Source organism: Myotis daubentonii, chromosome 16 (genome assembly GCF_963259705.1).
Source record: "Myotis daubentonii chromosome 16, mMyoDau2.1, whole genome shotgun sequence".
Lineage (NCBI taxonomy): Eukaryota > Metazoa > Chordata > Mammalia > Chiroptera > Vespertilionidae > Myotis > Myotis daubentonii.
This window is the reverse complement of record NC_081855.1, coordinates 7,315,893-7,387,140: the sequence shown is the minus strand read 5'-3', so window position 1 is coordinate 7,387,140 and position 71,248 is coordinate 7,315,893. Positions and strand designations below refer to the sequence as shown.

The following is a 71,248-nucleotide window of genomic DNA, read 5'->3' as shown; positions in this document are numbered from 1 at the left end:
AATATGAAGCACATTAGTATCTTTGGTCATTCTCTTAGCAGAGGACAAACTGCACATGCTTGTATTAACAGTGTCACCCATGCGATTTCTGACAGAACATCCCAATGTATGATGAGAACACAGAGGCTTTTCCTGGGGTGGAGGATTTGGATATTAGGACATGTGGTATGTTTAGTGTGGCACCGTCGTCATGGCAATGGAAGGTTTTAAGTCCAGGTCCCACAGAAAAAAGACATGGATCTCTGTGATAAGCAGTCCCTGTCCCCATACAGTGTGCAGCCCTGGGTGGCCCCAGCTCCTGACATGGAGGAGATGAGGACCCAGATTCCTTTGGGAACTGGACACTAGGAGGGATCTCAGGGGAGTAGCAGGGTGCCTTCTGGAACCTGAGTCCTGTTGACTCCCTGGGGTCCTGGAGTTTGGGTCAACTGGGCACCTACACTCACCCTGCGGCGGTGCTTCAGGCTGGAGGATATATCAGGTGTCTGTGCCGCCTGCAAGGGAGTGGAATTGAAGACCCCATCTGTCGGCTCAGGTCCGCTCTCCTGTGCAGAGCTCTATAAAGACAATTTCCAGTCACCAGGGGAAAACCTCAGAGCCCTGTTTTGCTGGTTCTCTAAAACTTGTGACTCTCCACTCCAGACACACAGAATGTGATCTGCTGAGACCTCTACTGGCAAGGAAAAGGCATGACAGCCTGAGGGCCTAGGCCTCCCATTGGCATAGATAAGGGACCCCTCTAGAGTCCCATCTCCACCTGCTTGCCCTACCCTGGGGTGTGATCACAGCAGGACATCTAGGTTATCCACTGCTCCAAACACTCCCGCGGTTCTCCCTGCAGGATCCCCTATCCACCACATGAATAGGGGGGATGTGGGCTGCACAGGGATGGCCCACAGAGGAGGCTGGCCTGGCGTGAATGGGTCTGACTCAGGCCACCTTCACTTACCTGAGGGGATCTTCTTGAAAACGGCCAGAGATGTCGGGCACGAGTGTTGAACCGTCTACAGAGTCTGGAACAACACTCCCTGCAGGGTCTCTGGTAACCAGAGCCCCCATAACTGGGAACACAACAAGAGAACATGTAGAACTGTCAACTGTCTCTTGCCAAGTGAGTGGCAGTTGGGCAGTTGCTAGAAATTGGGTGCCTGGTTACGGGGGTTCCAAGTTCTATTAGGAAGTGACCTCACTTCCTGGATTGCCTCTCTGACTCCCCTCACCTAATTACAGCTATTGATAGTCCTGTGGGCTGCTGACTGCTCAACTACCTTCTCCATGGAATACCAACATTGTACACAGTGACACGAACACACCCTCTCCACAATGTTTAGCTGAAGCCAGGGTACTAGGTTTGTGGAGACAGACCAGGGCTCAGACTCAACCCCTCATTCTTACCTCTTCTTGATCCTGGATAAGTCATTGTGCCTGTTAGATCCTGTCTCTTCTCTGCCTGCACAATGGATTATTGCAGCATTTGCTTCTTAGCGATATTCACGCTCATGAAGGTAGTAGCTATAAAGTAGGAGGAGGAATGCGACAAGGCAAAAGTGCCTACAACCTCTTTTTCTTCCTATTGTCACCTCCTCGGTGTCTGATTTTCTTTTAATTCCACCCAGAGTCATTTGATTGTGTGTGTGTGTGTGTGTGTGTGTGTGTGTGTGTGTGTGTGTGAGAGGGAGAGAGAGAGAGAGAGAGAGAGAGAGAGAGGGAGGGAGTGAGAGGGAGAGAGATTGTGTGCGCGCACACACACATATGTTAGTGCTAGGTTGTATTGTGTTAACAAAGCCTGAATACAGTAGTTTGCAGAGGCAACGATTCATTTCATAGCCATATGCCTTCAATGATCGGTGGAACTAAAAAGACTTCCTGATTTTTTGGATTATTCATCTTTTTTCTTATTGTAAGGATGAGAGTAAGAACTTACAAGGTCATATGTCAGAGTGGAAACCAGAAGTTGACATTTTATTTGACAACTAGAGGCCCGGTGCACAAAAATTTGTGCACTCGGGGGGAGGGGGCCCTCAGCCTGGCCTGTGCCCTCTAGCAGTCTGGGACCCCTCGGGAGATAACGACCTGCTGGCTTAGGCTTGCTCCCGGGTGGCAGAGGGCAGGCCCAATCCCTAGGTGCAGCCCCTGGTCGGGCTCAGAGCAGGGCTGATTGGGGAGTTGGGGCGCTGCCCCCTGTCACACTCAAGGCAGGGTCGATGGGGAGGTTGTGGAGCAACCCCCTGTCACACACAGAGCAGGGCCCATCAGGGGGGTTGGGGCTCTGTACCCTGTCACACACAGAGCAGGGCCCATCAGGGGGTTGGGGTGCTGCCCTCTATCACCCACAGAGCAGGGCGGATCAGGGGGTTGGGGCGCCGCCACTCTCACACTCAGGGCAGGGCTGATGGGGAGGTTATGGCTCTACCCCGTCACACACAGAGCGGGGCCCGTGGGGGGGGGAGCTCCCCCCTATCAGGCACAGAGCAGGGTGGATAGGGAGGTTGTGGCCCCGCCCCCTGTCACACACAGAGCCGCAGGACGATCAGGGGGTTTGGGTGCTGCCCCCTGTCATGCTGATTCCAGTGCCGGGAGGCCTCACGGCTCCGCTGATCCCGGTGCTGGGAGGCATATTACCCTTTTACTATATAGGGTAGAGGCCTGGTGCACGGGTGGGGCCGGCTGGTTTGCCCTGAAGGGTGTCCTGGATCAGGGTGGGGGTCCCCACTGGGGTGCCTGGCCAGTCTGGGTGAGGAGCTGAGGGCTGTTTTCAGGCTGGGGGTGACTGAACTCCCAAACGCTCCTTTTTTCCAAACTGCCCGCTCAGAGGCCTGCAGCCGCAGGCGGGGAACATTGGAAACCAACGATTCTCTGTCACTGAGGCAACCAAGCCTCATGTTAGTTTCAAGCTGCCTGGCTGCCGGCCGCCATCTTGGCTGACAGTTAATTTGCATAACTTGCTGATTAGCCAATGAAAAGGGTATCGGTCGTACGCCAATTACCATGTTTCTCTTTTATTAGATAGGATGGCTTGTGGGGGACATGACTTCCATTTCCCCCTTTCTAACAGCTGCCAATGTCCATATCCAGGTGGTCTGGGGAGTTTGGGTCATGCCCCAGAGTGGAGTTATCAGCACAGCTCACTGGCCTGGCACAGTGATGACGGTTGTATGTGGACATGTGACTTCAGTGAGTTGAATAAAATTCTTTTTGTTAGTCACAAGAAAAAAAGTTCTGTTTTCATATGTCTCATGGCCTTATGAAAACATGCTTTTAGTCAATAATCATGTGAGAGGTGCAAATGAAAACAAAAACGAGGTCTCTGGCCGGTTTAGTCAGTGGATAGAGTGTTGGCCTGAGGAATGAAAAGTCCCAGCTTCGATTCCGGTCAAGGGCACATGCCCAGTTTTGGACATTGATCCCAAATAGGGGCATGTAGGAGGCACCTAATCAATGATTCTCTCATCATTGATGTTTTTCGTTCTCTCTCTGAAATCAATAAAAATATATTTTTTCAAAACACAATGGGATACCGTCTCAAACTTGTCAAAATGGCTATCATCCAGAAATCAAGAAAGGACAAATGCTGGTGATTATGTGGAAAAAAAGGAACCCTTGTGCATTGCTGGTGGGAACGTAGACTGGAGCAGGCACTGTGGAAAACAGTATGGAGCTTCTTTGAAAAATTAAAAATGAAACTCCCATTTTACCCCGTAATTCCACTTCTGGAAAATATCCCAAGAAAGCAGAAACACCAATCAAAAAGGATATATGCATCCCTGTGTTCATAGCAGCACAATAGCTAAGATTTGGAAACAGCCTAAATTCCCATCAGCGTAAGTGCCCAACAGCAGCTGAGTGGAAAAAACCTGTGGTACATCTACATAATGGAATACTATGCTGCTGTAAAAAAGAAAGAAGTCTTACCATTCACAACAGCTTGGATGGACCTGGAGAGCATTATGCTAAGTGAAATAAGCCAGTCAGATAAAAATAAATATCACACGGTCTCATTCATTTGTGGAATATAATGAATAACATAAACTGATGATCAAAAATCGATCCAGAGACAGAGAAGCATCAAACAGACCCTCAAACCTCAGCAGGAAGGCAGGGGAGAGTGGGGGAGAGAGTAAGAGACCAAGCAAAGGTCTTGAATGTGTGCATATAAGCATAATCAATGGACACAGTCATTAAGGGGGTAGGGGCATGTGCTGCAGGTGGGGGTGGGTGGGGAGGGGTCTAGGGGAAAAATGGAAACATATGTTATACTTTAAACCATAAGAAAATAAAATAATAAAAATATCTCTCTTAGTAGAAAAAAAAAGAGAGAGCTAGTGCTCTTTCTGGGTCCCAGAACAAAGCGCCCCCTGACCCCTAGATATGGAGGAACATGCAGGAGCTTCCCAGTATGTCAGGATTTCTAATGTCCAGACCAACTCTGTTGGAGAGGTGGGAGCCTTGGCCTGGAAGGTATGAACATTCCTGAACTCTGGGCTCTGAATGTCATGGACATTGGGTGATATCTGCCACTCTATGGACATCAGTTTCCCAATTTTCCATTGAGGGTTGGGTTCAGAACTGCATAAGCCTGACGTCACAACAAAGGGGCCCAGCTCCCTCCACCCTGGGTGGGCACTGGACAGAGGTGCATGCCTGTGGTTCCAACTCTGGGCTCCCTTTCAGTCAAATATTGGCGAAAGGCTCATTTACCTGCTGAATGCTCACCATCTCCCCCATGCCTCTCCATGTCTGTGCATGATGCCACCAGCAGATCCTTTTTCAGAGCCCCCGAGGAAACCTGGGTGGAGCCAGGACCCCAACTTTGAGGACACACGGCTGGATTCATCTCAGGCTCTGTTGGGCTCAGTATCTTGTTCATTTATTTCTAAATACATATTACCCTTCTGGAAAAAGCATGTGTGGGTATCACTGATTTCATAAAACAAACAAATAAGCAAACTAAACACCTCTCCCTATCAGCTGATTTGGGGCATATTTTATTAGCAAAGATAGATATTTGCTAATATTGCTATAACATTCCCTAGTTGGAAACAGGTTTTGATTAAAAACAGACATTGGTTAAATATTCCTGCCATTTGCACAGAAGCTTTACTCTGAAGGAAAAGATAATTAGTTGGCTGTGGTTAGGAATAGAGTAGCCCCAGTGTCTAAGGGGTCTTAGTGGCTTCTCTTTCTATGATAATTTCACCTGCTCCCAAACTATCAGTGAGAAGGGAAACACCCATGGATCAACCCTGTATTTGTGTGTGTGTGTGTGTGTGTGTGTGTGTGTGTGTGTGTGTGTGTGTGGTTTGTTTGTTATTGGTTTTCTACATCCCATTTCAGTGAACAGATTTCTCTACAGGAATTTTCCTGAAAGGCTTATTTAGAATTTGTGTTGCATTTGCTGACAAAAACTGTTAGCTATATTAATTGGAATCAGTTAGAGTATCCAGGATTACATATTCTAAGAGTTAAATGCCTTTGTGAACCCACCAGGGTCATTGAGAAAATCAGGAACATTTGCTGGTTCCTCTCTTACTGAGACAAGCTTTTCTCCAAAGGGAGTTGTTAGAATTCCTATTCTCATTTTCTCTTAAGTCAGTAGGAAGTGATAGTGGAGGGGACTGAAGGGAAAGGAAGAAGGATGGAAAAGGGTGCAGAATATAGTGGGGGAACTAGAGAAGGTGGAAGAATGGGGTGTTGGCAATTATTACCTTCAGAAGAGTTCAGAGACAGTCTATAAAATTTCTAATTCCTTAATTGTTTTTAAAGGAATTTATATGTGCTTCTGAAAATCTCCTGATTTCCAAATCAAGGTATGCTTCCATTCATTCATCCAGTTTAATGTTAGACCTGGCATTTCCCTAATTTTCATTGCATGCCAAAAATTAATTTAGGCACACAAATCAAACTGCACTTTGGCCATTTTTAGGAGGATATTTTCTAATTAAATCTTCCCATTTCTGTAAAGCACGTGTAAGTAAAAGCTTCCTATCAGGAATATTAGTGAGGGCTGGCATCGGGCATCTCCTGGACTTGGAGGCACCACTTCCCATGTTAATTTTAGGTGTGTTTTGTTGTTGTTGTTTTGTAGTTGTGTGTATGTGTATGTGGTTTTGCTTTTCTTTCTGATATCTGCAGAATATGAGCAAATTCTCTAGGATTGTTATATAATGTAATTGGTCAACCTGTGTTGCTTATCGGTTGAGCTCCACGAGGCTCTCACCCCTCAAATCACATTCAAACCTCTGATGTGCCTCGGTTGATCTCCCTGCTGTCTCAAACAACCAGAGGGTCAGGGAACGGTTGACCAAACCTTATGGGTGCTCCCCCACCAGAAACAGTCACTTTAATTGCAATTGTGTTGAAATTTTGTTTGGGGCTCCTGCACATCATGAGGAATGACATCACACATCCACAGATATTCTTAGTCCCCTAAGAATACCTAATACTCAGACCTGAGGGAGAATATGACACTGTATTTTTGGAGCTGATTTAGTTCAACTCTAATTTAAATGATAATGGGTGTTGTTGTTTTTTGGGGTTTTTTTTGCTCTGATTCTCAGAAAGCAATTCTGATTGGAAAGGCACAATTTAACAACAGCCACCAATTTTTTTCCTACTGTCTTGTCTTAACCTAAGTTCCATCAACCCTTAATTTTAGGTCTATCTGGACTATTTAAAAATACAGCTCAAATAAATCTAACCCTCTACCACCAGCAAGGGAAAAGTCATGGATTTAAGATACAACTCACCCAGGTTCACCCAATGGGTGGGGAACCAGCAGTTCAATGGGTCCTTTGTTGAATCCTAACACCATGTCCACAGGTTGGTCCTGGGTGAGCTCTTTTGGAGTCCTGACCCACTACGTCAAGTAAATGTCAAAGTATGAAACATTCAAACTTGTCAAGAATTTTGGTCGTTTATTTAAGTCCCACTGTCAATAACTGGCAGGATGAAAATCTCAGCAGATTGAGATATTCTCTCTGGCAGTTTTGCACCTTATTTTATACATTACAATCAGAACAGGAGATGTATGGTGGTAACAGGAAACCCAGTGGTGATGCATTAGGGTTTCAGAGAAATCAAAGCAGCGAATCCTCTGTGACTGGATAAACAGTAAAATGACACAGACATACTTCTTTTACATGTGGATATAGTATAGTTACAAGTCAACAATGAACTCAGTAAGAATGAGGGGATTTGTGGTCTCCACAGAGCATTGCCTATGTGTTGAGGGGCCATGAAATAGGGAAATTCCTTTGACATTGCAAATTATATATTATTGTAGATGCCAAAAGGTAATAGACAGGCTCAGTGAAGGTTAAGATTGCCCTTTGTCTGGGAAGATGCCAGCCTAGGACATGACTACCCACCATAAACTGCTTTCAGTTTAAAAGTTTTCATTTCAGAACATTCTTTTTGATAACTTTAGGTCTCTGAGTTTGCAAGAACACCACACAGGGCTTCCCTGAGCTAGTCAGTGAGCATGTGGTTCCTTTTCACACACACAGTTCTTGGATCACTTGTGCCCCACCTCCTGACAACAGTCACTGAGTGCTTAGGGCAGTGGTCGACAAACTCATTAGTCAACAGAGCCAAATATAACAGCACAATGATTGAAATTTCTTTTGAGAGCCAAATTTTTTAAACTTAAATTATATAGGTAAGTATATTGCTATTAACTTTATTACGGTACTCCTAAGGCTTAGGAAGATCCACAGTCAAGGGGCAAAAGAGCCGCATGTGGCTCGCGAGCCACAGTTTGCCAATCATGGACTTAGGGGATTGGTCCGAACTAAAGCCCCAACCCACCTGGCAGTTCATAAACTGCCCCTGAGGGAATGTCCCTCCTCTGTCCCAACACAGGAAGAGAAACCATCACCCCAGAATGCAGCAGGACCTGTATGTTGTAAGCAGATGCAGCTACCTTGCTGCCCACAGTCCTGGTCTCCACACCTCCCGCTCCCCCATCCCTATGCCCAGGTTAATCACCAATGCCCAAGAACCTGTTTGCTACCCAGGAGTTGGACAGGCCCAGCCTCAGATTCGTGCCCAGGTTGTGCAACCTGACCTTAATGAAGATGGTGGTGTTCAAAGAGTTGGAGAAGGACCTCATCTCCATGGTGATCGCCATGAAGATGCAGTACTCCAACCTCATATCGATGGTGATCACTGTGAAGATGCAGGGCTCCAAGTACATCCTACGGGAGTGTGCTGTTCCCCAGTGACAGTCCTGGGGTTGACCTCACTGCAGGACCCCCACTTCCTCTGTGAAAAGGCAACAAGCTACAGGCCCTGTTGCACTGGAGGAAGTGCTTTAAGAACCAGACCATCTGGAGCTAGAAGACACTCCCTGTGGGCACCATACGCATGGCCAAGGTCAGGCAGCAAACCCTGAAGGGTGGACAAAGTGGCCGAGGAGGCTTCTGCTAAACTGGCCGAGATCTGGATTGCTCCCTGTCCAACCAGCCCATCCACTGGGAGGACAGTGCCATACAGGACAGATGCAAGGCTAAGTCAAGGGTTCATTACTCCGAGGGGGTACCTCAGAGCTTCTCCTCTGAGCAACAGGCCAGCAACTATGCCACCTATGGACCGAAACCTGGCTGAGAAGGGCATTAACATGGGGATGCTCAAGAAGTAGAGGCCATGGATATTAGGAAAGATGTGCATTACCAGGCCACAAAATATCAAGGAAAAAGTGGTGGCGTGGCTGGGAAAGTTCAAAGTGTTGGAGGAGTCTGTGGAGTCGAGCAGGACACAGAAGAGCATGTCCCAGAGTTCGAGTGAGACATGGACCTTCTATTTAACACACTGCAAAACCCCAGGGACAGTGGCCCAGACATGGAGGATGAGAACAGCACCCTCAGCACCCACAAGCCCAAGCTCAGACTGTTCTTTGAAGGGTTGGCACACTCCAGCTCACAGACACAGACGGAAGCATCCACAGGGCCCGGAGCCAAGAGGAGCCTGTAATTACGGCCAAAGTGCAAGAAAACACGTGAGCCCTCAGGCACCAAGCAGCCCAGAGACAGTGTTTCAGACTCGCCGGCCCACAGCACCCCCTCCCCCAAAGTCGCCTGAATCTGGACCTCCTCCATGTCAAGCCAGTCCAATCACCATGTGGACAGCGCCATGTAGGCCGGCCCAAGACCAAGTCTAGAAATCACTACTCTAAAAAGGAGTATGAGAGCTTCACTGAGCAGGAGGCCGGTGAAGATGCCGCCCATGGATAGGAACTGGATCAGGAAGCAGTGACTATTGAAAGTCACATCAAGGTCCATGACAAGCAGAATGTAGTGGCTTGGCTGAGCAGGGCCTAAGTGTCGGAGGAGGCCCTGGACCGTGAGCAGGACCCTGCTGATCATGTACCCGAGTGGAGGAGGACCCGCAAATTCTGTCTAACATGCTGGAGAACCAGTGACAGTAGCCCAGACAGGGAAGAAGATGACAGCCTTCTCAGCACCACCAAACCCAAGCTCAGGCCATACTGCGAAGGCCTGTCACATTTCAGTTCAAAAATGGACATGGGGAGCATCCATGGTGCCCAGAGCCAGGCGGAGCTTCCAAGTTTTAGGTGGTTCTGCTGAGGGCTAGTGTGTTGGCGCAAGGAGTAAACGGTCCCGGGTTCAAATCTGGTCACGGGCACAACTGTGTTGATTACAGGATTGATCCCCAGCCCTGGCCATGGCACATGCAGGAGGCAAGCAATCCATGTGTCTCTCTCACATCGATGCTTCTCTCCCTTTCTGTCTCTCCCCGTCCCTTCAAGTTGCTCTAAAAACTCAGTGGAAAAATAACCTCTGGTGAGGGTTCACAAAACAAACAAAGCAAAACAAAAGAGCTTCCTAGTCCAGCTGAAGTGCCCAAAAAGACCAAGCTCAGTCAGCAACAGCCAAGTGACAGTGTCTCCCACTTAGAGCCCCAGAGCATGCCCACCCAGGGGAGCACCAGCACCGCCCAAGGACAGCCCGGAGGCAGAGACCTCAGCCCTGGACATGCTCACCAAGAAGATGCCGCTCACTAGGCGCATCACCAAGACTGAGTCTCTCATCCCCTCCACCAAGGCCACGGGGAAGCATACCCGCCACCATAGCTGGGCAGGTTCCTGAAGGGGCAGCAGATGGCACAGCCGTAGAACAAGTGAGCCAAGCGCCCAGACAATGAGCATGGCCAGACCTAGGGATCCAGCTGCAGATCCCCAGGAAGACCACGTACAACCAGCTGAACCACATCCTCATCTCTGATGACCAGCTGCCAGAGAGCATCATCCTGGTCAAACCTCTGATTGGCAGGAGCAGTTCCCCCTCAGACACTCTGCAGGGGCTCATGCTGCCTGTGCTGTGCATCTGCTTCATGGCTGACGTCAGGTGGCCTTCAGCTCCATCATCTGGTGGATACAGAGATACTGTAATGATAATTCCCAGCCCCTTAAGCCGCTGAAGATCCTGGTGGAAGGGGCACAGCACTACTTGAGCGCTGTACTGCGGGTCTTCCTGGAGCTGCTGTCCTACAAGATGCTCGGCTGGCTGTACTATGTGCACTTCCTGGTCATCCCGCTGGGTTCCAAAGTTGTGGCCAGGTACCTGGGCTCCATGCATTACCGCTAGAACAGCTTCTCCCAGGACCTGGCCTGATGGGACCTGTTCCATAATCTGGAGGCCCAGAGCGCCATACAAGACACACTGGACATCGTGACGAGAATCACGCAGTACATCACGGGAACATCTGTTCCTCTCAGCTTCCCATCGAAGAAGCCCTGCTCTCCTACAAGCAGAACAGACCCAATGAGGATTCCTTATAGTTCATTCTTTTCAGGGAGGCAGGTGAAAGTTGGGACAGTGCAACAGTCCTCAGACACGTCGGGAGACTCAGATGATGGGCCCCCTTGGGCTGCAGTGTGCTTTTATCCTTCCCTCTGTCCATACCTATGTTCACCAATGATGCCTTGTCATCCCACTCATCTTGTCAGTGAGTGGGGTTTGTCCTCCCCCAGCCAGGGCGATGGCGCCAAGCTGATGGAGCGGCAGGTGGATTACTGGACGGCAGCCCAGCCCACAGACAGGAAGAAAGACTCGAAGAAGACATGCCTACCGCCAACAACACCCTCAAGTGCACCTTCCAGTCTCTCCAGGTCAGCAGGCTGCCCAGCAGTGGCCAGGCCAAAGCAACACCCACCATGTGCATGACAGTACTCACCAAGGAGAAGAAAAAGAAGGTGTTGTTTTCGCCCAAGAAAACCAGGACAAGGCATGGAGTCCAAAATCCAAAAGCCAGTGCTTGGAGGCATAAGCCACCTGGTCTGCAGGGCGAAGCAGCAGGAGAACATTCTGCGGGTCCTCATCAAAGGTGTGGTGTGGAATGAAGTTCTTCCAGCTGGCAGCCCAGGGTCCTTCCGCATCCAGCACTTCCCCATGTGCATCTCCAGACATTCTGACTCCACCTTCCAGCCCTGCCTGCGGCCCTGCAGATGCCAAGCACAGGAGGGCCCACCTGCTTTTCAGTTCACCTTTCAGTTTAGTACAGAAACCGACCCTGGAAACACAAAGAGAAACCTTCTTAAGTACAAAAGTGCTCACTACCCGGAAGCTAATGTGCAGCCCCCATTGGGAGCCCCAACTGCTCTGCTGATTAACCAGAGCTCTCTGGGGGTCAGGCGGGCAGTGCTGAGCTGGAGAATCATGGAAGGTGAGTTTTGGCATCAGGACCCCTAACACTCCCAGCGAGAAGGGTTCTCCCTTCTCCACCTGCCCTTCCTGGAAGCCAGGACTCTGCCTCCACAGGACTCAGAGCTGGTGGTCAGATGCCAAGGACTGGCCTCCCATTGCGGGCATCCTGAGCAGAACATGGAGGCCAGTCAACCCAGCCCTGGGCCCCAGCTGCCAACCCGCCAAGTGGCCCCACACCATCCACTCGTGCTTTCCTAAAAAAATAGGTGTGTGGTGCAGACCCCCAGGCACACCGGCTAGACAAATTGGTGCAATACCAGCTGCCCACCTTCCTGAGCAGGGACTATGCTTTCGCCCTCATCTCTCTGTGTTATGACAGAACATTTGTTCCACCCAACAGGTGTGGGTCCACCTATTTACCAGGTGAGCACCCTGTCCCTGCACAGCACAGTGGTCACACGGCACCCTGCTTGCTGGGAGTCTTCAGGGCACTTCATGTCTCTGAGTGCTTGTGCCTCTAACCACAGGGTGAACCTAGGGCAGTAAAGGCGAACCTTTTGAGCTCTGCATGTCAGCATTTTGAAAAACCCTAACTTAACTCTGGTGCCATGCCACATATAGAAATTTTTGGATATTTGCAACCATAGTAAAAGAAAGAGTTATATTTTTTAAATTTTTTTAAATATATTTTATTTATTTTCCACAGAGAGGAAGGGAGAAGGATATAGAGTCAGAAGCATTGATGAGAGAGATACATCAATCAGCTGCCTGCTGCACATCTCCCACTGGGGATGTGCCCGCAACCCAGGCACATGCCCCCGATCAGAATCGAACCCGGGACCCCTCAGTCCACAGGCAGACGCTCCATCCACTGAGCCAAACCGGCTTTGGCAAGAGTTATATTTTTGATATTTATTTTATAAACTTAAATGCCATGTAACAAAGAAAAATCAACCAATGAGTTTGCATGCCACCTCTGACACATGTGTCATAGGTTCGGCATCACTGACCTAGGGTCAAGCTCACAGGTTTATTGTAGAAACTCAGTGGGGTCCTCCCTTGGAACTGCTCTCTGGGTGCCTGGACAGTGGAGAGGTCTGCTGCACGGGCTGTGGTTGAGCTCACTGGCCATTTTCTCTGCCTCGTGACAAAGCCTCAGCCTCATTTGATTCTCTACAAGGCCTTGGGCTAAGCTCTTTTCTCCTTAGATACAGATCGGAGATTCTATGAGGGGTCGGTGTCCTGGGTGAAGCCAGAACCAAAAATCCCAGAAGTGAGCCATGTGGCCCCATGTTAATTTTATTCTTGACTAAAAGAATACAGAAAAAGAGTGGAAAAAATCTAAAATATTAGTGTCAGCACTGTGTAGTTGATGAGGGTAGAGGAATGATACACAGGAGGGCATATTAAAGAGCATGTCTTGCTGAGGAAAATATAGATATGTGTAATAAATCACAGGGATACGTTTAAGTGCATGTATTTTAAGTTATGGGAAAGCACCTTGTCTTGCAAAATAGAATTCATTAATTTTAACCCTGCCTCCTGAAATAGGACCTATTAAATGAGAAGCAATAAAGGATTTTTTAAAATAAGAAGAAAATTTGACAAATGGAAGTTATTGTTTGCTTTGTTAGACATATTATATCAGACTAACAGATAATACCCAGTCTTTTAAACAAAATAAATCATTACCACATACCATGCCACATAGGAAGTCTCAATAAATTCCAAAGAAGATATATATGTTTTTTCTCCATTGATATGTTCATGAACCATCATGCATGATGCCTATATATTCTCTAACCATAATGCACTAAGGTAAGAAGTTAATAATAAAGAATAGCTTTAAAATCACCAAATATCTGGACAGTTTAGAAAATATAGCAGAAGCTGAAGTGAAGTATATTCTATACAAACCCTGAGTTCAAAGGAAATTATGAGTAAAATTATGGAATATTCCCAACTAAAAAACAATAAAGAAAAGCTGCATATCAAAAGCAGCCATAAAAGACAGAGTTTTTGTTTTAAATAGACTTCTAAGGAAAGCATTACAGCTGGGAAGAGAGATTGAAGTATCCAAATAGTAAATTACACAGAGCAACAGAGTGACTTAGAAGAAACAAGGAAAGGGGGAAACATAATGGCAGAAATCAGTAAAACAAAGAATTTGAAAAAGCCTTCAACAAACCAGAAAACTGCTTCTCTAAAAATACTGGTAAAACAAACAGATTTCTAGCCAGACTGACCAAGAAACAGAGAAAAACGCTGTGCACATATAGCTAACCAGTTAGGCAAAACGGACCAATACCTGGGAGGAAACAAACTATACAACCTTCCTCAAGAGAAAGTGATGCCCTGACTAGTCTATCAAAGAAGTTGAATTTGTAGTTAAAGCATCTAAGGAAGGGAATCCAGGCCCAGGTGGTTCACTGGAGAATTAAACAGAATAAATGAACAGACACTTCACTGAAGAGGCTATAACATGTCGCATGAGCACTTGAAAACTTCAACATCATAAGCCATTAGGACAAGGTTATTTAGACCACAAGGAGACTAACTGAAATAAAAGACTGTGATGACACTTGATGCTGGGGAGGATGTGGAAAAACTCACTCATACAGTGCTGGTGGGAATGTAGACTATTACAGCCACTGGGGAAAGTACTTTGGTTGTTTCTTATGAAATTCAACATGCAACTACCACACACCCGAGCAATTGCACTCCTGGGCATTTATCCCAGAGAAATAGAAACTTTCATCCACTCAGAAACCTGAGCACAAATGTTTATGGGAGCTTTATCTTAAAACCTGCAAGTGATCTCTGAAATCCCTTGTTGGGATTAATATCTACATTTTATAAGAAATGTCTGTCACATAAAAATGGGTAGAGTATATGAAAAGGGAATTTCATAAAGGGAAACCCAAAACGTTAACAAGGTATGAAGAGGTATTCAATTGCACTTGTAGTAAGATATGCAGAGATGTTGAATTGTACTTGTAGTCAGAGAAGTAATGAGGCCCTCTTTAAACCGATATGCAAGACAAATTAGAGTGGGATGATGGGAAGTGTTGGTGAGGCTATGGGACAAATGGGAACATCATGGGCTATGATGGGGGTGTAAACTAGTACAGGCACCCAGGTGGGCCATCTAGAAGTACTTAGCAAAATTAAATATGCTCTTATATATTTGAATATTCATATGTATAATTTTGCTAAGTCCGAAGAGCAAAAGAATCACCATAGGAGAACCTAGAACATAGGCCTCTCATTCTCAATCTTGAACTGATCATTTTTTTTCTTTATTGAATAAGATATTAAAATGTGTCATTACCCCACCAATATCACCTTATCCCCCCAATCCTGCCCTCTCCCTCTCCCTTCCCTCATGTTGTCCACATCCATCACCTATGCTGATATGCATTCATACAAGTCTTTTGGTTGATCTTTCCCCCTCACCACACCCCCCAACCCCCGCCTTCCCTCTGAGTTTTGAGCATCTGAAAGATGCTTCCCTGTCTATGGCCATACCACCCTCAAAGCGCCCAATCTCATCTGATCACTTTTTGAATAACATTTTCTTGGCTGGGATACAGGGGTTGAGCAGGCCTTCTGTGTCAAAATATAACCCCTCAGAGTCTAACAGCATGAATCTGGTTCTTCTGATCAGCATCACTGGGTGGGAATGGACCACTGGAAATATTGGCTAGAATAGATAGCAAAGAGATACCTGGAATAAGTGGGTTCCCAAACCTTATCCTGTCAATTCCACCTAAAGGACATTAGCCTTTTTTATGAGTATTTCCCCACTGACATAAATATCCTTATGCGATGTTAATTGCATTGTATATGAACAGCATGGCTAACAAATTCCTGTGACATGATGAAATGTGGCAAAGAGCTGTGATGGAGTCTAAACAGAGAAAATGGATCATCTGTGTACTTTCTTCTGCTATCATCTGAAAGTAAAACGATAGTATAGGGAAAACAAAAAGACAAAAGTATCACTCAAGGTGTACATAAGGCCACATGAATATTTTCTGTAATTTTTATAGTGTGACTATTAAGGATTAAATGTAAAAGAATAAAATCTATGTAGAATAATTTGTGATCACCTGTGTTCCTATTAAATCTTAAATTCTGCCATTGCCTGTGTGTCTTTAAATAGAACATTAGGGTGACAGTTGGGAGACCTTTGAACTCCTGATTCCATCCCAGTTTTCCTTCCCCAGAGCTACTTACTATCATCCACTTTGTGCTTGTCCCTAAGTAGGTTTCTATAATTTTACTCAAAAGTTGTGTACACACAAGTTAATTTAGAGTTGATTTTGCATTTTTGAAATTTTATTTCAATAGCATCATTCAGAATGTACCCTGACACTTTCTTTTCCACACAAATCATGCTTTGAGATTTGTCCACATTGCCACACATACTGCAGTCCATTAGTTTTACCGCTTTACTACGCATTTACTATGATAACTTTATTCTCCTGTTGAAGGACATTTGGGTTATTTCTAGTTTTCCACCATCATAAACAATGCTGAAATGGACTTTCTTGTATCCTTCATGGGCACATGAATGAAGCTTCTCTAGAGTATGTTGCTAAGAATGAATTTCTAGCAGGAAGGCCATACACACCTTAGGTTTTACTAGTGGATGCAACTTCACTGGCTGGTTCAGCCATCCCCCCTCCCAGCTGCTGTGGATGTTGGCTGCTCATGGCTCCTGATGGCCCTTCCCCTGTCCTGAGCGGGTAGGTGCTCCCAGTCCACTACCCTGGGAGGCCAGTAATGACTGGTACTGGGTAGACAAGCCTGGCTCCTTACCTAAAATGGGAATCACTCAATGGGTACAATTCCTCTTCCAGATCCCCTCTCAAGACCAGCCTGAACGTAATGTGCTGAGTCCACATCTCTGCTCACCTCCCTCCATCTTCTTTTTCTGAGGTCATTCCTTCACTAAACTCTGTCCCACTTCCCAGGAGTCACTGCTGCCAGGGAACCTGGCCCAAGATGACTAATATTGACAAAGTTTCTCCAGAAGGGCTGCACCAATGTTCACAGGTAGGAGAGGCTTGAAGGCTGAGAAAGAGAAAGCCCATCCTAGAGATGAGGTGGGGGAGGGGGAGAAGGCAAAGGTACTGAGATGAAAGAAAGAGTTTTGTGAATTCAGCAAACTGAATGAAGCCAGTGTGGCTGAAGTGTGGGGAGCAGAAGAAAGAGAAGGACACTGGTTGAGGTTGGAGATGTATGTAGGAGCCGACAAGGAGACCATAGGCTGGTTTCCAATTTTTTTTTTTCTAATTGTAAATGGAAGTTTTTGAAATGGTTTAAGCAGAAAGTGATAGGGTTCAATTTAGACCAAGAAAATGTGTGTGTAGAGAGAATGGTTTGGTAAAAAAGATAAAATAAGCAGGGATTTGAGTATTTACACAGCAAGGAGAGTGGATCATAAAAATTAGTGTCAACATAGAAAGTAAGAAACACAATGGGATTTTTAACACAACACTTCCTGTGTCTATAAAACACACAGACATACAAAGACATAAATTCTTTAAGCATACATGCCAATTTTGAAGTGGCTACTATGTGGAGGGAGAGGAAGGGAATGGAGATTAGCAGTAATAAGAGACAATAAAACCTGGAAGTTGTCTTGCAAGGAATGGTGGTGAGAAGTTGGGATAAATTGAAGCATGTGATTTCTGGAGCCCTGAACCAAGAAAACAAAAATCAAAACAACAGCTACCACCCACCTCCCTACCCATTATTTCCCTTCACCCTGTGGAGACCCACATCTGCGATGGGGAACAGGTTTTCAGAGAGACCTTCCAAATAATCCAACTTTAACCTACTAAGTGGGTGGAACTGGATGGCAGAGGCCTTCCTAGTGATTAATGCAGCATCTGAGTCAAGGAACCTGGAGGGAAGAGGAAGCAGAACCTCCCTGGAGCCTCATTAGTAAGGACACAGATGGGAGCCCTGAGGCAGTCTCATGCCTGACCTGGTGGGGGGCTCCTGATGCTCCCTCTCAGCCTAGTTCCACATTTCCCTGGGGCTCCATGGTGCCAGGTCTTATCTCTGGGATCAGAGATAATCCAGGTTAACATGTCTTGTTATTTCCCCTTTGCACAAGTTTATGACCTGGTCCCAGGAGATCTGGGGACCAAACTTCCACCAGGTCTGGTCACTCTGTGCCTGGGTGCCCAGGGCAGGAGTAGACACACATTAGGTATCAATAAACGCCTATGGATCAAAAGTGATCGCTTGAATCCTTCCTTGATAGGGGGCAAGGACCTTGGGCTTTCCCTCCACGTTTTTCTTCAAGTGCCCAGAGAAGCACAGGGCATGCTCTGCAAATGCATTTGTCAGTTGGTGTTCAAAGAGTTTGTTGAGGTGGTTTCTTTGGTTCCCTGTCTGGCCCTGAGAGACAAACTCTCAATGGCTAGAATAGAGTGGATGCTGGCTTTATCCAATGGCCTGCTTCTCTGAGGTGCTCTAGAGCAGTGGTTCTCAACTTCCTGAAGCCGGGACCCTTTAATACAGTTCCTCATATTGTTGTGACCCCCAATTTCATTGCTACAAATTGAACATGATTAAAGCATACTGATTAATCACAAAAACAATATGTAATTATAAATATTTTTTACGATGGTCAAGGCGACCCCTGTGAAAGGGTTGTTCGACCCCCAAAGGGGTCGCGACCTACAGGTAGAGAACCACTGTTCTAGAGTCATATTCTCAGACACTGTTCAGGGAGATCCAACACCCAATGTTACTTACTGAGCAAGCTCATTGGTGGGTAGTATTTTCTTACTGATTCGTATCTGAATGAGCAGCTTGGGGGAAGCCAATCCTTCCTGGAGGCTTAGCCACATGATCTCCCCTTAGACAGACAGTACTCATGTCTTCTGGGCCCCAAGACCTTGCCTCAGCCCTTGGGACATTGAAAGGAAAGAGTAATTCTTGCCCAGGAGCAGTCCTGGATCTCAGTCCACTGACAAACAGACAGAAGTAAAATCACCTCAGATTCCATCACCCAGAGACAATCACATGCAACATATTAGTATATTTGTTCCTAGTATTATCCTGTGAATGTTGACATAGTTTCCATCTTGTCATTCTTATCTCATCTGTTTCAGTACCATCATGTGCTTAAGTATTGCCTAAATGGGTCTTTATGCTCTTTTTGTTTTTAAAATACATACATAATGCTGTGATGGATATCTTTCTTTATAAAATTTATACCATTTTGAATGATTTATGAGGATCTCTATCAGTGGAAATAGAATTATAGAATCAAATTATATGAACAATGATTCTTTTAATATCTTGTCATTTAAAAATAAAATCCTGATGTAATAATTTAGTAATGGACTTGCAGGTTTTTCTGGTAACATACAAGCACACATATAGGTAATTTAAAATAGGATCACACAAACTTGTGCTTTTAATTTAAACTTCATCTTGGAAAATTCCTGTCTAACTTAAGATAACATGACTCCTGTTTACAACTGCTCAAGTATTTCATTATGTATGCACAATAATATCTTTTACTCTGTTGTCTATTGATAGATGTTGCAGTAATGCCAAAATTTTATGATGACAGTGTTGTCATAAATTTACTAATATTCATATATTTCAACGTTTACACTGTTTCTTGAATTCCTATAAAATAAGTTCAAATTGGAGTTGTAACAAAATGATTGAATATTTTAATTTTTATGGATGCTCTAAATCAGGGGTCCTCAACCTTTTTAAACAGGGGGCCAGTTGAAGGTCCCTCAGACCGTTGGGGGGCCGGACTATAGTTTAAAAAAAACTATGAACAAATTCCTATGCACACAGCGGTGGCAAAAACACCCGGTGGGCCGGATAAATGTTTTCGGCGGGCCGCATGTGGCCCGCGTCCCGTAGTTTGAGGACCCCTGCTCTCAATTATTCTCTAATAAGCTTGTCCCAATAAAATGTTTCCCTAAAATGTATGAGTGGCCATTTTTTCACACTCTTTCCAGTACTCAACTTTTCCTATTGCTCATCTGCAAAGGAAATTATTTTTCGTGAACTTGTCAAAGGAAAAGTGTGGTTAAAGTTGTTTCCCTGGCTTCATAATTTAAAAGCTCTCCACTTTGCTGCTTTGACGCAGCGTTCAAAGTGTGGTAACATTTTCTGACCTCCTGTCCTGGTTTTCATTCCCCAATTTTACCTTTACTGTGACTTTCCTTTGCCCTGTTTCCCTGTCTTACTCAATTGGATTCTATTATCAGTAGCGCCTCCTCTTCCAAATTCATACCACCATCCAAGCCTTATGCATCTAAATACCTTCCTGCCATCTCTCCTGCTCACCTCTCAGGAGTTCAAACACTTCCCCATATTAACCCTTTATGGACCCTCCTGGAGGTCCCCTAGTCTAAAATGCAGGGTCATCTTTGATTGTACCCTACCTTGTATCTCCAGGACCCAGTACACCATTGACATGTCATGATTTCATATCCAAGTGGAGTCAGTTCTTTTTCTACTTGTCCTGCTCTTGTCCTAGTTCACGCCACCATCCCCATCTGCTGGGCCTCTGCTCTCTCTGCTTCTGATCTTGTCCTGTCTTCCACCTGTTCTCCTCCCAGCAAACAGAGTGATCCATTCAACTTAAAACCAGCCATCCCACCCTACCTGCTTAAGACACTTTAATGACTTCTCATTGTCCTTAAAACATAAAACAGTATGACTCACTGGCTTGTTGTGCCCCATGGACCTCCCAACCTCAACTAGTGTCTCTCACAGCCTCACTCACAAAACACCAGCACTGACTTCCTTTCAGTCCTTGAGACACACTTTTGTGTCTTTGCAGATGTTCTTCCTTCTCTTTGCAAAGCTCTTTTCCCAACTCTCTGAGTATCAGACACTCTCAGCTGTCTGACTCAGCTTAAATGTCTCTCAGAGAAAAGCTCCCTGACCATCTAATCCAAGACGTTGCCCTTTTCTCTCCCCCCACCCCGCCCCGCCATGACTCTCTATTCCAGATTACTGATTCCTTGTAGCATTTATCGGTTTGTGGTTATTTTGTCCTGTCTGCTTGCTTTGAGGAGCTCTCTCCTGTGCTGGTTTACAAAGTCCATGAGGGGAAGCAACCCAGCACCTGTCCCAATCCCACCATCATAGATAATTATATTCTTAAGATAAATTTCTAGAACTAGAATTTAATCAAAAGCATGTCCTTTATGTTACTTTATGTTATAAAGTCACAGAACGACAATGTTGAATGTACATTTTTCTCCTTTTTGGTGTGTGTGGAAAAATACTCAGTAATATGGAGACAGTATTTTTAAAGAATAACAGAGAGTGAGAGAGGGAGAGGGAGAGGGAGAGAGAGAGAGAGAGAGAGAGAGAGAGAGAGAGAGAGAGAGAGAGAAAGAGAGAGAAAGAGAAGTGACTATGTAGCATACTTCCAAGACTTTCAAGAAATGTAAAATTAAATTTACAATAAACTGGAAGAACAAATATAAGGAGTTTGGTATTTGCTTCAGTGACTAATCTTATCACAATTTCTCGCATAAAAGCAAAGAGTTTCTTGGTCTCATGTATCTGCAATAATTGTCTGTATCTTATCCTTGCATCTTGGAGAGATACCTTTCTCAATATTTGTGATTTAGCTCCAAGAAGTTCCTTTTGCTATTTCCTTAAGATATTAATTTTTTGCCAAACTGGTTTGGCTCAGTGGATAGAGCATCGGCCTGCAGACTGAAAGGTCCCAGGTTCGATTCCGGTCAAGGGCATGTACCTTGGTTGCGGGCACATCCCCAGTAGGAGGTGTGCAGGAGGCAGCTGGTCGATGTTTCTCTCTCATCGATGTTTCTAACTCTCTATCCCTCTCCCTTCCTCTCTGTAAAAAATCAATAAAACATATTTTAAAAAAAGATATTAATTTTTTAAAAACAACAACTTGTTAATCTTCACCTTGAATTACCAGTAAGGAGTGCTGTGAGAATTAAACCTGTTTCCCAGATCAGATTGGCAGGGCTGCATGAACCTGACAGTTTCCATGAACTTGGGGAATGCAAGTTGAAACTACCTCCCTGGAGGACACTCTGGCAATATGTATAACAATGAAGTGTCCTTCCCTTCGAATGTACCTAGAAATCTGTCCAAAAGTGAGCTCACGGGGAGGGAGCTTCAGGAGGGCCGGTGAGGTGCAGAGATGGTGTCACTGAAGAGTCCTGTCTTGAGCTGAATTTAAAAAAAAAAAACCAACACGTTTTTATTAATTTGTTTTTCAGAGAGTGTGGAAGGGAGAGAGAGAGAGAGAGAGAGAGAGAGAGAGAGAGAGAGAGAGAGAGAAAGAGAGAGAGAGAGAGAGCCATTGATGTGAGAAATATCTATCAGTTGCCTCCCACACACACCCTGAGCAGGAATCGAACCGGTAACATTTCAGTGCAACCTTTTGGTTGACTGGTTGGTTTTAGTTGGGAGCTGGGGAGCTCTGAAGAGAGCTCCAGGCAAGAGTAGCAACAGAGTCATGAGATGAGCTGGTCAGGGGACCGTCCCTTTAGGGGGCTGCAGAGGACGCACACCGAGACTAGGCAGGGAGGACTGGTGGAGGCCTGGTCATACAGTCCTGCTGGCTGTGCCAGGGGACGCTGACTTTATTCCGTACACCAGGGCCCCAAAGCTTTGTCTGTAAAGTACCAGAGGGTGCTACAAAAGCAGCCACGGACAGTGTATAATGTGTGGGCGTGGCTGTGTTCCAGTGGAAATAGCCTGTGACGTGGCAAGAGCTTGCGTGCCCATAACAGAGGATGGGCGGCCCCACCAGTGTTCCTTGGAGAGCAGCAAAGAACATTGATGAGGGGGAAGCTGATTGAATGATTCTCTCATCACTGATGTTTTTCTCTCTCTCCCCCTTCCTTTCTGAAATAAAAACAAATACATATAAAAAATGCCCGAGTAAACAGTATTATTGTTATTATTTTTTAATCCTCATCTGAGGACATGCTTACAAATAGAAAGGGAGAGAGAGAGAGAGAGAGAGAGAGAGAGAGAGAGAGAGAGAGAGAGAAACATCAATCGGTTAACTTACTGGAGATCAAACCCACAACCTCCCAGGTAGGTACCCCGTGCAGGAATCAAACCTGCAACCTTTTGGTGCACAGAATGATTCTCAACCAACTGAGTCACTCCAGCTGGACAACAGTAAACATTATTAACTTTTAAAAACTTCAAACCTTGAGAACATGCCTTTTTAATGTTCTGGATTGATGAAATAGGACATATTCATAAAGCAATGCTAGTCATGTCACAGTATGATGGTTGTCTTGAAGATAACCACTCATGAGATAGTTTGAGTTGTGAGCTGAACTAGCCATCTTTTTCATGGACCACATATTTCTGGAAAGAACACCTGACAGACAAGTTATGTTACCCGTGTTGGATATTTGGCAGATATTTTCTATAGATGAATGAAGTGAGCCTGTCACGTCAAGAAAAACAACTGACAGTGTTTGATAAGATTTGAGCTTCCAGTAATAAATTACAATTTTGAAAAACATTTAACTACCATTGATAGATAGCCTGATAGCTAGTCAGGGGCCGACAGCTGGTATTCGGAATACTTAAAATTGACTTTTCTGACAATGTCAGTGGTGACATCGAAAATTGTCTAAAATACCTTTATTAATTTGAGAGAGGGAAAGAGAGAAACATCAATTTGTTGTTCCACTTACTTATTGGCTAGTCCTTGTATGTGCCCTGACTGGGGATCAAGCCCACAATCTTGGTGTATCCAATGATGCTATAACCAACTGAGCTGCCTGGCCAGGACTGTTATTTTTTAAATATTGTATAATGTAATGTGCCAATATTTGGACGATCTCCATAACTCAGTGGACCAGTATTTTCCAAAATATCAATTGGGTTTTTTTTTTCATATATTGATTTCTGAGAGGAAGGGAGAGATAGAAACATTAACACCAGAAAGACTGAAACTTAGTATATACCTATATTGCCCAAAAGCAGTCAAAATGACTGCATTGTGAAAGATTAACTAATGTGTAAAGAAATTTGTTTAAAATTAAGTTTTAATATTTTGTATATTATTTAGTTATATAACAAGTTATTAACAAGTAAATACAGTTATATAACAAGTAAATATTAACAAAAAAATTTACTTCACTTGGAAAAATAATTTATGATTTGTACATTTTATGCAAATGAAAGTGGAAATCTTTTTATGTGTACATCTTCCGCAAACATACTTTTGACATTTTCACATATATTATTTGTTTTGTTGTTGTGGCAAAGTTGTACTTGACAAATTTGGCGTTTGTTAAAATGGGTTGCATTTGATGATGTTGCAGTTGATCTTTGTGGGTCTTCATGTTCTGATAAATTTTTCTGTCTTCCAGCTCTGTATTCGGTGGAAAGCTGTTCTGCTAATTGAAACAAGAACTCTTTTCGTTCTATTTGTATTCCTGTCGTTTCTTTGTAAAAGATCCAAGCATTTATAGCAGCCAAATCTAAAATATCGAAAAATATTTGGAGGGGCCATCTACGAGAACTAGCTTTTACTGTGTATTTTCTGGCCATTTGATCCGCCATATGAACTCCAAATTTTGTGCTGTTATAAAATTGAATAGGCCCTAACCGGTTTGGCTCAGTGGATCGAGCGTCGGCCTGCAGACTGAAAGGTCCCAGGTTCGATCCCGGCCAAGGGCATGTACCTTGGTTGCGGGCACATCCCCAGTAGGTGTGCAGGAGGCAGCTGATCCATGTTCCTCTGTCTTCGATGTTTCTAACTCTCTATACCTCTCCCTTCCGCTCTATGAAAAATCAATAAAATATATTAAAAAAAATTGAATAGATTCCGGTAACATTTTTTTATTACTTTTATCAATTTTCACAAATTTATGCTTAGAACTTAGAACAGCTACTCTTTTATTTGGTTTGCTTTTATATATTGTAAGAACACAATTCTCTGATTTATATAGCAGAGTGGAAAAACGAGGCATGTTATCCTTCGTTTGTTTGGCTGCTTTGGGTAGTTCTCTTTTGTTTCCTCTAATAGTTCCAACTAGAGTTGTTTGTTTGGCCAATAATTTTGTTGCGAGTGACATGCTAGTGAAAAAGTTATCAGTCGTGATATTTCTTCCACAGCCTGTATATGGCTAGACAAGTTTCAGAACAACGTGTTCACTGAGAAGCACTGACGATGGTTGTTGTTCATCTTTCCCCAAATAAGGAAAACCATTCAAAACATATTTGCTACTAACATCTGATGCAAGCCAGAATTTGATGCCAAATTTGTTGGGTTTATTAGGCATATACTGTGTAAACCTGCACCTGGCTTTTGACGGAAATAATTGCTCGTCAACTGTTATATTTTGCCCTGGTTGATAGCAAGCTTGACTATTTTCAATGAACTTGTCCCCTACTTCCGAAACCAAGGCAAACTTATTTGTTTGTAGGTGCCTACTTCTTTCGGTTCTTTTGTCAAAACGAATAAATCGTAGGATTTGCTTGAACTTTTCTCTCCCCAGTTTTCCTGAAGAATTCGGGACCCCACTTTGCTGACCATAAATAACTGAGTTTTAAATTTTTTGCCTCGTAGGCTCCACGAGCATATGAAATCCCAGTACATGTTCCCGGTAACGTTGTTGTCCAGTCGTTCCTCAGAATTCGGCGGCCTTCTTCCTCTGTGCACTTCTTTATGTTTGATAACATAGTTATCTACTATCAGCGAGAACGCACTGATAGGATTATCTGCCATAATGTTCCTTTCTGCGTAGCCTGTTGGCCCTTTCATACCCTTGAAAATACAAGTAGATGGTAACCTTCCAGGAATACCACCTTCGTTAAATTTTGACCACACAGTACCATCGGCAGCTGTTTCGGTCTCCTGAAAGGTGTATTCAGTTTCTTCATCAGAGTCTGAACTACTTAGCACCCTACACCTTTTCCTGGTCATATTGATGGCACTTTCCTTTTCATCATTGGTGATCGACTCTTCATCGCTATCTTCAGTGTCAGATATTTCACTTTGAATATAACCCGATTCATTTTCAGATGATAGTTCAGAATTTGTTGCATCTGATTCTATATCGGTGCACTCTTCACTTATGTTCGTTAGCTTTTCCAATAACTCCCTTCTATTCGACATTTCTTTCATGAATTTACGGAGCAAAAGAAATAAAATAAACAACTTATTAGAACAAGTATCACTGCATAAAGATTCGAATAACAAGTACTAGTTTAGCTTATTGAGCAACTGCAACTTATCAAGTATCGACAATTTATCATGTACTTGTATGTTATCATGTGACGGTAATCGAAAAAAAATGAAAACTGTTATTTCAATACAGAGCCGAACTGGTCATATAAGAAATTTACTCAATTCAATAATAAGAGTCATTTGATTATTTAAAATTTCCCCAAGCAGTCAAAATGACTGCTTTGAGGCAATATAGGTATAATATATATATATACCAGAAATGAAGGAGGGGGGAGGTAACTACAATTATTAATAAACACATTTATATATTGTACAAAAAGTAACAAAATTCTAAGACATTGTGTCCTTATATACATAATTGTTTTTCTAATTGAAATTAAAAAGCAGTCAAAATGACTTCCTTGGGCAATCTAGTGTGAATAATGAGGGAGAATCATTGATTAACTGCATCCTGCATACCCCTACTGGGGATTGAGCCTGCAACCTGGGTAAGTGCCCTTGACTAGAATTGAACCTGGGACCCTTCAGTCTGCAGGCTGACGCTCTATCCACTGAGCCAACCCAGCTAGGGTGAAAATATCAATAGGTTTTAATGTAAGAGTATGAAAAACCATGGATATAGTTTCAGATGCCACACTGTTAACTAATCTTTAAGAAACTACCACTTCCTCAGTTTTGGTGTAGTAACAGAACAGCCACAAGTACCGGAAGAGACCATAAAATCCTCCTCCCTTTTCCTACTATATACTGGGGGTGAGGCTGGATTTTCTTTCTTTCCTTTTTAAAAAAAATTCTTTATAATTATTTTTTTAAATATATTTTATTAATTTTTTACAGAGAGGAAGGGAGGGAGATAGAGAGTTAGAAACATCAATGAGAGAGAAACATCAATTAGCTGCCTCCTGCACATCTCCCACTGGGGATATGCCCGCAACCCAGGTACATGCCCTTGACCAGAATCGAACCTGGGACCTTTCAGTCCGCAGGCCGACGCTCTGTCCACTGAGCCAAACCGGTTTCGGCATTTTTAAAATTCTCACCGAGCATATGTTTTTATTGATTTGGAGAGGAAGCGAGTGAGTAAGTGAAGGAGGGAGGGAGAGGGAGGGGAACAGGGGAACAGGGGAACAGGGAGAGGGAGAGGGAGAGGGAGAGGGAGAGGGAGAGGGAGAGGGAGAGGGAGAGGGAGAGGGAGAGAGGGAGGGAGGGGGGGAGAGAGAGAGAGAGAGAGAGAGAGAGAGAGAGACATTGATGTGAGAGAGAAGCATTGATTGAACCCACAACCTGGGTATGTGCCCTGACTGGAATTGAACCTGCGACCAGTTGGTGCTCGGGACAACGCTCTAACTGACCGAGCCACACTGGCAGTGTACTTTGGGGATCTTTTGACAATATCTACCAAAAGTGAACATGATCTACCCTCCAACCCAACAATTCTACTTAATGTATATATCCGACAGAAATGCATACATGTGCTCATCAAAAGAGAGAATATACATAAGCAGCATTACTCATATAGCTAAAAACTGGAACTACTCAAAAATCTAGTATACTGACATAATGAAAGACTATATAACAATGAGAATGAACTATAATTAAATGTTACAAAATGAATGTATCTCACAGTAATCTTTAGTGAAGGAAGTCAGGCACAAGAGTATATACAATATGATTCTGTTTATATAAAACTAAATCAAAACTAATCTGGGTATTAGAAGTTAGGATAAGGTTACTCTAGGAAGGAGGGCAGTGACTTAAAGAGGGCACAGGGTATTTCTAGGGGTGCTGGAAAGGTTGTTTCTTGATTCGGGAGCTGTGTTCAACTTGTGAAAATTCATGGACCTGTAGTTATATTTTTATTTATATTGAAAAAAAAGAAGAAAAAGAGGCAAAATGAAGCAAAATATTAGCATGTGTTTGATTTTTTTCTCGACTTTTATATATATTTAAATTGCTATCTTCATTTAAAATATTTTAAAAATAGTCCGGCTGGTGTGTCTCAGTGGTTGAGCTTCAACCTATGAACCAGGAGGTCAAGGTTTGATTCCTGGTCAGGGCACATGCCCAGGTTGCGGGCTCGATCCCCAGTAAAGGGCGTGCAGGAGGCAGCTGATCAATGCCTCTTTCTCATCATTGCTGTTTCTATCTCTCTCCCTTCCTCTCTGAAATTAATTAAATATATATATATATATATATGTGTGTGTGTGTGTGTGTGTGTATATATATATATATCCTATATAATAAAACCCTAATATGCAAATCGACTGAGAGGCGGAATTGCTGATGGCTATGACACACACTGCCCCCCAGAGGGAGGTGATTGGGGCTGGGCGGGCCAGCGGATGGTGCCAGACCACCAGCTGGGGGCCCCCTGCCCCCCAATTGCCCTGCCTGCTGGTCGCCCTGCAGATGGACCTGATCGCTAGTCAGGCCTAGGGACCCTACCCTATATACTGGGAACAGGTTCTTAGATTTAAAAATTAAAACCTGGCAAGGCTACTCTAACACTGAAAAAAACAGGATGATGCAGTGATGACATGCATGGGCTCTGGCTTGCACATTTTGTGCTCAACCCTGATTCTGACACTTATAATAACTGTGTGACAAAGCCAATTAGTTACTTAACTTCTCTCTGCTTCAGTTTTCCACCCATAAGATGGGGAAAATGGTACTACTGCCACAGAAGGATCATGCTATGTACTATTTTTTATAATTAGGGCAAAAAAATGTAGCTGCCCATACAACAGTAAGATGCCTTTCACCTGTGGGAAAAGTATGGTCATTGGTGCATGCAGCAGCCTGGATTGCGAGAGGGATGTCTGACTGCCGGTTTAGGCCCGACATCCCCTGAGGGGTCCTGGATTGTGAGACAGTCCTCTCACTCCTGCACCCCTCTGTGGGAGGTGACCGGGCGGGCAGATCAGGGGATGGTGCTCCCCCCTCCCCCGCCAGCCACAGGCCTCCCTCAGCGGGAGGCAACTGGGCCAACAGGGGAAGGCGCCTCCCCCATCACCCTGCCACTGCCGCTGCCGCCAGCCTCCCTCTGCAGGAGGCGACTGGGTCGCTGATCAGGGGACAGTGCTGGCTGGCACAGGCACCCCATCACACCGCTGCTGGTCACTGCTGCTTCCCCCCACCCCCTTCCCGCCCCATCACCATCCCTTCCCTCTGCCCACTGGCATGCGCCTTGGCTGGCCTGGTGCCACCTGCTCGCCTGCCCGGCCCCCCTGCCGACTGGTGGTTCCCTCGTTTGGTCGATTTGCATATTACGCTTTTATTATATACGTCCTATATCATAGGATAAAGCATGTAGGCACTGCTAATATAGTCTTTCTTAAGCACCGAAAAGTGCCAATTCTTCACTGTCCTGCGGGGCTATTATTTCCGAGGACTCCCATCTATTTGACTCACCTGAATAGCTGCTTCTGGGGACTTTTCTCTCAAGCATCAATGTTTCCTTTCCATTCTCCAAATTGTAGTTCTCAGGCTTGGAAACTGGAAGCCCTGCTCAAAACAAAGAAAGGAAGAAAGAAAGAAATGGGACTAACTAATAGCTATTTGTGATGGGCAAACATCTATCGTAGAGCATAGTGCCAAATCCCTGATCTACAAAGAGGATGGGAATTACAGGAAGATCTGGAGTGAGGGAAGATGGACCTCCACATGAAGCTTAAAACATCTGCAGGAATCTGGGCCTGGTAAGGAGTTTCTATGCACTGGAAAACACAAGTGTTCATGCCTGTCAAAAGAGGAGAACTTATCTTTCTTCACTGAGGCCGTTCCAGAGAGACGCTGCAGATCAATCCTCAGCTTAGGGAAGGAACTGGAGAAAACAGGACCCCAGGGGCAGCACCACACGTTGGGACTGCGGTAACTAGAATTTTTGTCTTCTGCTTTTCCTTTCTTCCTTCTTTAGCTACTAGAACCCACTTTCGTAGGGAATTTATTACATGAGGTTGGGGAGGGGCTAACATAGTTCTTACCACATCCATACAAACACATAAATGCACTTGTACACGTGTGTGCACACACATGCACACAGGTACACACAGGCTCCAAACTGCCCAGAGTAACCTATTTCCCTGGCTCTAGTCGTTGTTTCATTAACCAACATGTGACCCTCTTTGCTGAAACTCCTAGGATAGAAGCACTGCCTTTTTTCCCTTAGTTCTCTAATTGGAAGAATAATATAACCCTAGAGCTACTAAAGGCCATCTTTGCCACATGGGGAGACCCTAGGAATAAAGCCAGTAGGGCAAAGCCAAGCCACAGGATTTAAAAAAGAAAAAAGAAATTCCTGGTTATATATTGGATTCCCTGAATCAAGATTTTTCCCACGTGGGGAATGGAATCCAATACCTAAACTCTACCTAAACCCACCTCTCTTCATTAACAGAAGCCTTCATCGCCAGGGGATGGGCTCCAACACTGTTACCTGAGGCAAGTGGCGGAAACCCAGTGCAGCTGGGAGAAGTATTCACCCCTGGAGGAAAGGTAGGGATACGTATGAGGCCCAGCATTATGACTGAAGGAAGACAGAAATATTTATAAGTCCAACTTAATCCAGGTTCACAATGCCTACGTAAGAGCAAGCTTAATCAGATAAAAAACACCCCATCTTTCCCACCTCCCATCAATATGCCAATGGATTTAACTGTTTTGTAGAAAGACAGGTAAATAACCCAATTTAACTTCAAAAGCCACATTTTGAAGGCAGAGATGAGCAATAACATTTGGGCTACAGTACAGAAGCAAACATATGTTGTAGTATTCATATTCACCTTGATGATACTTCCAGATCATGGTGTGGGGCAATCAAGTACAAGTAAAAAGCCAAAGTCTTACTGCTGCTGAGAAAGTGCAATTTAGTTCTATCAAAGGACTACCAATAGAGAAAGTAACTATGGAGGAGCACCAAAATCTATATACAAATACCATCCAATCTTTTCGAGTCCTGAGCTGCGCATATGAAAAGCACAACGTTAAGTAGACCACAACAGCTGGGGGGTAACATGCTGAGGACAGACTTTAGAAATGACAGATTTCTAGAAAGTGAGGCTGTACTTATCCCATATCAGTATCGACAAGCTGTTAATGTGGGCTTTTAGTTGAAAATTTATAAGGCCACAAACTTCAAAGAAGAGAAATACCTTAAAAAGTAATTTGCCCTCTCTAGGGGTAAGCACTGCACCTTAGGGGTAAGGGGAAAACGAAAACAGAACCATCTGAAAAAAAAAAAAATTAGGCAGGATCAACGGTTACTCAATTCCAAAAGATACCCAGGAAAATGTTATCTCTTTTAAAAAATAGATTAATTTACTTAACTTACAATACATATGGTGGTTTTTTTTTAATCAATGGAAAAAAAGAAGACTCCCTGCCCCCTAAGCTAGTGTGAATTAGGTTTCTGTCACTTCAATCCAAAAAATCCTAATACAAAACAAGCATAGGCAGTTCACCAAGAACCTAGAACAGGAATAGATTTGTCTCTGGGTCCAACAGGATTCAGACTTTATGACTCCTGAATGGAAAAGCGAAGGCTTTGTGAAGCTATTTCACTGTCAATAAGGAATGCTGTCCCTGAGCAGACTGTAGAGTCACAATGAGAAGCCGTCCTTACAGAGCGAGACCAGGTTCCTATAGTTCTCCAGCATCACGTCCCTCTGTGCAGGATCCAGCTTCCCCCACTCCTCGGGGGTAAGGTCCATGGCCACATCCTTGAATGTCACGGACGCCTAAGACACAAAACATACTTCTGTTCACCATCTTTCACTTGACAGCATCCCTCGCCCCCCGCAGTTCTGGTGGCCCTGGAGCAGAGCGACTGAGTACACCTAAAGTGACAGCGATACATGACAAGTGTTCTAATAGTATTCAGAGTCTGAATATTCTATGTAAAGCCACTGGCATCAGTTATGTGCCATGCGCGCTCTGCTAGGTTCAATATGAGAGTTTCTCCATTGAGAGACATCACTTTTCTGGGAAATAAAGAGTTAAAAATAAAACATGAACTAATGAGTTGACAATGCAGTTTGGCAAAGTAGACAAAATAGAGGAGGAAAAAAAGCCTGTCTGCATAACTCTCCTTGTGCGTCCTCAATAAAAACTTGAAGACTCAATCTAGCCAATCAGAAGATGAGTTGAAATACAGACCTTATTAGTGGATAAGTCATGGAATGAAATAAATGACTGGCAGTGAGCACCAAATCCAATTAAGCACGGAAATAATTTAAAGCAAAAAGCAGTAACTGAAAAATGATGGCAACAGACTGAGTAAGGGAACAGAAAGAACTGAGGTTTATGTGTAAATACCATAGAATTAAGTTTCTATAAGACAAAAAAAATACAAAACTGTAAGGAGGTGAACACATATAAGTATTATTATATGCCTTTTTGTTTACTTATTTAAAGAATATGAAGTTTATTTTTACTTTTTAGAGAGTGAGGGAGAGAAAGAACAAGAGCGAGAGAGCGAGAGAAACATTGATGTGCTACAGACACATCGATCCCTTGTCTCCTGTATGTGCCCTGACTGCAACCTAGGTATGTGCCCTGACCATGAAATGAACCCGTGACCTCTGGTGCATGGACGACACTCCAACCAACTGAGCCATACCAGCCAAGGCATTACATGCCTTTTAAAATAAAACCATACAGAATGTGAATAATATTGCAAGGTTATTGAAATAAATATATATCAAATGCCTTAACTGGATAGAAAACACCTATTTAAACATTCATGAAGCATTTGCAAAAGTAACAAAGTAAATTTAAATAGATTCCAAGCATAAATAGAACAGAGCAAAAACTGATAATTGAAATAAACATCCGAATGTCAAAATAATAAAATGCAAAACGAATGCCAAATCACTAAAACTGTACTCAGAGGTGATTTCATAGCTTTAAACACTTCCATTTCATTAAAAAATAATGCAAATAAATTAGCAAAGCATACAGGTCAAGTTAGAGAAAGAACAACAAACTAAGAGAAACAAAGAATTACAGGATAAAAGCAGAAATTAAAGGTGGGGGGAGACAAGAACAATAGGTTAGCTGGGAGGTCTAAATAAGGTCAGTAGGTTGTAGTACTGTATCAATGCTAGTGTCCTGATTTTGGAAAATGAGAATAAAGTGAGGTAAAGTGTTATCTTTTGGAGAATATGAATGGAGGGTAAATCCTAACCCTAACCCTAGTATGTAAGAAATCTTTCTACCATTTACATTTCTTTAAACCTTAAATTATTTCAAAATAGTTTTCAAAAACGGAAATAATCTGAGACTTAAAAACATACAACAATCATCCTTGGAAAATAAAATAAAATGTAAATCTCTAAGTAGACAAGGAATTTTGAGGAAAAATGACTGAGATCGTACAGCCTGCATACCCCCAGCTAAATTGACACTCAATGAAAATTAACTTCCAGACGATTAGAAGAAAAAATCGGGACACAACTGCAAACCAATGCACAAAAGACAAAAACACACACACAAAAAACAAGGAAAGCATAGTAAATATAACTATAAAAATCACATGGCAAAAAAAATTTGAAACATACGATCATATTAATGCGAATGAGTTAATTTCCCTTTAAAAAAAACAGTAAACTTTTTTTTTTTAATTGATTTCAGAGAGAAGGGAGAGGGAGAGAGAGAAACATGGATTGGCTGCCTCCTGTTCATTTTCTACTGGGGATTGAGCCCCCAACTCAGGCATGTGTCCTGACCAGGAATCAAACTATTGACCTCCTGGTGCATGGGACAACACTCAGCTAACTGCGCCACACTGGCCGAGTGAATTAATTTCCCTTAAAAAAAAGCCAAATCCTGTTTATTCCATAACCCTCCTAAAAACACCCCAAAGTTGGGGACTGGCAGTGGGAGAAATCAAAGGAAACATTACATGTCTGAATATAGGAGTGCAAGTTCACCAAGAGCATATGGAGAGATATACTGGGAAATCAAACTGTTACCCTCAGTAGGGAGAAGAAGGGGACTGAATTTGAGGAGGAAGTAATATTAGTTTTACATTTATATATGTCTGTGCTATTCACCTGGTTACAACCAACTAAGAATTAAAACTTTAATACTTTTAAAAAATTGAATACACGAAACACACAGTCCAGGCAAAGCATCACACCACACCTAATGCAATGCAAAAAGGACAAAAGTTTTTAAAAATTTCCATAAAAGGTTTAATCTACCCGAGGCTCTAACAGTCTTGAATCTAACATCAAAGTGTTCCTCTGGCACTTGTAGTTGGATTTTCCTTGGCTACTATGCTGGCCAGTGAGTTCAGGTAGGATTAATTGTATCTGACTCATGGGTGGTATGTGTACTTCCATGTGTGGGTGCAGGTATATTCCATAGTTCTGTCCAAATTGGTCCAAGAATGGGCCTAATAGCCGTTAAAGAGTTAACCCCTGGACTTCTGCTGGAATGACCAGGAGGGAAGCTGCCCTTTGTCTGGGGTCTTCAGCGTGGGAAGCTGTAAGCCTAGATGTGGTAGGGGCCAGCACTAGGAAGAAAGCTTGCTTGAGAGGAAAACCCACGGAGAGAAAAGAAGAAGTCAGTGAAATGGAGGAAATAGGTCCTAATGTTATTACTTGAGCTTATTTCTAGTTAGACCTGGATTTCTCAGTCATGATAGCCCATAAATACCTTTTTTTTTTTATTGCTTAAAGTATTACAAAGGGTATTACATATGTATCCATTTTATCCCCCCGCCCTAGACAGTCCCCTAGCCTCCCCTATCACCCAGTGTCTTATGTCCATTGGTTATGCTTATATGCATGCATACAAGTCCTTTAGTTGATCTCTTACCCCCCTACCTCCTGCCCCCCAACCCTCCACGGCCGTCCTGCTGCAGTTTGACAATCTGTTTGAGGCAGCTCTGCCTCTGTATCTATTATTGTTCAAAAGTTTATAATGGTCTCTATTGTCCATGAATGAGTGAGATCATGTGGTATTTTTCCTTTATTGACTGGCTTATTTCACTTAGCAGTTCCATCCATGACGTTGCAAATGGTAAGAGTTCCTTCCTTTTTACAGCAGCATAGTAGGCGTCCGGCCCGGGCAGCGGGGACCCACAGCTGCAGCGGCCCCGCGATCGTGGGCTTCGCTTTAGGCCCAGTCAAGGGACCCCTAGCTCTTGGGACTGCCAGCTTCGACCGTGCCCAGCTCCCATCGCTGGCTCCACCCCTACTTCCTGCTATCACTGGCCAGGGCGGCAAAGGCGCCTGATTCTCCGATCATGGCTGGGGGGCAGGGCAAAGGCGACCCCAGGGCCACCTTTGCCCTGCTCCCCAGCTCTTAGCTCCCCCCTGGGTTTCTGATCACTGTCAGTGGCAGGGGGCTTCTTCCTGCTTTCCCTTTCGCCTCCCTGCATTGTGCCTACATATGCAAATTAACCGCCATCTTGTTGGCAGTTAATTTGCATATAGCCCTGATTAGCCAATGAAAAGGGTATTGTCGTACGCCAATTACCATTTTTCTCTTTTATTAGTGTAGATATATATATATGAATGAAGTAGCTATTATTAATAAAAAAGAAAAAAAGAAAGAAAAAACTGGTTAGCTGATAAAATTGTCAAATTACAATATCAAACACCTGAAACACTATAACCATATAAGATTGTATATCAACTATTCTTAAAGATAAATTTCAAATGAAAATAATTACATTTCTCAGATGTTGTAGGCTTTTTAGAAAATTAAGCCTAGGAATGAATATTCTAAAATTTAAAAAGGTACCTTTATAAAAGTTAATAAAAAGTGACAGGCATTGAAAAAGCATGTGATCCAAAATGCAACAGCCATATCTGATTATTAAAATATCTTCGTAAAATACAAATAGAAAGATAGTTGCTAAATATCTTTCACTTAAAATCTTTCACTTAAAATCCTCTAAAACTCCTCATTGCACCTGGAATAAATCTTACAACCTGAACAAGACTGCAGGCTCTGGACGCCTTGCTCTGCACAACTTCCTGTCTCACTCTCCTCTTTACTCCAGCCACCCTGGGCTGTATTTCATTCCTAAAACCCGGGGAGCTCTTTCCCACCTCAGGGCCTTTGCACACACATCTGTGTCTGCAAGGCTCTTTGTTCAGGACTTCATAGGACTGACCTTTTTTCTCCTTTACATCTCATCTCCCCCCCAAAAAATCAACATGTGGAAAGTGTTAGATCTATCTCTACATCATAAAATTAAATAGAGTCTATTCATATTCTCTCATTTTTTGTTTTCAAATTTTTCATTCCACCTGCATTAGACTTTCAAAAGAAAAAAAAGTTGCAGTAAAATGTATTCATCTTAAATTCATTTAAAATGTTTTTGGTAAGATCAGAAATACTGATCTAATATGTTCCCCTAAATCAGTGGTTCTCAAACTTAGCTGCACATTAGAATCACCTCAGAATCTTTTTTAAAATCCTGATTTCTGGGCCTTATTTCACTTAACATTATGGTCTCTAGTTCCATCCATGCCATTGCAAATGGTAATAGTTCCTTCCTTGTTACAGCAGCATAGTATTCCATCATGTAGATGTACCACAGTTTTCTAATCCATTCATCTACTGATGGGCACTTAGGCTGTTTCCAGATCTTAGCTATGGTGAATTGTGCTGCTATGAACATTGGGGTGCATATATACTTTCTGATTGGTGTTTCTGGTTTCTTGGGATATATTCCTAGAAGTGGGAACACAGGAATAAATGGCAGTTCCATTTTCAGTTTTTTGAGGAAACTCCATAGTGTCTTCCATAGTGGCTGCAACAGTCTGCATTCCCACCAGCAGTGCACAAGTGTTCCTTTTTCTCCACATCCTCTCCAGCACTTGTCGTTTATTGATTTGTTGATGATAGCCAGTCTGACAGATGTGAGATGGTACCTCATTGTTGTTTTGATTTGCATCACTCGGATGATTAGTGACTTTGAGCATGTTTTCATATGTCTCTTGGCTTTCTGAATGTCCCCTTTTGAAAGGTGTCTATCTAGGTCCTTTGCCCATTTTTTGATTGGACTGTTTAACTTCCTTTTGTTAATTTGTATGAGTTCCCTATAAATTTTGGAGATTAGGCCCTTATCAGATATGTCATTGGCAAATACGTTTTCCCACACAGTGGGTTTTCTCATTGTTTTGTTGATGGTTTCTTTTGCTGTGCAGAAGCTTTTTATTTTGATGTAGTCCCATTTATTCATTTTCTCTATAGTTTCAAGTGCCCTAAGAGCTGTATCAGTGAAGAAATTGCTTCGGCATATGTCTGAGATTTTGTTTCCTTTGGATTTTGCTAGTATTTGTATGGTTTCCCATCGTATATTTAAGTCCTTTATCCATTTTGAGTTTATTTTTTGTGTATGGTGTAAGTTGGTGGTCTAGTTTCATTTTCTTGCATGTATCTGTCCAATTTTCCCAACACCATTTATTGAAGAGACTATCTTGGCTCCATTGTATGTTCTTGCCTCCTTTGTCAAATATTAATTGAGCATATTGGTTCAGGCCGATTTCTGGGTTCTCTATTCTATTCCATTGATCTATATGCCTGTTCTTGTGCCAGTACCAGGCAGTTTTGAGAACAGTGGCTTTGTAATACATCTTGATATCTGGTATTGAGATCCCACCTACTTTGTTCTTTTTCAGGATCGCTGCAGCTATTCGGGGTCTTTTTTTTTTTTTTATTCCGGATGAATTTTTGGAGAGTTCGTTATAGATCTGTGAAGTATGCCATTGGTATTTTAATGGGAAGTGCGTTGAATTTATAGATTGCTTTGGGTAGTATGGACATTTTAATGATGTTGATTCTACCAATCCATGAACATGGTATCTTCTTCCATCTGTTTATGTCTTCCTCTATATCTTTTTTCAATGTCCTGTAGTTTTCTGAGTAGAGGTCTTTTACCTCTTTAGTTAAGTTTATTCCTAGGTAGCTTAATTTTTTGGGTGCGATGGTAAACGGGATTGTTTTTATAATCTCTCTTTCTGAAAGTTCACTATTGTTGTATAGAAATGCCTCAGATTCCTTGGGGTTAATTTTGTATCCTGCTACATTGCCAAACTCATGTATTAAGTCTAGTAGCTTTTTGATGGAGTCTCTAGGGTTTTGTATGTATAATATCATGTCGTCTGCAAATAAGGACAGTTTTACTTCCTCTTTTCCAATTTGGATGCCTTTTATTTCTTCTTCTTGCCGAATTGCAATGGCTAACACTTCCAGTACTATGTTGAACAGGAGTGGTGAGAGGGGGCATCCCTGTCTTCTTCCTGTTCTTAGGGGAAATGGTGTTAGTTTTTGCCCGTTGAGTATGATGCTGGCTGTGGGCCTGTCATATATGGCTTTTATTATGTTGAGGTATGATCCTTCTACTCCCACCTTGCTGAGAGTTGTTATCAAAAATGGGTGTTGAATTTTGTCAAATGCTTTTTCTGCATCAATTGATATGACCATGTGTTTTTTTTCTATCAGTTTGTTTATGTGATGTATCACGTTTATTGATTTGCAGATATTGTCCATCCTTGCATCCCTGGGATAAATCCTACTTGGCCATGGTGTATGATCTTTCTGATGTACTGCTGGATCCGATTTGCTAAGATTTTGTTGAGGATTTTGGCATCTATATTCAAGAGGGATATTGGCCTGTAATTCTCTTTTATTGTGTTGTCTTTACCTGGTTTTGGTATTAGGGTGATGCTGTCTTCATAGAATAATCTTGGAAGTGTTCCTTCCTCTTGAATTTTTGGTGGTAGTCTGTGGAGGATAGGTTTTAGATCTTCCTTGAATGTTTGGTAAAACTTCCCTGTGAAGCCATCTGGTCCTGGGCTTTTGTTTGATGGAAGCTTTGTGATGACTGCTTCAATTTCTTCCATACTTATTGGCCTGTTGAGATTATTAGATTCTTCCTGATTGAGTTTTGGAATGTTGTATTTTTCTAAGTATTTGTCCATTTCCTCCAGGTCGTCTAGTTTGTTGGAGTAGAGCTGTCCATAGTATTTTTTAACAATCATTTGTATTTCTGTGGGGTCTGTTGTTATTTCACCTCAATCATTTCTGATTTTTTTTTTTATTTGGGTCCTCTCTCTTTGCTTCTTGGTGAGTCTGGCTAGAGGTTTGTCAATCTTGTTTATTCTTTCAAAGGACCAGCTCTTGGTTTCATTGATTTTCTGTATTGCTGTTTTGGTCTCTATGTCATTGTCATTTATTTCTGCTCTAGTCTTTATTGTCTCCTTCCTTCTGCTCACTCTGGGGTTTTCTTGTTGCTCTCTTTCTAATTCTTTGAGTTGTAGAGTTAGATTATTTACTACCATTTTTTCTTATTTTTTGAGATAGGCCTGTAGAGCTATAAACTTCCCTCTCAGGACTGCTTTCATTGTGTCCCATAGGTTTTGGATTGTTGTGTTTTCATTATCATTAGTTTCCAGGATGTTTTTAATTTCTTCTTTGATCTCATTGGTAACCCAATCAATATTTAATAACATGCTATTCAGCTTCCAGGTGTTTGAGTATTTTGAGTTGTTTTTATTGTAGTTTAATTCTAATATTATGCCATCGTGTCTGCGAAGATGCTCTTTACGATTTCAATCTTCTTGAATTGGGGGATACTTTGCTTGTGACCCAATATATGGTCTCTTTTTGAATATGTCATATGAGCACTTGAGTAGAATGTAAATTCCGTGGCTTTGGGTTGAAGTGTTCTGAAGATGTCTATTAAGTCCATGTGATCTAGTGAGTCATTTCGGATTGCTGTATCTTTGCTGATTGTTTGTCTATAGGACTTATCCAGTGCTGTCAATGGTGTATTAAAGTCCCCTACTATGATTGTATTGTTGTCGATCTTTCCTTTGATATCTTCCAGGAGTTTTTTTATGAATTTGGGTGCTCCTACATTGGGTGCATATATGTTTACCAGGGTTATATCTTCTTGTTGTATTGATCCCTTTAGTATTATGAAGTGGCCTTCCTTATCTCTTGTTAAGGCCTTCACTTTGAGGTCTATTTTGTCCGATATAAGTATTGCTACCCCAGCTTTCTTTTCCTTTCCATTTGCCTGAAAGATATTTTTCCATCCTTTCACTTTCAGTCTGTGTGAGTCCCTTCTAATGAGGTGGGTTTCTTGTAGACAGCAGATGTATGGGTCATGTTTTTTTATCCACTCAGCCACTCGATGTCTTTTGGTTGGAGCATTTAGTCCGTTTACGTTTAAAGTTATTATTGAAAGGTACTTGTTTGTAACCATTTCTTTTTTTGTGTGGCTGTTTTCTTTCTGAGCTTTTTATTTCTTATTTTTATACCAGTCCCTTTAGCATTCCTTGCATTGCTGGCTTGGTGGTGACAAACTCCCTTAGCCTTTTTTTGTCTGTGAAGCTTCTTATTTCCCCTTCAAGTTTGAATGATAGCCTTGCTGGATAGAGTATTCTTGGATTCAGTCCTTTGCTTTGCATCACTTTGTAAATTTCAGTCCATTCTTTTCTGGCCTGATGTGTTTCTGTTGAGAAATCATTTGACAATCTAATGGGAGATCCCTTGTATGTAACTTTCCGTCTCTCTCTTGCAGCCTGTAAGATTCTCTCTTTGTCCTGAACATTTGCCATGGTGATTATGATGTGTCTTGGTGTGGGTCTTTTCGGGTTCACCTTGTTTGGGACTCTCTGGGCTTGTGTGACTTTTTTCTTCCCCACCTCAGGAAAGTTTTCTGATATTATTTCTTCAAGTAGGTTTTCTAATCCTTGTTCATCCTTCTGTTGTTCTGGTACTCCTATTATTCGTATGTTGTTTCGTTTCATGTTGTCCCAAAGCTCCCTTAGGCTCTCCTCCTGTCTTTTAATTTTTTTCTCCAATTGCAGTACATTTTGGGTGTGTTTTGCTTCCTTGTCTTCTAATTCACTAATTCGGTCCTCCGCTTCTCCTAGTCTACTGTTGATACTTTCAATGGAGTTTTTCATTGCAGCTATATCACTCTTCATTTCTTCTTGGGTCTTACTTAGGTTGTTGATTTTTTCATCTGTTTCTTCTAGCTTCTTCCATATGTTATCGATTTTTTCATCTGTTTCTTCTAGCTTCTTCCATATGTTATCGATTTTTTCATCTGTTTCTTCTTGCTTCTTGCAGAGGTTGTCGATTTTTTCCTCCATCCGGTTTATGCACTCTAGGATCCTTATTCTGAATTCTTTATCTGTCATGTTGCATGCCTCTGTACTACTTAGCTGCTTTTCTGGAGAGTCCTCCTTCTCTTTCCTTTGGGGGTTTCTTTGTCTACCCATGTTTGATCTCACTGACATATCTAGACGTTGAGTCGTTCAGTGGTTGCTCCCTTGGTGACAGTGACTCCTTGGTCTGTGGTTGCTCTTCGGGCGGTTGCGGTAGCAGCTGCTCTTCAGTTGTCAGCAGCTCCTCTGGTGGGTGCTGTTCACAGCTGTGGTGGCTCTTCTGGCTGGTGGGGCGAGGTTTCACGTACAGCTGCTTTTCCTCAGCAGAGGATGTGGTGCTCAGGAGGTTGCTGTTGCTTGGATCTGCTGCGTTGATTTAAAGGCACAAAATACAACACAACAAGGCACCACGTACCAGGCACTATACACAAATATATTCACGATATTAATAACCCCAATTAAAGGTGACCACCTGAATTAAGAGAATTAGGGGATAAGGAAGAAGGAAGAGAAAAAGATAAAAGAGAAAAAGGAAAAGAAAAGTAGGGACCAAAAAAAGGGAGTGCAAAAATGAAATTGGTTAAAAGGAGGGGGGGAAGTAAAAGCGAGAAAAGAAAAGAAAAAAAAAGAGCGAAAAGAGAGAATGAAGTGGAAGAGGGGAAGAGACTTTTTATATGAGGAGAATACTCCTATAGAACAGCCATTAATCCCAATAAATTCCAGCAACAGCTCCCTGGATATGAATGCAAACTAGAAACAACCAATAATATAACGATGAAAATAGAATGGTGAACACTAATCCCAAAATAAAATAAAGAAAAAATAAAATGGAACTTTAAAAAATGGTAAAATGGTAGCAGTAATAATACTGGTTAAAAATAAGAAGGTAGTAATTGAAAGGGTAAAATCAGGTGATGGAAAAAGAAGAAAAGAAAAAAAAAAAAAAGAACAGAAAAAAAAATGAAGAAAAATTGGTTTCTTAGTTAAAAAGTGAAAAAAGAAAAAAAAATTGCAGTTGTGAAGGTCCTTCGTTTCTTCTATTCTTCAGTGTGGATCGCCTTAGACCTTCCAGGTATTCAGGAGAGTGTTGAGTTTCCCTGCGATATACTGTTCCTCTGTGTTGTAAACCACAGTCCTTATTTTAAAGCATGCCGCATTTATTTCCCAGACTGCCTCATTTTGTGTTTAGCAAAGAGTCAGTTTGTGGGTCAGCCTCTGGGTGGCAGTGTTCTGGCGTTGGCCTCTGAGGCTATAGGGCCTCTCTGTCCAGTGGAAGTTCACTGCCCAGAGCTGACTGCGTAATAGTTAGTTACTGGCGCTATGTTGTTGCTGGGATTGAAAATCCCCCTATAGGCCAGACCCTGTTAACTCCCAGGGACTGATCAGGTTATCTTAATCCTTGATGTCGTACAGGGTGGAATCTGGGTGTGGCTGTGCTCCTTGCCTGGGGGCTGGGGGGAGGAGTCTCATTCTCTGGAGAGGGTGGCTGCCCCAGTCCTGGGCTCAGGGGTGTCTCAGCACTCAATTCACTACCACCTCTCCCAGCTCCCCCTCTTTCCCCAGTCTCTCCCCAGATTCCACTCCTCAGCACACTCTCCCTCTCTTCAGCACAGGTGAGTGTCTGTATCCGAAATGTCCCATGAACAGGATTCAGTGAAAACAAACAAACAAATGCCGGCCGCGGAAACGGGGAAGGCTTGGTTTCTGTAAGCTTCTTCTCTTACCGGGACTGCATGGTCAGGTCAGCTCTTCAGGCTGCCCCCTTTAGGCTCAGTCCTCCGTGATCACAGAACCCAGCTCTCAATTTCCCTGGCGGCGCCAGGAATCCCGCGGTTCTCCTTTCCCCCGTCAGGGGCTGTGCCTGTCCCAAGGGACGCGGCTGTCTGCCACGCGGTCTCCCTCCGACTCTCTGGGCTCAGAGGTCTGGCAAACTTTCCTGCCCAAATCCCTGTTTTTTTTTTACCTTTCCAGGGGAGTTCTGCTCTTCCCGGCTGCAAACCCTCTCACCAGCTGAGCAATTTCGCCAATTCGGTGTGAGTGTTACTAGCTTCAGCTGCTCGCTCCATTTGCTCCGGGACACGACCTGGGACACGTCTGCGTATATCGCCGCCATCTTGGTTCTCTCTAAATACCTTTCCCTTACATCAGTTTGAGTTGAGTTTTATCATCTGCAACTTAAAGCTTCTTGACTAATAGTCTTCAATACTAATGTAAGGCAGTTGAGAAACCAATGAATTCAGGCAAGTATATAAGGACCCCAAGAAGTCACTTTTACAAACAGTACCAATGTACAATATGGACTTTTTACACTTGGAATCACAGTAGCAAAGAAAAAGGCTAATTCAGGAATCGTGGGTTGTGGCATGCCACACACATCATGAAGAGCTCTTTTCTCTTACCTAACTTCTTTTAATAAAAATTTCAAACATACAAAACGTTGAAAGACCAATACATGAATCACCCATAGAGTACGACCACCATTTAAATTTTTTCTTTTTTTTCTTCTTTATTTCAGAGAGGAAGGGAGAGGGATAGACAGAGATAGAAACATCAATGATGAGAGAGAATCACTAATCAGCTGCCTCTCGCACACCCTCTACTGGGATAGAGCCCACAACCTGGCATGTGCCCTTGACCGAAATTGAACCCGGGACCTTTCAGTCTGCAAGCCAACACTCTACCCATTAAGCCAAATCAGCTAGGTCAACCACCACTTAGATTAATTCTTAATATTTGCCTTTGTTAAGACAGATTGGAAAATTGTTTCACTTTCTAAACTTGTGCATTCATCATCTTGGAGGGCTGGATTTTAACTCTTTAAGTTAAGCCTTCCATAGGCTTTCCTATTCAAGTGCTCTTCTGAACTTTTGAGCACTTACTATTTTCATAACTCACTTCAGCTCTAAAGAAAGGTGCTTTCTTAATTTCTTACATAACAGTCATGTGTATGTTGATTCCCTTGCAGAAACATAAATGTTAAGATATACCCCGAAGATTAAAAATGGTGGCAGGGTAAGTGGATGCTACACAGACACGCTCCCAGGACCAAATTGGAATTACAACTAAAATACAAAAGAATCCCGAATAATCAACTAAAGATTAAGATATGCCCCATATGTTCTATTAAAATAGTTTCCTACGTTACCAAGCTCAGCAACTAGCACAATAGGCAAAGAAGGGTAATTACGCTACTTACCTGCCTGTTGACTGACAATAAGTATAACTAGATGGAGAAGATGCCATGGGTTAGCAGAAAACATTTTCTACTGAGTCCATTAGCCACCCGAGTAGTCTTAGATTAGAACTCAGCTCTCCAGATGGGCTCTAGTAGACAAAGGAACTTGACATCAAGAAGAAGGGTGCGCCTGTACTCTGAGAAATAAGGTGGAATTTCAATAATCAGTACAGACTCACCTGGGATCTGGCTGTGAGGTGGAGAGCTGCCACTTCTCCCTTTTCTGTGCTCTTCTCTTGGGAATAGAAAGAATCCTGGAAAGACGTAGCTACGGGCAAGAAAGCGGTAACTGTGGGATCTAAATCTATGCTGTGCTTCAGATTTACAAGACAAAGATTCCTCCCTCTAGGAATGATGCTCCCGCAGGTACTGCACCTGAAGGCAGCCCAGACAACCCTTGACCCTGGGGTCATGGAGAAAGTCCAGGAACGTTGCCACTGGGACAGAACACCTACTGGCAGGTGTACCCTCTAATCGAGAAATGAGGATAAGCCAGTTTATTTCCAACCTTAATGTACATTAAATTAATATAAGAAAAATAGGCTCAGTTCTCAAAAATCACCCTGCAAGCTTATTTACATGTAGATCACTAGATTCCCCTTCCTAATAATTGCTACTAGTAGTTGGGTCTGAGGTGCACTCCAGAAATCTCATGAGCAGGCCATGGGTCAGGAGAAAACATTTTCTACTGAGTCCATTAGAAAAGGCTGACATGAAGTCACAGACCAAACTTCAAGAAAGACCGGGCTAGTCAACTACCGACCTCCGCGCCTGTTCTCCAAGATGCAAAACAGCAGTATCTGCGCGACGGACATAATACGAATGTTGTGCCACGGGAATAACAGAGGTGGGGAGGTATTTTCTGCCAGCCAAATAAGCTACGTTCCCAGACTCACTGACAGCTGGGGGAAAAGAACGTGGGAGAAAAAGTGACTGAGGCTGTGCTCTGGCCTGAGCTGCTAACATTTTGGGGTGGCTTTCCAGGACCCACTGTGCACCAGCTCAGGGGGAGAGGGGGTGCCCCACACCAAGCCGTGCATTATCATGCAAGGAGCCCAGCCATGCCCCAGACAAAGGAGACTGGCAGAGCCGCCCGACAAGGGCCACCTCCCCGGGGCAGCCCATTTCCTTTCGGGGAGGAAGGGCCACTTCCGCACACAGTCCAACAGCCCCGCAACTCTCACCTCTCTTCTCGGGCACCTCGGCCCAATCTGCCTCCATGATCCCCAATCCTCCCGGTTCCGAAGATTCGGAGCTCCCGTCTCCGCGCTCCTCCATCTGGACCTCTCGGCACGTCACAGCGAGAAGCCCCGTCCTCCCGCCGGCCGGCCCTCGGGGCGCTGCGGAAAGGCCGGGTCAGGTCAGGCCCCGCTTCTTCCTCGGGCCCGGGCCCTCGGCACCTGGATCCCGCGGGGGGCCAGGTCCCCCAGACCGATCCTCGGATGCCTGTTCCGGCCGCTCAGCACTGTACCTGCGGGGACCGAGCAGCTTGGAGGAGATGGCGCCGGGTTCGGGCTCTCTCTGAAGCCCGCGCCGGCCCGCGCCCCGCCCGTCGCGCCCGCCAGCACCGCGCTCGCACCCGCGTCCCCGGGAGGCGGCAGCCGCCGGAGGGAGTCCGGCCGGAGCGGGAGATGGGCTCATGGTCCGCCCTCGAGGCCCCTTCCACAAATGCGCGCTCCGGGCCCGGCACAGACTGCTGCCCCGGGGGCCGCCCCGGGAGCCGAGCGCTGAAAAGCGGCCTCCGAACCCCACTCACCTCCCATCCGGGCTTGACAAAGGCTCCGAACCTCTGGGGCCAGCTCGGAGCCGCGCATGCGTAAGAAGGGGATGGGGCGAGGCTGGCGAGCCTCATCCAGCCCAGAACTACGATTCCCAGAAGGCCCCGGGCACGGCCAACCTCCGTTTCTCAGCAGGTGGGAGCACACGTGGCGCTGTCGGGGGGTGGGGTGGGGGGTGGGGGTGGGAATTGGGGTCGGGATGTGAAGAAGCCGACCTGCTCCTTCTCGGGAGAGTACGGGCTGCATCACCCACGTGAGGTCCATCGCCCTGGAGAGCGCTGACATCAGGGACTCGGAGCCTAGTCTGTGCGGCGCGGCTCTGGAGGGACCAGGGTCCGGTGCTCAGAGCCGCCGAGGAGTTCCATCTGCGTTAACCTAACGTAAGATGTATGCGAGCAGCCTATGCCTTTTCCGTATATTTTACCTCAACACACTCCTTGGCCTTCAAATAACACGAAAGGTGTACTTTTAGGAACAGTGGGGTGTACAGGGACACCGATGTCCGTGCGTCCATAGACGACTTGTAACACTGACAATTCACCAGTGAGGGAGAGAAGTGGAAAGTTTTCAAACAGTGCCGGTAAATCTGAGCAACATGTCCTTGTAAGCAAGCGTAACATCAACTTTATCAGAAGAGGCGGTTCCCTCAAAGCATGGTTAGTCTCTCCTCACCTACCCACCCCGACTCAATGTTTCAGCTGCCTCCTCTTCACAAGCCCATTTGCAAAAGCAGGAGTGCGAATATCCTCAGCTCTTCTCCCGCTGCGGTTACCGCCAAGTCCTGTTTCTTATTTCGTAAAGAACTCTCCCACGTGTCCATCTCTCTCTGGCCACTGGCTTTACCTTCGTTTTGGCCACCGCCCTTTCACTAGGGTGATGGTCAGCCTCCCAACTGATTTCTCTGACTCACTCAGCGTTGCTTTACACCAATCTGTTCTCCACCCTTTGCGGCCAGTGACCATCCTAAAGCAAGAACGTAACAGCACTTTACTGCTTAAAACTTGTCAGTGGCTTTTGCACACCTTGGGGAACGATGGTTTTTAGTTCCCACAGGATGGCACCCTTTGTCCAGCTCCCATTGTCTGTGCCTCCTGGTATTCACACCCTTATTTACCCCCCTTCCCACATCCCCCCCACCCTGCTCCCTGTGCAGCCCACATCCCCTCCCCTTAATGTGTTGCAAAGAGGGACCTGTAGGGAGAAACCAGGGGCAGGAACAGCTTTCTGGGCAGTGGATCCCCTAGAGGTCCTGCTGTGATCAGACCCCAGGACAGGGCAGGCAGGTGGAGATGGGGTTCCAGAGGGGTTCCTTATCTATGCCAATGGGAATCCTAGCCCTCAGGCTGTCACACCTTTTCCTCTGCAGTGGAGGTCTCAGCAGATCACACTGTGTGTGTGTGTGTCTGGAGTGGAGGATTACAGGGGTAGAGAACCAGCAAAACAGGGATCCGAGGCCTTCCTCCTGGTGACTGGGAACTGTCTTTATAGTTCCCAGTCCTGAGCTCTGCACAGGAGAACAGAGAGGAGCTGACTGATGGGGTCCTCTACTCCATGCCCCTGGAGGAGGCACAGGTGCCCATACATCTTCCAGCGTGCAGCATGGCCGCAGGGTGAGTGCAGGTGCTGAGGTGACCCAGACTCCAGGGTCCCATATAGTCAAAGGGAGCCCGAGGTTCCAGAAGCTGCCCTGCTACTCCCCTAGGTCCCTCCTAGAGTCCAATTTCCAAAGGAATCTGGGGCCCGTATCCTCCCCACAACCCACTCTAACTGTCCAGTCCCTTTCAGATGAGATGAAAGTCACTGCCCACAAAGTTTTAGGAATATCAGAAGAGAGACTTTGTACCATTTCCCATCATGTTCAGTCAAGAGTGTTTTTTGCATTTTTCTACAGATTTTCCCTTTTTAATGCCCATCTCCAAGTGTCCATGTTGGCCTGACAAGCCTTACACACCTTCTCCCACTCTTACACATCATGGTGATTAGTGGGGATGCTTTTCCCAAAAGGACATGGGGCTCAAGGTACCAAGTCTGTTGCTTTGCCCTTTGCTGCCCTGAGGACCACATCCCTGTGTCCCCTACAGGTTAGGAGCTGGGGCTTCCCTGGGATGTACAACATACCAAAGGGGGGGCCTGTTATCAGGGCTGGCGATGCAGGTGTTCATTTCTATGGGACCTGGACGTGACCCCCTCCTGTTGTCTTGTCAACGGTGCTGCCCTGAACGCCACACTTGTCCTAATATCCAGACCCTTCCACCCCAGGAACCCTCTGTGTTCCCATCTAAGAATGGGATGCTCTGTCAGAAATCCCGGGGTGTCCTTGTTAACACAGGGATGTGTTGTCCATTCTCTGCTAGGAAATGACTAAGATACCAGTGTGTCTCTTCATAACTCACCTCCAAGTCTCTGTTGCCTTCTGAGAACCTTTCCTCTTGTCCATGTAGAAAACGTGGAAACCTGTGCAGAATTTTTGTGAATTTATTTGAGCCAAAGTGTAGACAATTGCAGTGAAGCAAAATCTCAACCGAATGAAATAGTAATGCTCTGGAGAATGGCAGCTTTGCACTTCATTCTATACATTACAATCAAAAGTGGAGACTTGTGTGGTTTTATGAAATTCATTGTTGATAGATGAGGGAAGCAGGAGGAAGCACAGCAGGGAAATCTCTGGGCCTGGAAAAAAGGTAAAATGATAGACATGCACTTCTTTCACTTAGGTGGGTATGGGACAGTTAACAGTCAACAATGAACTCAATAACAATGAGGGAATGTGTGGTCTCTGCAGAGAGCAGAGCAGTGCCTATGCTCTGAGGGTCTGAATAAAAAGGAAAATTTCTTTGACATTCCAAAAATATGTTGTCATAGATGCAAAAAGACAATAGACAGGCTCAGTTAAGATAAAGATTGACTTTATTTCAGGGAAGATGACAGCCTAGGACTGTGGTCGGCAAACTCATTAGTCAACAGCCAAATATCAACAGTACAATGATTTAAATTTCTTTTGAGAGCCAAATTTTTTAAACTTAAACTATATAGGTAGGTACATTGTTATTAACTTAATTAGGGTACTCCTAAGACTTAGGGAGAGCCACACTCAAGGTGCCAAAGAGCCGCGTGTGGCTTGCGAGCCGCAGTTTGCCGACCACTGGCCTAGGACACTAGTACCCACCATAAGCTGCTTTTAGTTAAAAAACAAAACCAAACCACCACACTTTAATTTCAGACCATCCTTTGTGGTTACTTTAGGTCTCTGAGTTTGCAAGGCTGCCAGTTTAGCATCTCGTCCTGAGATCACTCCTGTCCCACCTCTTGCCACCAATCACTGAGTGCTTGGGACTCAGTCTGAGCTGGAGCCCCCAGCCCACCTGGCAGTTTATGAGCTGCCTCTGATGGCATGTACCCCTCTCCCAACACAGGATAGAAATCAGACCACCACCTCGGCGCCCGCTGGCTTGGACAGCATGCCTGCTGCATTCAACACACAGGTGCCCATGAATTTGTTTCCCACCTGGGAAGTGGAATGCTCCCACCCAGGGGTGGGCAAACTTTTTGACTCGAGGGCCACAATGGGTTCTTAAACTGGACCGGAGGGCCGGAACAAAAGCATGGATGGAGTGTTTGTGTGAACTAATATAAATTCAAAGTAAACATCATTACATAAAAGGGTACGGTCTTTTTTATTTTTATTTCAATAGATTTATTCAATTCAAACATTTTAAGAAGAAGAATGTAAACACTAATTATTATAATTTGAAACTTCAAAAAATGGAGGAATCATAGCACAATAACATACCTTATATTGAAGATGGCAAAGGCAAATAAAATTGCCTAACAAAGGAAAGGTATAAAAGCCTTTCAAATTAAACTTAAATATAATAAAATAACTTAAAACTAAAACAAATAGAAAAGAACAAAATGTGTAAACAGTAAATTAAACATTTTCTTTGGTGCAACTTCTAAATTATGCCCGGGACGTAGTTGTAGATGGCAATGTAGAATGGGTTGAAAGGTTTTTGGTCTTTAAAACATCAACTTCAGTGGGAACAGTGTTGTTGGTCTCCTTTTTTAGCTAATGCATCAAAGTCTTGAGTTAGTTTTGTTGTGGCTATTCTCAGGATAGACCTGAGGTGGTCGTCAGTTAAGCTGGATCTGTGAGGGGCTTTGTTGATGTTCATGATGCTAAATGTCTGCTCACAAACATAGGTTGACCCAAACAGCACCAGTGTCTTCTGTGCTATCTTCCGTATGTTTGGAAAAGTGGCTTCATTAAGTGAAGCATAAAAGTCTCTTAGTTCAGGAGAGCTGAATTTCTCCTTTAGGACAAAGTCAGACTGAAGATCGATGAGTTCCAGTTGCACCTCTTCTGGTGCTGTTTCAGGGTTTTGTGACAAAGGACAGGCCACCAGTTGAAGTGACTGGTCAATTTTTTCAACATCAGAAAACCAATGACAGAATTCTGCATTCAGGTCATCCAGTGATTTGCTGTATTTCTTCACGTTTTGGATGGTCTCCTTCTGTGTGGCTAGTGTGGCAAAATGAGTGAAGACTTTGTCTGAAATTTGTCTGGAAAAGAAAATCAGCTTCGATTGAAAGGCTTTCACATTAGTGTATATGCCATGTACATACTGATCTTTTCCCTGTAGCTTCACATTTAGCTCATTCAAATGTGAAAATATATCTATAGCAAATGCAAAGTCACACAGCCAATTCTTGTCACTCAGCTCAGTAAATTCGTCAGACTTGCCCTTTAATTTCAAAAATGCACCAATCTCTTCTTTGAGCTCCCACACTCGTTGGAAAACTTTGCCCAAACTCAACCAGCGGACACGATAGTGGTAAAATAAGTCGTGGTGATCCGCATCAATTTCCTCCAGAAACTTAGTAAACTGATGGTGCTGAAGTCCCTTTGCTCGAATGAAATTAACAAGCTTTACGACTGGATTAACAACATGATTAAGTTGTGATATAGACTTGCACAATGATTCCTGGTGAATAATACAGTGAAGAAAAATAACATCTTGGTTAGGGTTCTCCTCTTTCACTTTATCCTGAATTCTTTTTAGCAGTCCAACATTTTTTCCAGTTAAATTTGGAGATCCATCTGTCGTGACATTAGCAAGTTTACTCCATGGTATCTTCCTTTTCTCGATGACAGTAGACACCGGTCATACAAGTCCTCTCCCCGTGTTTTTCCTTTCAGTGGCTCCATGGCTGAAAACTCCTCCGTAATTTCAAAATTGTCACTAATCCCTCGGATAAAAATTAAGAGCTGAGCAGTGTCCTTTACGTCATTACTTTCATCCAATGCTAGTGAATAAAACTTAAAGAACTCTGCCTTACTATTTAACTTGCTGGCCAAGTCTTCATCAGTCAGTTCCACTCGACGAGTCACTGTCCTGCGCGATAAGCTGAGTTTTTCAAACTTGCCTTTGCTCTCTGGACACAAGAGACCTGCTGTCTCTATCATACATTCTTTCAAAAACTCGCCTTCAGAGAGAGCTTTGCTAGCTTTTGCTAATTTGAATGATAGCATAAAACTTGCTTTGGTAGTTGTCTCTTGAATTGCAGTTTGTCTGTGAAAGACATTTTGCTGAGCCTGTAATTTAGCCATCAACCTCTGTGCAGTAGCCTCCCGTTCTTGAGGTCACTGCTTGCTAGCATAGTTGCCATGCTTTGTGGCAAAGTGACGGCTGAGATTGTACTCTTTGAAGACTGCAAGTGTTTCCTGGCATATCAGACATACCGGCATTGATTGGACTTCTGTGAAAAAATATTTTGTTGTCCACTCCCTCTTAAACACTCGGCATTCACTGTCCACTTTCCTTTTCTTTGGTCCATTCATGTTTAATATTGGGCTAAAACCAACAGTACCGTTTTCTTATTAAATTCTTTACTAAAATAAGACAGTAAAGTATAAAAACAAGTGATTAAATTTGCTCTACTATAAGATTTTTGGTCTAAAAATATATATATATAACAAAATCATCTGAAAAAGTTCATACATGGGACAGAGGCACACCCTGACCATAGAGAACAACCCCTTTCCTCCATAGAAAACCTGTGTATCTTTCACACAGGCCCTTTGTTTATGATAACACACATAGCTGCACATTGCTGTGTCTTCCAGACACACTTGTATGGGAGGTGCTAGGGCAGTGCAAAACATGGGTAACCAGTAGTTACCACTAGCACTTCCGTTACTGACAAAAAACAGCCGCAGTGCACATAGTGTGAAAGAGCCCATTATAATGTCAGATTGCATCCACTGGACTCTATAAAAACAACCAGGTGCCACTTTTAAATGCCCATTGCAACAGTTTTTCTTATTAAAAGCTGGAAATGGCAGGATATTTATATATATACCCCTACTGTGACAGCCTGGCAGAGCATTACAAAGGAGAAAACCCAGCATCTGGTGATGTCCATAAGTACAAGACTTCAGGCTGTCATTACCAGGAAAGGGTTTCATCCAAGTATTAGATATGAACATTTGATTTTCAGTTTTTCATTTGTCCAATTGCTTCTGAAACCCTGAAATTAAGCGATTTTGTAATAAAATCTTTAGTTCATCACATTTCTATACAATCTTTTTGTTCAACCCACTGAATTAGGGTTTGTTCACACTAGCCATGCTGCCATGGCAGTGTGGTGCAGTACTGCAATGCAGCGCAGTTAGGGTTAATGCAGGGTACATAGCTTTCCATCGTGTTTGCGTTGATGCTAATGTGCAGTGGTGCATGTTAACACAAATGCCCTGTAGCAAGCATTTTTACAGCTGAAAGTCTTTGTTGTTTTATTAACAAGTCATTGTGATGTACAGAATGTGGGAACAGGAAAAAAATTGTGTTTGAGTAGAGCTCTTAATCTTACCTCAGAAAGGCTCTGATACTGTGCTCTCCAGGGGCGTGTCTCCCTACATCACCACGATAACGTGTCTATGCATTCCCAGGGTGATATCCGGAGACGCGTCCGCGGGAATTACAAGGAGCCACTGGAAGATTGAGAGGTTGTTCTTTCTACTGAATGGGCGGATCTAAATCTGCCCACTCAGAAGAAGGAGCTGCGGCTGTGTTTCCCGACGTTGCCATGTTAACACTGCTGCTGGTGAAGGAGTGGCGGGGAGAGCAAGAGAACCCTCGCTCTTTCGGATCCATGGGCCCGATAGAACAGCCGGATGGGCCAGATCCGGCCCGCGGGCCGTAGTTTGCCCACGGCTGGGCTAGGTTGTATTGTTCTAACAGAGCCCTAAATCTCCACGGTTTGCAGCAGCAAAGGCTAATTTCATAGTCATAGTTAATTTCAGATGGATTTAACAAGAGCTCCTGCTTTTCAGATTGTTATTCTCTCTCTTTTTTTTTTTCTCTTATAAGGATGGAAGTTAGGACTTCACAATGAAAACCAGAAGTCAAATACTTATTTGACAGTGGCCTGTGGTGGACATGACTTCCATTTTCCCTTTTCTAACATCTGCCAATTTCCAAATCCAGCTGTTTCTGGGGGTTGTTATTCAGGGCCCCAGAGTGAAGGTATCAGCATATCTAACTGTCTAGACCACAGTGATGATGGTTGTATGTGGACATGTGACTTCAGTGAGTTTAATAAGATTATTTTTACTAGTGACCAGAAGAAAATTCTGGATGTTTTCAATTAAATTAGAGCAGCCTGTGAGTGAGAGAAAGAGATAGAGCTGTTTGCCTGTGAGAGTTGTGAACCAGTGGACTGAAAGGTGTTGGGTTTGACTCCAGTCAAGCTAACTGCCTCAGTTGCAGGCTAGATCCTTGGCCTTCGTCTGGGCCAGGGAAACTTACCCTTGGGTGAGGATTGACAAAGAAAAAATTTAGTGATAAGTATGGCACTGCCACTTGCATTAAAACCTCAGGCACGTTAGCTGAGTTCTTTACGTCTTGTCCTTTTCACGGGAAAAATGATCTCACTCATTCATGGATAATAAAGACCATTATAAACTTATGAACAATAATGGATACAGAGGCAGAGCTGCCTCAATCTGATTGTCAAAGTGCAGGGGGAAGGCCAGGGAGGGTTGGGGGGCAGGAGGGAGGGGGGTAAGAGATCCACCGAAGGACTTGTATGCATGCATATAAGCATAACCAATGGACATAAGACACTGGGGTGTAGGAGAGGCCAGGGGATTGTCAAGGGCGGGGGCAAAAAAAAGGACACATATGTAGTACCCTTTGTAATACTTTAAGCAATAAAACAATAAAAATAATGTTATGAAAAAATGAGTTGCAAGGATAAAATATAATAATAAAGTGCTTAACATAAAGAGTTGGCATGTGGTAGGCACTCAATATATATTTCTCATCCTATCTAATAATAGAGAAACATGGTAATTTACTGTAACTTCGCTACCCTTCCCATTGGCTAATCAGGGCAATATGCAAATTAACTGCCAGCCATGATGGCGTTTAACCGCCAACAAAGATGGTGGGTAATTTGCATATGTAGCCACAATGCTGGGAGGTGAAAGGGATCTGAAACCCAGGCGGCAGGCAAGAGGTGGGGGCAGGCAAAGGCGGCCGGTGATCGGTGATTGCATTGTGGATTGGAGGCAGAGAGAGCCCCGGCGCAGGCCAGCCGGCACCCCTGGACCCCTGGGGCTGTGGGTGCTGGCTGGCCTGCTACCCCGTGATCGCCATGGAAAAAAGACCTTCAAGGCCTGTCCAAGGCAGGTTTGCATTTAAAACTAAGTGGGGTAGTCCGGAACTGCGCGGCACTGACAACCAGGGCAGTCTCTGCGTCGGTGGCACATCTGCGGCTCCAAGTGTGGAGTGTGAGGGCCATGTAAGCCAGAGACTTTGGCTGCAATGGTCAGATAATTTCAGCTCCAATGCAGGCGCAATCAGGGAAGCCATTGGGACCTTCACAAAAAAAAAAAAAAAAGAAGGCTGAAGAGGAAGGATACTTCCCAGAGCGGATTAAAGAACAGCTGGCAGCCTTGAAGAAACAACATGAAGAAGAGATCCCTCATCATAAAAAGGAGATTTCAGTGTCTGCAGAAAGACATTGAGCAGCACAGGCAGAACATCAAGAAACTGAAAGATCATGATACTGCGGCAGTGTCAGGGTGAGGGGACAGCCATATTTGCCAGTGCGCTCGAGCTGTCAACAACAAAAAGTGTGTGGGAGCTGGGCAGGCACACAGACAGGGACACAGACCCAGGCCCACCTCACCACCGCCTGGCCTCACTGCCACCGCTGCCGATGCCGTCTTATGGGGCCTGTGCCCCGCAGCGGGAGACAGGGGGCGGAGGGGGGGATGTCTTACAAACTGAACTTGACCATGCACATGCCCGCCACCTCCATCAAGGCCTCTGGGAGCGTTCATCCGCCTTCCACCAGCATGGCAACGTCTTCCCAGTACCGCCAGCTGCTGAGTGACTAGGACCAACATCTCTAACATGCAGGGAACAGAGAACAGCCAGGCGCCCCAGAGCAAATATGCTGAGCTGCTGGTCATCATCGAAGAACTAGGGAAGGAGATCTGACTCACGTACGCGGGCAGCAAGAGCGTGATGGAGAGACTGAAACGAGGCATCATCCACACGACATGGCTGGTTCGGGAGTGCTTGGCCAAGATGGAGCAGAACACCAGGTCCTAGCCCCTAAGTCCACGTGAAAGGCTTTCCTTCTTCTTCCAAGAAGTGACAGCTCATGCTTGCATCCCCTTCAGATGAAACTTGGTTTCAAAATGGTAACAGCTTGGTTTCTCCTCCCCGTGCCCCTCCCGTGGTTCATCAGGCTCTGAACCTCCCATCGCTGAGATGGAGAAGAGATTTTTGCAGTTATTAGATTTAAGCGTTAGTTCAGAACTACCCAGGGCATTTTGTGTGTTTTTTTAAAGCATTGATTTACAGGATGCATGTCAGTTACCTATCACAGCAAGCTGCAGTTGGCCTCCCAGATACGTGTTTCTTTTCTGGATACATTTCTGTTACTCACATGGTTCTTTATGTTTCTCTTCTGAGCTGATCCAACTCTGAGGGTTTGTTTCAGTGAGTCCTGAGGCAGCACTATAGTAGCCAGTGCCCATTCACCACACAGTCTAAATTCTTTTCAATGTAACTGTTCTGTGTTTTTTTTTTTTTTGCTTAAGCATTTGCATGACTATTAGTACTTTGAAGTCAATCTTTAAAATGCACAAGTTATAAATACAGAAGGAAGAGCAATTTATAGAACCTCGCCTGACAAGGACCCTTGAAATTTCCCCTAAGGATGTATGTACATTTCAGTTCCGCCTTTCCCATCAGTGGATCCAAACATGTGGAAGACAGTGACTAATACTGTTTGCATCTTTGTATGTATTTATTACTTGATGTAATAAAGCTTATTTTCATTAACAACCACAAAAAATAAATTGAAAGATCATGCTGATGCTTAAGTGCACACAGTTCCCAATAGAATGGCTACATACTGTCCACTTCTATGGAGACATAGTTCTGGTAACTAATATCTATCTATGCTGCCAACAGATTATAGTAAATTGTCATCAGTGGCGAAAAAACCACCAAAACCCAGTGGGGTGACATTGGAATTACCGAAGCGTACCCCCAACCCCTTCACCTGCCCAGACGCCTAGGGGCCCTTTACAACTGGGCTGAGCCCAGTGCCGCCCAGTGGCCTGGACACCGGACCCGACCACCTCTCTGGTTTGGCCCAAACACCTGAAGTTCGCATTAGTTGCCAACTTAAGAAATTGGAGCATTCACGTAAAATCAGGATTCCCCACTTCTCTTTCCAAAGTGGCCGATTGGGCTACCAACCAAGGGTGGTCGGTATCACTTCAACCCTAAGAGGAACCCCCAGCTTGGGGGTGTGGTGAGGAGGAAGCTATCTGTGCAGACAGTTCAGTTGTGTAAACTCTCACTGACAGTAGCACAGCCCAACAGTGTGGCCATACAACTGCGAGGCAGCACAGCCATGAGACAGTCCGGCTGTTAAACAAGGCCCCTCTCCAGCTTTCAGGGGGCTTCACCTACTCCAACCCACTGCACCCCACTCTGCCCCAGTGAGGCAGCTTCAGTGTTTCAGCTCCAGCAATCAGAACACGTCCCAGTGGAAAGGGAAAGTGTATCCATAGCCAGTGTTGCTCAATGGATAGAGCCTCTGCCTGAGGGCTGAAGGGCCCCAGAGTTCAATTCCTGGTCAGGGCACATGCCTGGGTTATGGGTTTGATCCCCAGTGTGGGGCGTGCAGGAGGCAGTCAGTCAATGATTCTCTCTCATCATTGATGTTTCTATCTCCCTCCCTCTCTGAAATCAATCTATACTAATAAAAGGGTAATGTGCTAATTAGACCAAACAGCTTCCAGGCAACTTTCTGGATGTCCTTTTGGACAAAGCCATGGTGGCGGGCCGAGGCAGAGGCGGTTGGGGCGATCAGGCTGGCAGGGGAGAGCAGTTTGGGGATCAAGCCGGCAGGGGAGAGCAGTTAGGACAATCAGGCTGGCAGGGGAGAGCAGTTAGGGGGGTCAGGCCAGCAGGGCGAACAGTTAGGGAGAACAGGTCGGCAGGCAGGTGAGCAGTTAGGAGCCAGTGGTCCCAGATTGCAAGAGGGATGTCCGGCTGCCAGTTAGGGGGATCCCAGGGATCGGGCCTAAACCAGCAGTCGGACATCCCCCAAGGGATCCCTGATTAGAGAGGGTGCAGGCTGGGCTGAGGGAACTCCCCCTTCCCCCCCGTGCATGAATTTCGTGCACTGGGCCACTAGTCCTATCTAATAAAAGAGAAACATGGTAATTAGCCGTAACTTCGCTACCCTTCCCATTGGCTAATCAGGGAGATATGCAAATTAACTGCCAACCAAGATGGCGGCCGGCAGCCAGGCAGCTGATGCGAACAGGAGGCTTGCTTGCTACAGTGACAGGGGAAACCAACGTTCCCCGCCTGCCGCTGTTGGGCTCTGAGCTGCAACTCTAAGCAACTGTGTTGCAATTATAGAAGGGAAACCTGCCTCAGAAACCCGATTTCAGCCAGCCGGGCTTCAGCCAGCAGGATCGCAAGAGTGTTACAATTATAGAACCCAAACAAACCCAGATACCTGCTTTCTGCAGCCGAGGTCTCAGAGCTGGAGCCCAGCCTCAGAGCTAAAGACGGATCTCAGCTCCAGTGACAGCCATAGAAGGGAAATAAATCCCAGAATGAAAAGAAAAAAGAAAAAAAGGGAGGTTGGGAGCCTCAGTTGCCCGCCAGCCTGAAAACAGCTATCATCCCCTCACCCAGACTGGCCAGGCACCCCAGTGTTGACCCGAAACCTGCAGCAACAAGATGGCAGCTAATTTGCATACTGAAGGCAGGGGACAGCTCTCAGAGGTGGAGGAGGTTCAGGAAACAAGCATGGACACAGATCCTAAGCCATAGGCCAGCGCTCGCCACTCCCCAGCTATTGAAGTAGCAACACGATGTTAGTGTGTTTAGCATTCGCTGTGCTCCTGAGACATTTAAAGTTGTGACAGTGAACTAGTTTGCTTTGACATGTTTATGTACAGTTCATTCATATTTCTTCACACAAAGGAAAAAATATATATAAAAATTAATAAAATAAAGTAAAATAAAATAAAATAAAGGGTGTCTGTCAGCCCTCTCTGGCTTGGCTCAGTGGTTGAATGCCAGAAGCTGGTCCGTCCTTGCTGCTTGACACAGTCGCTGCAGGGAAGAAACATCTGCCCAGTGTATCTTTCAAGGGACTTGGCGTATATGTATATGCCATACTGTTCTTAATACATTGGCTCCCCTTCTTGGCGCTATGTGTTTTAACTGAGGTCACCTCTCCGAGATAGGTTGTTTCCCCAGGTAGGGATTTTCCCCTGAAGCTAGGGAGGGGATAAAACCCCTTAACTAAGCGCCAGGCGGGTAGTTAATCACTTTAACTACGACCAATCACGCTTAAGCTACATAATCTTTACTTCCTGGAATGGAGAAAAGAAACGCCCTAACCTTTGCAATAGAAATTGAGAGGATTAAAATCAACTGGTATAAATGCAGATGTAAGAAGGCAATAAAAGACAGAACGTGGCTGGAGATCCTGGCTAGAGAACCTGGCTCTGATGATCAACTGAACGCTGCTGTCTGTGTCCTTCCTTCTTCGCCGACTCCGTCCACACCTTTGGGAACCCCTGGACCTGTTCGGGCAGGACCCAAACAGAGGGCGCCCAAACAGGATTCCCCTAGGAGCTGCAGCCACCTGCGCCGGCACCCTTTTGTTCCTGTGGAGAAAGAGGCTCCTGAGGTGGCTGAAAGTGTGTGGAGATCACTGTGCGAAGGCAGCCTTGAGTACCTGGCGTTCCCCCCGTGTCGTCCCCCAATACCCCTCCGCGGTCAGTCAGCACGTGGTGAGGCCGGAGTGGGGAGAGGAAGCGCGGTCGGCAGTGACACGGGGTGTCAAGAGCGGCTGCAGCTGCGGCCACGGCACAATGTCAGAGCCCACCCTGGCCGAGGCCGGTCCCTTGGGGGCCCGGGAGGACGCCTGTCGGGATTATCAGTCATCCCTCGAAGACCTGACCGTCAATAGCAAACCGCACATCAATATGCTGACCATTCTAGCCCAGGAGAACCTGCACTTCGCCAAGGATATCGTCTCTCTCATCGAGGCCCAAACCGCCAAGGCTCCTTCCTCAGAGAAGCTTCCCGTTATGTACCTTATGGATTCTATCGTGAAAAACGTTGGCCGAGAGTATCTCACCGCCTTTACTACAAATCTAGTTGCAACATTTATTCGTGTGTTTGAAAAGGTGGATAAAAATACCAGAAAAAGTCTATTTAAATTACGTTCCACATGGAATGAGATATTCCCATTGAAGATTCTTCATGCCCTGGATGTCAGAGTCAATTCATTAGATCCTGCTTGGCCTGTTCAACCTCTACCCCCCAATCAGAATACATCTAGCATCCATGTGACTTCTACATTTCTAAATAAATCGCCTGAAGAGCCTTCAGCTGGAAAGATGTGCCACTCTGGATGTAAGCAGTCACATATGGAAGACTTTGTGCCACCTTCCAGGGAAGAAAGAAATGCTAAGAGAAGTGCTGAACAAGATGTTCGAGATCCAAAGCGAATAAAAAAGACTGAAGACGAACGACCACAAGAAAATAAAAGCTTACAACAAGGTGAGGACCATAGTAAATCTCCTCATCTAAGGCGGAGGGAAAGCTGGTCGAGCGCTAAAGGGGTTGTGTCACCTCGAGCCCCAAAACAACAGCATCGATTAAGCGTAGATGCCAATCTTCAGGTTTTCACAGAGTTAACTCTCGCAAGCAAAAGAGAATTACTTCAAAAGACGAGTGAACATTTAGCATCTGGTGAAATTACACAGGATGAGTACCTTGTTGTTGCGCCTCAAATTCGACAGCTATTTCAGTATCAAGAAGGTGTACGAGAAGAGCAGAGGTCACCATTCAATGATCATTTTCCACTTAAGTGACCTAGATGTGAAGATGCAGGTGAACCATTTGTAGATACCTCAGCATCACGACTCGCCGGCCTAGATACAAATCAGCGCCTTACAGTGTTAGCTGAAGACAGACCGTTATTTGATGAACCTAGTAGGCCATCGGTAACAAGAGATGGCCCGACCAAGATGATTTTTGAAGGACCTAATAAATTAAGCCCTAGGATTGATGGACCTTCTGCACCAGGTTTTCTTCGATTGGATGGGTCACCTGGACAAATGGGGGCCGGTGGTCCTTTGAGATTTGAAGGTCCTCCGGGACCAGAAGGGACACCTCTGAGGTTTGAAGGGCCAGTTGGTCAAGCAGGCAGAGGTGGTTTTCGGTTGGAAGGTTCCCCTGGTCTGAGGTTTGAGGGACCTCATGGTCAGCCTGTGGGTGGACTTAGATTTGATAATCCCGGAGGTCAGCCTATACGTGGACATAGATTTGAGGGGGGTCGTGGTCCATCAGGACCTGCAATTAGGTTTGATGGACCTCATAGTCAGCCAGAAGGTGGGATCAGATTTGAGGGCCCTTTGCTACAGCACGGAGTTGGAATGAGGTTTGAGGGCCACCATGGCCAGTCAGTCGCTGGCCTGAGGTTTGAAGGACAACATAATCAACTTGGTGGAAACCTTAGGTTTCAGGGTCCACATGGTCAACCAGGGTTTGGGATCAGGTTTGAGGGACCTTTAGTCCGACAAGGAGGTGGAATGAGGTTTGACGGTCCTGTACCAGGAGGTGGACTGAGACTTGAAGGGCCTCTGGGTCAAGGTGGTCCAAGATTGGAAGGTTGTCATGCTTTCAGGTTTGATGGGAAGCCAGGTCAGCCATCACTCTTACCAAGATTTGATGGATTACATGGCCAACTAGGTCCTAGATTTGAAAGAACTGGTCAGCCAGGCTCACAGAGATTTGATGGACCACCTGGACAGCAGGTTCAACCAAGATTTGATGGTGTTCCTCAAAGACTTGATGGTCCACAACACCAGCAAGCATCAAGGTTTGGTGTTCCCCTTGGTCTTCAAGGCACACGATTTGACAATCATCCTTCACAAAGGCTTGAATCCGTTTCGTTCCGTCAGACTGGTCCATATAGTGAGCCACCTGGCAATGCTTTTAATGCCCCATCCAAAGGACTGCAATTCCCAAGACACGAACAAATATTTGATTCACCTCAAGGACCCAATTTTAATGGACTGCGTGGCCCTGGAAACCAGAGTTTCTCAAATCCCCTTAGCAGAGCTTCTGGACACTCTTTTGATGAAAAGAATCTTCAAAGTCCTCAATGTGGAAACTTTGGCAATTTACCTGCTCAGATAACAGCGGGAAACATGCAGGTGTCTCAACAGGTTCTCACTGGTGTTGCTCAGCCAGTACCGTTTGGCCAGGGACAACAATTTTTACCAGTTCATCCAAAAAATCCTGGAGCATTTGTTCAGAATCCTTCCGGAGCCCTTCCTAAGGCATATCCTGATCATCACCTCAGTCAGGCAGATGCCAATGAATTATTTTCAAAACTGCTAAGAACAGGAATTCTCAAATTGTCCCAGCCTGATTCAGCTACAGCACAAGTAAATGAAGTTGCTGCTCAGCCTCCCACTGAAGAGAAGGAAGGTCAAAATGAAGATCGAGATGTTCCCGATCTTACCAATTTTACAATGGAAGAGTTAAAACAACGTTATGATAGTGTTATAAATCAACTGCACACTGGTATTCAGTGTTACTCTTGTGGAATGAGGTTTACAACGTCACAGGCAGATGTATATGCAGATCACTTGGACTGGCATTATCGGCAAAATAGAACTAAAAAAGACGTTAGCAGAAAAGTTACTCATAGACGTTGGTACTACAGTTCAACAGACTGGATAGAATTTGAGGAAATAGCTGATTTGGAAGAACGGGCAAAGAGCCAGTTTCTTGAAAAGGCGCATGAAGAAGTTGTGCTCAAAACTCAGCAAGCTGCTAAGGAAAAGCAGTCCCAAAGTGTACCGGCAGGGCCAGCTGGAGCAGTGGAGAGTTGTGAAATCTGTCAAGACCAATTTGAACAATACTGGGATGACGAAGAGGAGGAGTGGCATTTAAAGAATGCCATCAGAGTGGATGGAAAGATTTGTCATCCATCATGTTATGAAGATGATCAAAATACATCTTCATTTGACTGTACACCATCTCCCAGCAAGAAACCAGTTGAAAACCCTCTGAATATTATGTTGAACATGGTCAGAAATGAATTTCAGGAACCCTGTGAGAGTACCAATGTTAAGGAAGAACAAATTGATACCCCACCAGCTTGTACAGAGGACAGCATAGCAACATCTCAGAGCTGCTCCCGAGACATGGGCTTTACTCGTAGGAGGGTGGTGTGGGCACCTAGTGGGAGGCCATCAGCAAGTGCCTGGCCTGTCTGTGGCTCTCAACATCAGTTCCCTTCCTCTCCAGGCAAAGATGGGAACTGCCCAGTCACGTTACCTGAGCAAGCCCCTCCCCTTCTTAGGTTCCGGAGGGTACAGGTGACCCCTGCGCCAGGTCCATTAAATTAAAACGGAAGATGATATAGTTGAGTCAGTTTAAATAAAATGAGAAAAGTATGTTTTTCTTTTTTAAAAAAGCTGCTGTTTGGATCTAGGTGAAGATTTTTTTTTTTTATGTATATATAGAACTATCTGTATAAATTGCCTAACTGAGGCAGGGCCTTCAGCTATCATTTGGTTTATAAATACATTTTAGTATTTGCATAGCCTACTGCCTGCACAGTTTCCGGTGCTTGTTGTGTGAAAGTTATACAGATGTGTGCAAATTTAACAAAACAAAATTGTTATGTGTAAAAATGTACGATTTTCACTTGTGAAACTGTAAATTGTAAATAAAAAAATATTTTTGCTACCCATGGAGTGTAATATTTATGGACACCATCAAATAAAGACAGTGTTTCTGTACTTTTTATTGGGTGAAAATGGAATTAAACAGCAACCTCAAGAAAAATTTTTTTTCTGGTAGTTCTGATGATTAAAGCAAAGTCTAAGTTTTATCCTTCATAGGGGGGTTGTGAGAGAGCGCGGCAGGCCTTTTCTCAAATAGGAAAGCCAGATTTGAAAAATTTTTAGAAACAATAGGACAATTATGCATATATATATATACATATACATATACACACACACACTAGAGGCCAGGTGCACAAAAGTTTGTGCACTCGGGGGCGAGGGGGGTCCCGCAGTCCGGCCTGTACCCACTTGCAGAGTCTGGGACCCCTCAGGGGATGACCACCTGCTGGCTTAGGCCCGCTCCCCAGGGGATTGGGCCTAAGATGGCAATCAGACATCCCTCTGGCAGGCCGGCAGCCCTCGGGGGATGCCCACTTGCCAGCAGGGTGTAGACCTAAGCTGCAGTCGGACATCCTTAGTGCTGCTGAGGAGGCAGGAGAGGCTCCCACCACCACTGCTGTACTGTAGCCATCAGCCTGGCTTGTGGCTGAACAGAGCTACTCCCATGTGAGAGCGCCCTGACCACCAGAGGGCAGCTCCTGCATCGAGCGTCTGCCCCCTGGTGGTCAGTGTGTGTCATAGTGACCAGTCATTCCCAGTCCTGCTGTTAGGGTCAGTTTGCATATTCCCCTTTTACTATATAGGATAGAGGCCTGGTGCACGCGTGGGGGCTGGCTGGTTTGCCCTGAAGATTGTCCCGGATCAGGGTGAGGGTCCTGCTTGGGTGCCTGGCCAGCCTGGATGAGGGGATGATGGCTGTTTGCAGCTGGTCACACCCCCGTCAGGGTGGGGGTCCCCACTGGGGTGCCTGGCTAGTCTGGGTGAGGGGCTGAGGGCTGTTTTCAGGCTGGTGGGCAACTGAAGCTCCCAGCCTCTCTTTTTTTTCTTTTTATTCTGGGATTTATTTTCCTTCGATAGGGGTAACTGGAGCTGAGAGCCTGCTCCAGCTCTTTGCTCCAGCTCCGAGGCCTTTGCCGGCTGAAAGCAGGTACCTGGATTTGTTCAGATTCTATAATTGAAACTCTGTTGCCATCACTGGCCGCTCTAAGCTCTGAGGCCTCGCTGGTTGAAAGCAGGTTTCTGGGGTTTGTTTAGGTTCTATAATTGCAACATTGTTTCATCCGGAGCTCAGAGCTGAGGTGCGGCAGGCAGGGAATGTTGGCTTCCTCCATCACTGGAGCAAGCAAGCGTCATGTTCACTTCAGCTGCCTGGCTGCCGGCTGCCATCTTGGCTGGCAGTTAATTTGCGTATCTCACTGATTAGCCAATGGGAAGGGTAGCGAAGTTATGGTTAATTACCATGTTTCTCTATTATTATACAGGATATATATATATATATATATATATATATATATATATGTATATATACAGATATATATATATATCCAGCTATAGAGAACCACCCAGATGTCCTTTTTGAAAAGTATCGAATGAAGCAACATTTATTTTTTAACTTGGAAATTGATGCCATCAAATAATTAATGAATTTATTTAAGTACTAAAGGTGACTTTTTTTAATGACATTTTTTAAGTTTGTCACAATTTAATGCAGTGAACATATTTCTATTTTAAGTTACAGGGGAGTCTGTAAGAATGTTCATTTGAAAAATCGTTAACCTTTTTCATTTGTTGGTTTTGACTGAATTAGATGGATACCATGAGATGTTAATATTCATCCATGTAATAAATAGAATGATGAAGAAAAAAAGAAGAGTGGGAGAGACATGTCCTTCATACCCTGCAGGTTTCAGGGTAGTAAAATTAAGGGAAGGTTGTTCTAAGTGGAGGGAAAATCTGCGAAGGCCCAGAGGCCTGAATGGGGGACCTGAGTCGGTCAGTCTGGCTGGAGTGAGCCCCACGCAGGACTGGGGTCAGATGGACCTGGCCTTGACTGCTAATGGCCTCTGGATGGCAAGGGTGGGGTCTCCCTCTCAGCCTCCCTTCTCCAGCCCCAAAGGCCTGCCAAGGCCATGCCTCCCTTGACGGCCTGCCTCCTTGGCCCAGGCAAAGAGCACGGTGGTGTTGGTGGTCGCTGGAGTGGGCCTGCTGGATCCCCAGAGCCTCCAGTCCAACCCAGAGGAGGTGAGTTGGGGCAAGGATGCCGGGAATGGGATGTCCCAATGGGGGAAAGCTGCCATGGTCAGTCCTCTGTCCATCCTCCCCTGCCTCCTGTCATAGTTGGAGGAAGTGTTTGCACTGCCACTGGTCCACCTGCTGCAGGTGCAGAACCAATGCTGCACCCAATTCTGCAAGAGTGGCCACTTCCGTTACACAATGCCTGTCTTCCTGCTTGGGCCACACCGCATCTGAGGGCTCACTGCTATCATTACCGAGTTCACCCTGCAGGTCTTGGTACCTGGTGCCTACCAGTCCAGCCTGGATGTCCCTGGGGCTGAAGACTGGTCCCAGGCAGCCCCTGCCCTCACCCTGCTGGACCAGCGCGACCTCAGGACTGAATAAAGAGCCTTTACCAACTCTTGGGCAACTGCATCTTCGGCACTAGGGCCCTGACCTCGAGCAGACCCCATGGGAAAGCTGGTCTCCTGGCTGGGGAACCCCCGTCTAAGCACTCAGTCACTCACAGCAGTGGGCACTTACCCTGCACCAGGTACTTGGCATCATTTCACCCTCACCTCAGCCCTGTGAGTGGGGCTAGCACTGTCCCTGGCTGGTGATCTGGGCTCAGAGAGGACAGACAGCTTGACTGAGCTGGGATTTGAACCGGGCCCTCTCTGAGTGGAGCCCAGACCCTTAGCCACTGTAGGTTCCTTCCTCTGTGCCTGGCTGACCATGTGCTGGGCCTCAGGAATCTGGAGAGGAGTCCTGCATGAGACTAATGAGCGTGACTGGGGGTGGCATCGCAACCTCCGGATCCACCCTGCTGTGCATGACAGGGGGCGGCGACAGGGGGCGGCACACCAACTCCCCAATCGGCCCTGCTCTGAGCCCGACCAAGGGCTGCACCTAAGGATTGGGCCTGCCCTCTGCCACCTGGGAGCGGAGCGGGCCTAAGCCAGCAGGTCGTTATCTCCCGAGGAGTCCCAGACTGTGAGAGGGCACAAGTGGGACTGAGGGACAAAACCCCCTCCCGTCAGTGCACAAATTTTTGTGCACCAGGCCTCTAGTCACATATAAATACTAGTGGACTGGTACAGGGTTCTGTGAAAGAATTCAGTGGGGGAGGATTCAATCAGCAAATATATGAGAAGCTCTTCCAGGTACAGACACGTCTCTAGGCACTGACCATAATCCAGTGCACAGGGCAAGCCCCAAGCCTGCACTACAGAGCTCCCTTCTAGTCGGGAGCGATTCAGTCACATTAGGGTGCACAGGCTCAGAGTGTCGACAGAACAGCCGATGTGACGTCCTCCTGGCCTCCTCTACCTATGGCTGCACCTTCCTGTATTGTGAAGAGGACAGTGAATCTCTGTTCCAGTAGAAAACGTGATTTGGCTTCGGATCAGAGTCATGAGGGGAGTGTGGGACCTGAATTCAAGGTGCTGGAAGAACCCTGGATCCTACTCATGGTGGGATTTCTGCTGGAGGGCAGAGGTCTGAGGGTTTCTCCTAGGAAAAAAGGCAGGAGTCAGAGAGCTGTTCATGTGCACATGGGTGGTGTGGGTGATTGGGGAGGTCAGTGGACAGAGTGAGCCCCTCAGAAAATTCACACCCCTCTGCTTCTAATCCTAGCCGAATCTACACCCTTATCCAGGGACCTTGTTCACTATTCTGGTAGAACCTTCTCAGTGGTAGCTTGGTGGTAGCTCTCTCCCCATGGGAGTTAACTGTCAGTTAGAGAAGAAGAACTCCACAGGGCAGCTAGTGAAGTAGGCAGCACATAGGTGCAGGAGCCAAAGTTTGATGTGTTAGGAGGTGTCTGGACACCAGAGGATTTTCTTTGTTCACTCATTGGTCAGCTATACCTGGAGCACCTACTGTGTGTCAGTGAGTGACAGGAACTTAATAGACACCAGCCCTCCCTGTCCTCATGGAGTTGACATTCAGGTGGGAGGGTAGTGGGAGGGTACAGGGACACTGAGAGAGCATGTCAGGTTGCCCTGAAGAAGAGGACAGGCGATTCCCTCATTGATCCAGAGCTGTAAGTAAGGAGGGCTTTCTGCCAGCCCCTCCTGGGTGACCAGGCACATCTCTGCCAGGACTGCCAGGTTGAAGGTGAGCAAGGAGTAGGTCTGCCTTCTGGATGGGCAGGAGCAGCAGCAGGCACAGGACCCTAAGGCTGTCTGGGTGGTGCTCTGGGAGGGCCATGTGGAAAGAAAAACCAGGCCTCAGACGCAGCTGTCAGTCTATCTCTCTCCCCAGGGTCATCTCCTGCATCTTGGGCATATGGCTGGACCAGTACACTGAGGATTTTTATCGGCCGCCAGAATTTTCCAGCCTAATCATGCTTTTGGCCTCCATAGAGCTCCTGTTCCAGTCCCAGACCTGCCAACCCAGGCCCAGTATCTCCACTCAGAGCTGGAGCACCTGAGCCCACTGAGGCGGAGACACAGCAGGAGGAGGTGTGGTGTGTGTGATGGGGAGGGCATGTGGCTGCGCCACTCAGAGAAGAGCTCCCAGAGCCTGGCTTAGGCAGGAGCACAGAGCTGCTCAGGTCAGTGCCCCATGGCCTGCAGTCTGGAGGATGTCCTGGGGTGGGGGCTTGAACTGGGACTTCAGTGATGGAGATGGGAGGTTCCCTTCCTTGGAAGGCACACGAAAGGCGGTCATGGTGGTAACATAGTTCCTTCCTGGATCTACAGAAGCAGCTCCAGAGCAAGATGAAGAAACACCTAAAGAGAAAATGCCAACTCTGGTGCCCTCTCCTGAGCCAGAGCAGGCTCCAGGTACAGCTGTCACCGAACTTCCAGATGTGGACCCACCTGCAGCTTCTGAGACACTAGCCTCAGCATCTGGGAGGCCTGTGGTCCCAGATCCTGGGGGGCAGCCTGTGTCAGCTGCCTCGGCAGAGAGGACTCCCCTGACCTCCCAGTAATAGCAATTTAAGAAATGTTTGTGTTTCTCTTGCACATACTTAGAAGGTTAGGGTATTTTTCTTACACTATTGAGTAAAATAAAATGCTTTTTTTAATAAAATTTAATACTATTATCTGAAAAATAACTTTACATTATATAAATTTTAACTCTATGATCCTTCAAAGTGTAAATTCCAACATGGAGAATATTCACAATTTTTCGCAACTGTTCCATCACATCACAAACACTCTCCAGTTCCACAACATTTTCAGAACCCACATCTGAGGTATGTGTCGTGACCCGGAATCAAACCTGCATCCTTTTGGTGTATGGGATGACTCTCCATCGAACAGGTGAGGCACCCTGTTCAGGGTGAGAAAGAGCAATATTTTCATTTGAATTTTTCATTCTGGTTTAAACTGCAGTTGGGTATCTTTCGCATACTTTTGGCCTATCCCTTCTTTTGGAATTTCAGTTTGAGACCTTTTGCCCTCTTGTCCATTGGATTGTTAGCAAATCTGAATTGTCATGGATATCAGGTTTTTGCCATGTAACTTTCAAATGGATTCTCTAGCTTGCCATTTGTCTCCATTTGATGTGTGTTTTGACAAATAGACACATTGCATTTTGATGTGGTCGAATCTGTCTTCTCTTCTCATGCTCTTTGATTTTGTCTCTCACTTTGAATGGAAAACATGTTTTTGATCTTATCGGGAAGACTGGCTAGGTTGTATTGTTCTAACAGAGCCTTAAATCGCCACGGTTTGCAGCAGCAAAGGTTAATTTCATAGTCATAGTTAATTTCAGATGGATTTAACAAGAGCTCCTGTTTTTCAGATTGTTATTCTCTCTCTTTTTTTTTTCTCTTATAAGGATGGAAGTTAGGACTTCACAGTGAAAACCAGAAGTCAAATACTTATTTGACAGTGGCCTGTGGTGGACATGACTTCCATTTTCCCTTTTCTAACATCTGCCAATTTCCAAATCCAGCTGTTTCTGGGGGTTGTTATTCAGGGCCCCAGAGTGAAGGTATCAGCATATCTAACTGTCTAGACCACAGTGATGATGGTTGTATGTGGACATGTGACTTCAGTGAGTTTAATAAGATTATTTTTACTAGTGACCAGAAGAAAATTCTGGATGTTTTCAATTAAATTAGAGCAGCCTATGAGTGAGAGAAAGAGATAGAGCTGTTTGCCTGTAAGAGTTGCGAACCAGTGGACTGAAAGGTGTTGGGTTTGACTCCAGTCAAGCTAACTGCCTCAGTTGCAGGCTAGATCCTTGGCCTTGGTCTGGGCCAGGGAAACTTACCCTTGGGTGAGGATTGACAAAGAAAAAATTTAGTGATAAGTATGGCACTGCCACTTGCATTAAAACCTCAGGCACGTTAGCTGAGTTCTTTACGTCTTGTCCTTTTCACGGGAAAAATGATCTCACTCATTCATGGATAATAAAGACCATTATAAACTTATGAACAATAATAGATACAGAGGCAGAGCTGTCTCAATCTGATTGTCAAAGTGCAGGGGGAAGGCCAGGGAGGGTTGGGGGGCAGGAGGGAGGGGGGTAAGAGATCCACCGAAGGACTTGTATGCATGCATATAAGCATAACCAATGGACATAAGACACTGGGGTGTAGGAGAGGCCAGGGGATTGTCAAGGGCGGGGGCAAAAAAAAGGACACATATGTAGTACCCTTTGTAATACTTTAAGCAATAAAACAATAAAAATAATGTTATGAAAAAATGAGTTGCAAGGATAAAATATAATAATAAAGTGCTTAACATAAAGAGTTGGCATGTGGTAGGCACTCAATATATATTTCTCATCCTATCTAATAATAGAGAAACATGGTAATTTACTGTAACTTCGCTACCCTTCCCATTGGCTAATCAGGGCAATATGCAAATTAACTGCCAGCCATGATGGCGTTTAACCGCCAACAAAGATGGCGGGTAATTTGCATATGTAGCCGCAATGCTGGGAGGTGAAAGGGATCTGAAACCCAGGCGGCAGGCAAGAGGTGGGGGCGGGCAAAGGCGGCCGGTGATCGGTGATTGCATTGTGGATTGGAGGCAGAGAGAGCCCCGGCGCAGGCCAGCCGGCACCCCTGGACCCCTGGGGCTGTGGGTGCTGGCTGGCCTGCTACCCCGTGATCGCCATGGAAAAAAGACCTTCAAGGCCTGTCCAAGGCAGGTTTGCATTTAAAACTAAGTGGGGTAGTCCGGAACTGCGCGGCACTGACAACCAGGGCAGTCTCTGCGTCGGTGGCACATCTGCGGCTCCAAGTGTGGGGTGTGAGGGCCATGTAAGCCAGAGACTTTGGCTGCAATGGTCAGATAATTTCAGCTCCAATGCAGGCGCAATCAGGGAAGCCATTGGGACCTTCACAAAAAAAAAAAAAAAAAAAAAGAAGGCTGAAGAGGAAGGATACTTCCCAGAGCGGATTAAAGAACAGCTGGCAGCCTTGAAGAAACAACATGAAGAAGAGATCCCTCATCATAAAAAGGAGATTTCAGTGTCTGCAGAAAGACATTGAGCAGCACAAGCAGAACACCAAGAAACTGAAAGATCATGATACTGCGGCAGTGTCAGGGTGAGGGGACGGCCATATTTGCCAGTGTGCTCGAGCTGTCAACAACAAAAAGTGTGCGGGAGCTGGGCAGGCACACAGACAGGGTCACAGACCCCAGGCCCACCTCGCCACCGCCTGGCCTCACTGCCACCGCTGCCGGTGCTGTTTCATGGGGCCTGCGCCCCACTTCGGGAGGCAGGGGGCAGAGGAGGGGATGTCTTACAAACCGAACTTGACCATGCA

General features: G+C 45.0%; 2 protein-coding genes and 2 pseudogenes across 3 annotated transcripts; 3 read left to right on the top strand and 1 right to left on the bottom strand.

Moving 5' to 3' along the window:
* Nucleotides 1–21,805: 21,805 nt before the first annotated feature.
* LOC132219359 (zinc finger protein 286A-like) lies at nt 21,806–46,151 on the bottom strand. 2 transcript variants are annotated; one of them, XM_059671717.1, is made up of 6 exons: nt 46,007–46,151; nt 45,435–45,590; nt 44,430–44,518; nt 31,496–31,610; nt 29,287–29,379; nt 21,806–21,878 (listed from the first exon to the last, which is right to left on the bottom strand). In XM_059671717.1, the coding sequence occupies exons 1-6, from the start codon at nt 46,062–46,064 to the stop codon at nt 21,856–21,858; spliced, it is 534 nt and encodes a 177-aa protein (XP_059527700.1). In that variant the 5' UTR covers nt 46,065–46,151; the 3' UTR covers nt 21,806–21,855. The 2 variants fall into 2 exon arrangements, with proteins under 2 accessions (XP_059527700.1, XP_059527701.1); XM_059671718.1 differs by lacking the exon at nt 21,806–21,878 and adding an exon at nt 27,080–27,717 and having other exon boundaries at nt 46,007–46,150.
* A 9,154-nt stretch (nt 46,152–55,305) lies between these two features.
* LOC132219358 (cyclin-dependent kinase 2-associated protein 1-like) lies at nt 55,306–55,648 on the top strand (annotated as a pseudogene).
* Nucleotides 55,649–59,451: 3,803 nt separating this feature from the next.
* On the top strand, nt 59,452–65,916 carry LOC132218554 (pre-mRNA cleavage complex 2 protein Pcf11-like). The gene is made up of 5 exons (XM_059669887.1): nt 59,452–60,151; nt 61,610–62,824; nt 62,915–62,979; nt 65,461–65,538; nt 65,803–65,916. The coding sequence occupies exons 1-5, from the start codon at nt 59,458–59,460 to the stop codon at nt 65,914–65,916; spliced, it is 2,166 nt and encodes a 721-aa protein (XP_059525870.1). The 5' UTR covers nt 59,452–59,457.
* A 5,303-nt stretch (nt 65,917–71,219) lies between these two features.
* LOC132219357 (cyclin-dependent kinase 2-associated protein 1-like) overlaps nt 71,220–71,248 on the top strand; it is a 343-nt pseudogene continuing 314 nt past the window's right edge.

Excerpts from the sequence above, each read along its gene's own strand:
- LOC132219359 (XM_059671717.1), bottom strand. The coding sequence starts at position 46,064 with ATGCGCGGCTCCGAGCTGGCCCCAGAGGTTCGGAGCCTTTGTCAAGCC. Across the intron at positions 45,591-46,006 it reads TTGTCAAGCCCGGATGGGAG|CGCCCCGAGGGCCGGCCGGC; the intron begins GTGAGTGGGGTT and ends GCCTTTCCGCAG. Across the intron at positions 31,611-44,429 it reads ACCTCACAGCCAGATCCCAG|GCGTCCGTGACATTCAAGGA; the intron begins GTGAGTCTGTAC and ends TTTGTGTCTTAG.
- LOC132218554 (XM_059669887.1), top strand. The coding sequence starts at position 59,458 with ATGTCAGAGCCCACCCTGGCCGAGGCCGGTCCCTTGGGGGCCCGGGAG. Across the intron at positions 62,825-62,914 it reads CCGAGACATGGGCTTTACTC|GCAAAGATGGGAACTGCCCA; the intron begins GTAGGAGGGTGG and ends CTTCCTCTCCAG. Across the intron at positions 62,980-65,460 it reads CCCTTCTTAGGTTCCGGAGG|GCAAAGAGCACGGTGGTGTT; the intron begins GTACAGGTGACC and ends TCCTTGGCCCAG.